This window comes from Engystomops pustulosus, chromosome 3 (assembly GCF_040894005.1).
Source record: "Engystomops pustulosus chromosome 3, aEngPut4.maternal, whole genome shotgun sequence".
NCBI classification, from domain to species: domain Eukaryota; kingdom Metazoa; phylum Chordata; class Amphibia; order Anura; family Leptodactylidae; genus Engystomops; species Engystomops pustulosus.
The window spans coordinates 110,010,340-110,082,428 of record NC_092413.1 but is presented as its reverse complement, the minus strand read 5'-3'; the positions used below and the strand labels follow the sequence as shown (position 1 = coordinate 110,082,428).

Sequence of the window (72,089 nt, the reverse complement as noted above, 5' to 3'; positions counted from 1 at the left end):
TTTTTTTTCTGTAAAACTATTTTTATACAAAAACTCTTTGGTACTGTATGTACTATGCTCTGTGGGGACTTAGGGGTGCTAAAATGGGTCTTCTAGTTACAGTTTCTCTTTAAGACTGTGTAGCGGGGTCAGTTTTAATGTGACAAAGTCCAGAGACACAGACAGGCTTGACGGCAGAAATATGTTTTCCTTGCGGCTTTTATTGGCAGCCAAAACAATGCAGCTTTACGGGCAAGTAAAAAAAACAAAGCGGGGAAACAAAAGCACTACCTGTACATCAGCAGGTCCCTCTCTAGCAAAGCAGCGTACTCACAGCGGCTAGTGACACACGGCTGACAAGCCTTCCAGAGCAATGTCTCTCACACAGAGCTCCAGCCCAGGATGCAGCTCTGGGATAAAACCCCTTCTCCCAGCTGCACTTGGTAATTAGGGCTGTGCAGTCTCTGGTCAGTGCATTAACCCTTTACCCCAGGTATGGAAGTAACCTGAAAGGAATATATACGCCATCTATTACCTTTCCAGCCGCTGTCCTACATACCCTCCCCCTCTGCTCAGACTTGTGGGGAGGAGCAGTTTGTGCCCCTAGAGCAGGGGTCCCCAAACTTTTTACATAGGGGGCCGCTCACTGTCCCCCTCAGACCGTTGGAGGGCCGGACTAAAGTCTAAAAATAAATAGCGGTACATGTGACCGCATCCATAATACACTGGCACCCCCCCCCTCAATTAATTATTTAATATACCGGTACTGCACCCTCTTATGAACTATTTTATATATTGGCCCAATTAATTAATTAATATACTGGGACCTCTCTCCATTAATTATTGAATATGCCTCCCCCCCATTAATTACTAAACTGCCCCTCATAATTAATTATTTCCTATACCCGCACCATTAATTATTTCCTATACTGCGCCTCATAATTAATTATTTCCTATTCTACCCCTAATAATTAATTATTTCCTATGCTGCCCCTCATAATTAATTATTTCCTATGCTGCCCCTCATAGTTAATTATTTCCTATACTGCCCCTCATAAATATTTCCTATTCTACCCCTCATAATTAATTATTTCCTATTCTACCCCTAATAATTAATTATTTCCTATGCTGCCCCTCATAATTAATTATTTCCTATGCTGCCCCTCATAATTAATTATTTCCTATGCTGCCCCTCATAGTTAATTATTTCCTATACTGCCCCTCATAATTAATTATTTCCTATACTGCCCCTCATAATTAATTATTTCCTATTCTACCCCTCATAATTAATTATTTCCTATACTGCCCCTCATAATTATTTCCTATTCTACCCCTCATAATTAATTATTTCCTATCCTGCCCCTCATAATTAATTATTTCCTATACTGCCCCTTATAATTAATTATTTCCTATTCTACCCCTCATAATTATTTCCTATTCTACCCCTCATAATTATTTCCTATGCTGCCCCTTATAATTAATTATTTCCTATACTGCCCCTTATAATTAATTATTTCCTATACTGTCCCTTATAATTAATTATTTCCTATTCTACCCCTCATAATTATTTCCTATTCTGCCCCTCATAATTAATTATTTCCTATGCTGCCCCTCATAATTAATTATTTCCTATACTGCCCCTTATAATTAATTATTTCCTATACTGCCCCTTATAATTAATTATTTCCTATACTGCCCCTTATAATTAATTATTTCCTATACTGCCCCTTATAATTAATTATTTCCTATACTGCCCCTTATAATTAATTATTTCCTATACTGTCCCTTATAATTAATTATTTCCTATTCTACCCCTCATAATTATTTCCTATGCTGCCCCTTATAATTAATTATTTCCTATGCTGCCCCTCATAATTAATTATTTCCTATACTGCCCCTTATAATTAATTATTTCCTATACTGTCCCTTATAATTAATTATTTCCTATTCTACCCCTCATAATTATTTCCTATGCTGCCCCTTATAATTAATTATTTCCTATTCTACCCCTCATAATTATTTCCTATGCTGCCCCTTATAATTAATTATTTCCTATGCTGCCCCTCATAATTAATTATTTCCTATACTGCCCCTTATAATTAATTATTTCCTATACTGTCCCTTATAATTAATTATTTCCTATTCTACCCCTCATAATTATTTCCTATTCTGCCCCTCATAATTAATTATTTCCTATACGGCCCCTCATAACTAACTATACTAGTCCCCAGTCGCCACAATCTTTTTACTGCCCTTTAATAAAAAAAAAATAAAACCCTGTACTCACCTAAGTCTTCTATCTTCTTGCCGCGTCCGGGCAGGAAGGGGTGCGCGGCCGCGTGATGACGTCATCGCGCGGCCGCGCAGCCTAGTTCACGGAGCGATGTGCGCCGGGGTTGTATTCCGGCCACATCGCTCCAATAATAGTGCTCGAGCGGCCGTTTCCGGCCGCATCGAGCACTATACAGTGACGGGCAGGAGCTTCCTGTCCGGACGGACGGAGGCTCCTGCCCGACTGTTGCAGGCCGCGAGGGCCCGGTGCTGGCGCGCAAAGTGTCGGGGGCCGGATCGAAACGGTCCGCGGGCCGCATGTGGCCCGCGGGCCGTAGTTTGGGGAACCCTGCCCTAGAGAGTGGACACGGGACAACGCATCAGCATTACCTTGCTTAGACCCTGGGCGGTGTTCCACATAGAACTTATAGTCCTGCAAGGCTAAAAACCACCTATTTACCCTGGCATTTTTCCCTTTATTCTGAGCCATCCATTTTAAGGGAGAATGATCCGTCACCAACCTGAACTGTCTCCCTAGTAGATAATATCTTAGGGACTCAATGGCCCACTTAAGTGCAAGACATTCCCTCTCAATGATGGCATAATTCTTTTCTGCAGAAGACAATTTCCTACTCAGATAGTCAATGGAGAAGAACATCCTGTTGTTTATCTGTGAGAGGACAGCTCCCAAGCCGACATTAGAGGCATCTGCCTGGACCACAAATTCTTCTCTGAAATTTGGGGATATCAACACTGGCCTTTTGCACAACACCTCCTTTAACTGTTGGAACGCTTTGTCTGCCTTTTCATCCCACTTGACCGTAGCAGATTTTGACCCTTTGGTAAGGTCTGTGAGGGGTGCTGCAATTGTGGCAAAGTTTGGCACAAACCTTCCATAATACCCAGCTAGTCCTAAAAAAGCCTTTACCTGCTTTTTTGAAACAGGTTTAGGCCAATTTCTTATAGCCTCAACCTTACCCATTTGGGGCTTAATGACACCTAGCCCAATGGTATATCCCAAATATTTGGTTTCCTCCAGGGCTATGGCACATTTTTTTGGGGTTAGCTGTCAAGCCCGCCTCTCGAATTGAGTTTAATACCCTTTGGACCTTTTTTAAATGCGACTCCCAGTCTGGGCTAAAAATAACCACATCATCCAAATATGCAGAGGCATACTCCTTGTGAGGCTGTAAAATAAGGTCCATCAATCTTTGAAATGTAGCCGGCGCACCATGCGGGCTACTACATATTGGAGATGACCATCAGGCGTGGAAAATGCTGTTTTCTCCTTCGCTGCTTCAGTAAGTGGCACTTGGCAATAACCTTTGGTCAGATCCAAAGTAGTAATGTATCTTGCCGGGCCTAATCTTTCAATTAATTTGTCTACTCGTGGCATAGGGTAGGCGTCAAATTTTGAAACTTCATTTAACTTTCTAAAGTCATTGCAGAACCTAAGACTGCCATCAGGTTTGGGAATCAGAATCAGATGGGGCTTGACCAACCACTTTTAGACTTCTCTATAACCCCCAGAGACAACATTTTCCCCACCTCCTCTGAAATAGTCTGTCTTTGAGCCTCTGGTACCCTATAAGGTCTCAACCGTACCTTTTGGCCTGGCTCTGTCACTATGTCGTGCTGTATGACATTGGTCCGCCCTGGCAGGTCAGAAAAAGTCTCTCTATTTCTCTGTAGGAACTCCTTGACCTCCTGTACCTGTACTGCAGACAAGGCTTCTGATATGTGGACTGCTGGTAGTTCATGACTAGATGAATCTCTAGGCCAACTTCCAGCAGTCAGCACCTCTCTGTCTTTCCAAGGCTTAAGCAAGTTCACATGGTAAATTTGGAGTGGCTTTCTTTTCCCTGGTTGATACACCCTATAGTTTACCTCACTTAGTTTTTCCTGAATCTCATAGGGGCCTTGCCACTTTGCCAAAAATTTGCTTTCAACTGTCGGCACAAGCACTAACACACGGTCACCGGGTTGAAAGGACCTGACTTTTGCAGACTTATTGTACACCCTAGCTTGAGCCTGCAACATGTGCTCTTTCACAATGGGCATCATGGCGGCCATCCTTTCCTGCATTTCACTCACGTGTTCAATAAGGCTACGGTGTGGTGTGCGTTCCTGTTCCCAGGTATCCTTGGCTATATCCAATAGCCCCCTGGGGTGTCTACCGTATAACAATTCAAATGGGGAAAACCCTGTGGATGCCTGTGGCACCTCCCTTATAGAGAACATCAAGTAGGGCAAGAGGCGGTCCCAGTTTTTTCCATCTTTGTCAATTACCTTCCGGAGCATCCCCTTTAAGGTTCTATTAACCCCTTAAGGACGCAGCCATTTTACAGCTTAAGGCTCAGCCCGATTTTTTGGATTCTGACCTGCGTCGCTTTATATGGTTATAACTTTTGAACACTGTTACTTATCAAAACGATTCTGAGAATGTTTTTTCCCCACATGTTGTACTTCATTTTAGTGGTAAATTTTGGCAGATAAGTTTTGCGTTTATTTACAAAAAAAAGAAAATATGATAAATTTTTTGAAAAATTTGCCATTTTCGAAATTCTAAATCATTGCGTTTTCAGGCAGATAGATTTACCACCTAAATAAGTTGCTGAATAACATTTCCCATTTGTCTACTTTACATTTTCATAATTTCTGAAATGTTTGGATAATTTATTTTGATGTCACGCGGCTTACAAATAGAATATCGCTTTTCCGGATTTTCAGAATTGACTATTTTGGGGATAAATACAGTTTTGAATGAAATTTTACATATTTAGCATCAAAACCCCCTATATAATCTACCCATTTTCAAATCTGCACCCCTCAAGCTATCAGAAACAGCTTTTACGAAGATTGTTAACCCCTTGAGATCTTCATAGTAATTGAATCAAAATGGAGGTGAAATTTAGAATGGTCATACTGTTCCCTTATACGTTCATTTAGCACTAAAATTTACACATTTCCAAAATATAAAAAGAGAAAACCCACCATACAATTTGTTCTGCAATTTCTCCTGAGTACAAAGACCCCCCACATGTGGCTGTGACTTGTTTTATGGGCGCACAGCAAGGCGCAGAAGGGAAGGAGGGCGCTGCAGCTGCCAGGATTTTAGTTTCCTCATTGGCCCCTTTTGAAGGCTATAAAATTTTCGCTTTTTCGTTATTGGGGCCATGTGACGGCATTTTTTTTGCGGGATGAGATGCTTTTTCCATTGTTACCATTTTGGGGTTGGTATCACCTATTGTTGAAAATTTAGGAACTTTTTTTGAGGGCAGGAGTAGAAAAGCATCAATTCTGTACTGGATTTTTGACTTTTTTTTTTTGGTGTTCACCGTATAGACTAATAATCATGTTAGCTTTATTCTATGGGTTGATACGATTACGGGGATACCAGACATGAATATATTTTCTTACGTTTTACTAAATTTGTCAAACAAAACCCTAATGTGGGGAAAAATCTATAATTTTTGTATTGCCATCTTCCAAGTTTGTTACGTTTTTGGCTACGGAGCTGGTTGATGGCTTGTTTTTTGCGGGACATGTTGTACTTTGCACCAGTATCATGTCTGAGTACATATGGTTTTTTGGTCGCATTTTATAGCATTTTTTGTGGGATTGAAAAGGTAAAAATCATAATTTTTGGAGGGTTTATAACAGTTTTTTTTTACGGCGTTTATCGTGGGGGTTCAATAATGATTTACTTTTATTCTACGGGTTGTTACGGACGCGGTGATACTATATATGTGGGGTTTGTGTTATGATTTAGACTTTTTTTTTGAGTTATATGTCTCTTTATATGTTTTGGGGGTTTGGGGCATTTTTAGTGATTTATGACTTTATTTTTTTTATTGAATAACTTTTTTTTTTTACTTTTTCACTTTTATACCATGGGATATGAACAAGCAATCATCTGATTGCTTGTTCATGATAATATTCTGCAATACTCATGTATTGCAGAGTATTATCAGTGTCAGCCTATGCACTTGCATAGGCTGGCACTTTGCCAGTAAGATGACGTCACAGACGCCATCTTACTGGCAATTCTTGCTAGTAACTCTGGGGTCCAGATCGGACCCCAGAGTTACTATAGCAACGATCGGCGCCCCCCGAAAACGGTTCGGGGGGGCCGATCGTGGGGGAAAGACCCCCCAGATACTTGTTAGATGCCGCGGTCGCGCTGACCGCGGCATCTAAAGGGTTAAGCACCCGCGATCGGAGACAACTCCGATCGCGGGTGTTACACTGGGGTGCCGGCTATTAGTTACAGCCGGCACCCCGTGTTTCCCGATGCCGGTTCGGCTCTGATCCAGAGCCGAGCCGGCATAAGCGCCGTGGCGGATATATCCGCCACTGAGCGCTAAGTCACTGCGCTCCGTGGCGGATATATCCGCCGCGGAGCGTGAAGGGGTTAAACCTTTCAACCAGACCGTCTGTCTGTGGGTGATATACAGACGTACGTAATTGGGCAATGTTTAGGAGATGACACAGCTCTTTGGTGACCTTTGACATAAACGGTGTCCTTTGGTCAGTTAGTATCTCTTTAGGGATCCCCGTTCGAGTGAACATTTGGAATAGTTCTTCTTTTGAAGAGGTGTTTCTGAGAGGGATGGCTTCGGGATAACGTGTTCCATAGTCAAGTACGACCAAAATATGCTGGTGCCCCCTGGCAGACTTAGGAAGGGGCCCAACCAAATCCATAGCTATGCGCTCAAAGGGTATATCAATTATGGGTAGTGGGATCAGCGGACTACGGAAGTGTGGTCTAGGGGTGTGTATTTGACACTCTGGCCAAAACTGGCAGAAGTCCTCTATTGCCTTATAGATACTGGGCCAAAAGAACCTCCGCTCTATACGTTCCCTGGTCTTTTCTGCCCCCAGGTGCCCACCCAGTACATGTGAATGGCCCAGCTTCAATATCAAGCGTATGTGGGACTGTGGTACTACAAGTTGCTCCACAACCTCAGAGTCGGTTTTCTTAACTCTATACAGCAAATCATTATTTACCATAAAATGTGGATACACCAACTCTCTACCTGGTTCTTGGGAAACACCATTGATCACCTTTACATTCTTCCAGGCATTAGCTAAGTTGGGGTCCCTCAACTGTTCTGTACCAAAGTTTCCATTTGCAATTTGTAGGGCAGAGAACTCAGTCTCAGGCGAAGTTTAGTCTGAGTCTCCAGCGAGGACCTCTAAAGAAAAGTTCTCCATTTCCCTTGGTGCTTCTGTCACCGTGTTTGAAAGTTTACACAGATTTTTCACATTTTGATTTGACCTACACACCTTAGCTTGCTTATTTTCCCACAGGTTCCAAAACAGAGGAAAATCACACCCCAGTATGACTCGGTGCATCAAGTCTTTAATCACGCCCACTTCATGCCTCACTGACCCACATGGAGTCTCCAGTTTCACCAAGGCTGTGGGATAGTCTTTTGAATCACCATGTATACACACCACTCCCATCCAGCGGGTCTGAACTTGGTCAGGGTCGACCAGGCTGGCATGCAACAAAGTCACTAGACTTCCCGAGTCCAGCAGGGCCATCACATGACACCCTCCAATCTTGACTGGGCACACTTGCCGCTCACTTACAATGTCTTTCTGGGCAGCATATGAGGGCCTTGCAAAATAAGACCTGCGCCTGCCCAAATCATAGTCCATGGATTCAGTTAGTTCTGGACAACTTGCAGCAACATGTCCTAAACTAACGCAACACCAGCAAACTATCTGTGCCCGAGCACCAGGCACCGTGTCCCTTCTGGGATTTGATAGTCTTTTGGCTTGGCCCTCTGAGGGGACACCACCCTCTTTAACAGACAGTCTCATCCCTTTAACAATAGGAACAGTCTTACCACTGGACGGTTTTCTTTTGTTCCCAGGGTTACGCACATCCTGCAGGTACTCTTCTGTAGCGGTGAACCTCTCAACTGCAGAAACCAAATTTTCAATGCTTTTAGGATTCGTATATCCAAGGCCGCGCTGCATCCTCACTGGTAGGGCGCGGATGAAACGATCAGAGACCACACGGTCCACAATCTGGTCTGTGGAGAGAGCTTTCGGCTGCAACCACTTGTTGGTGAGATTGTAGAGGTCATACATCTGAGACCGTACAGGCTTGTCAGGATCATATTCCCAGTTGTAGACACGCTGGGCTCGGATAGCCAAGGTAACCCCTAGCCTAGCCAGGATTTCCCCTTTGCATAAACTTTTGCATCCTGCACTCGCAGGTCAAAGTAGGCTTTTTGGGGTTCTCCTGACAAAAATGGGGCCAACACATCCGCCCACTGGTCCTGCGGTAGACTCTCTCTCGGCAATCCTTTCAAAGGTACCCAGATACGCCTCAATGTCATCTTCCGCAGTCATCTTTCTTAGAGTCTTTTGCACCAGATGGCGTGGCGTAGACTGCAATGCTGGAGCTGTCACTTGTCTCTCAGCCAAGACTTGTAACTGCTGCTGGAAGGACTGGTTCAGCTGCTGTTGCTCTCTCACCGATGTCTGGTGCATCTTTACCGCTTCCTCATGCACTTGTCGCTGCAGAGCGTTTGCTTGTTGGAGGTTGATGTTGGACTGCACCAGCTGCTTTATTAGCTCCTCCATGTTTAGTCAGGCCTTTGTCTGTTGCAACCGTCCCTTTAAGAGTACTGTCTCTTTAAGAAACTGCCCCCATCCTCCACAAAGATGTAGCGGGGTCAGTTTTAACGTGACAAAGTCCAGAGACACAGACAGGCTTGACGGCAGAAATGCGTTTTCCTTGCGGCTTTTATTGGCAGCCAAAACAATGCAGCTTTACGGGCAAGTAAATTAAAACAAAGCAGGGAAACAAAAACGGGCTCGTCTGAGCACTAGCTGTACATCGGCAGGTCCCTCTCTAGCAAAGCAGCCTACTCACAGCGGCTAGTGACACACGGCTGACAAGCCTTTCAGAGCAATGTCTCTCACACAGTGCTCCAGCCCAGGATGCAGCTCTGGGATAAAACCCTTTCTCCCAGCTGCACTTGGTAATTAGGGCTGTGCAGTCTCTGGTCAGTGCATTAACCCTTTACCCCAGGTATGGAAGTAACCTGAAAGGAATATATATGCCATCTATTACCTTTCCAGCCGCTGTCCTACAACTGGTATCATAAGCAGGGTCGGACTGGAGTACCTGGGGCCCACCAGAGGAAATTATTTTTAGGGCCCACCCTATCTTTTTGCTAGTAAGACTACCAGACTACTAATGGAAGTATAAAAAACAGCAGATAAAGGTGTACAGTTTTAGGCTACATTCACACGACGATATGATCTCCGTACTGTAGCATGGCGGGCGAACGGCAGCGCCCAGGAGAGGAGGAGGGGGTGAGCGCTTCACAACCCCGCCCCTCTCCATAGCACCCATTGCTGTCTATGGGGGACGTTTATACGGCATATAAACATCAGACGTATATACGTCCCCCATATGGCTGTGTGAATGTAGCCTTAAACACAATGGGGTAGTTTTATCTGAGAGCAAAACTGTTCTAGTTGCTCAAGGCAACCAATCAGAGTTCAGCATTCATTTTCCCATAGCAGTTTATCAAACGAAATCTGAGCTTTGATCCATGAGTCACATTAAAAGACAAAGCACATGTTACCACTTGCAGAGCAATGCATTTGATGCATTTTGCCCAAATAATTTCAATGGCAAACATATCATCAGAAAGCGGCCTCTGACTGCGTTCACACTCTGCACTTGAATTACATTTAGGAAGGCAATTCCAGTGCAGTGCGGTGTTCCTAAATGCAATGTGTGAACACAACCATCAGGAACCTAAATGTGGCCACTAACCCTAAGGCTATATTCACACGAACGTATGGGGGACGTATATACGGCCGACGTATATACGGCCGATATACGTCCCCCATACACTTCTATGGGCGCACGGCACCCTACGGGAGCGGTACGGTGCAGCACACGTGCGGCACCGTACCGTTCCGTACCCGGGAAAAAGATAGGACCTGTCCTATCTTTTCCCGTAATACGGCGCCGTGCGCCATAGGTTGCTATGGAGAGGGGCGGGGGTGAGCTGCGCTCACCTCCTCCTCCTCTCCCCGTACACTGCCGTTGCCCGCTACGGTACGGTACGGGCGGGCAACGGCAGTGTGAATATAGCCTAAGCCAACTATACCCAGCCCGACTAATTGTGCCCCCCATTACCAGCGGGTTGTATGTATACAGAGGCGCAGCGGTGACATCACAACCAGCAGCCGCGGCAGGTCCTGGCTGTGGTCAGTGTAACACTTAAAGGCTGCAGGCAGAGGCTGCACAGGGGGCGCTGTGGTGGTGATGTCACTGCTGTATCTTTGCATACATGCAAACCGGGGCGGTTGGGGGGTACAATCAGATGGGGGAGATACTGTGTAACACCAGCAATTACTGTAAATCCAACAACTCACACACATGACGTCTATAGTTGTAGGAATTCTCTTTAATTTCTCTATCCTTCTATCTGGAGGATACATCAGCTTCTAGCAGCCAGATCTCTGCTCTAAAGGTTAAGAAACACAAAAAGTTAAGTTCCTCCTTTTCTCATCATCTCCCCCACCTTCTTATGACAAATGTAATAGTGTTATGTTCTTCCCCTAGAGATCACAATTATTCTCCTATAGTGGATATAGTCTTGACCCCACATACCTACAATTCTTGCAGAGCAATGCCCCCCCCCCCCAAGTAGTGAAGGTGCATGTCACCCTGCACCCCCACATTACATCCATGTCACCCTGCACCCCCACATTACACCCATGTCACCCTGCACCCCATTACACCCATGTCACCCTGCACTCCCACATTACATCCATGTCACCCTGCACCCCACATTACATCCATGTCACCCTGAACCCCACATTACATCCATGTCACCCTGCACCCCACATTACATCCATGTCACCCTGCACCCCCACATTACATCCATGTCACCCTGCACCCCCACATTACACCCATGTCACCCTGAACCCCACATTACATCCATGTCACCCTGCACCCCACATTACATCCATGTCACCCTGCACCCCACATTACATCCATGTCACCCTGAACCCCACATTACATCCATGTCACCCTGCACCCCACATTACATTCATGTCACCCTGCACCCCCACATTACATCCATGTCACCCTGCACCCCCACATTACATCCATGTCACCCTGCACCCCACATTACATCCATGTCACCCTGCACCCCCACATTACATCCATGTCACCCTGCACCCCACATTACATCCATGTCACCCTGCACCCCACATTACATCCATGTCACCCTGCAACCCCCACATTACATCCATGTCACCCTGCAACCCCCACATTACATCCATGTCTCCCTGCAACCCCCACATTACATCCATGTCACCCTGCAACCCCCACATTACATCCATGTCATCCTGCACCCCCACATTACATCCATGTCACCCTGCAACCCCCACATTACATCCATGTCACCCTGCACCCCACATTACATCCATGTCACCCTGCACCCCACATTACATCCATGTCACCCTGCAACCCCCACATTACACCCATGTCACCCTGCACCCCCACATTACATCCATGTCACCCTGCACCCCCACATTACATCCATGTCACCCTGCACCCCACATTACATCCATGTCACCCTGCACCCCACATTACATCCATGTCACCCTGCACCCCCACATTACATCCATGTCACCCTGCAACCCCCACATTACATCCATGTCTCCCTGAAACCCCCACATTACATCCATGTCACCCTGCAACCCCCACATTACATCCATGTCACCCTGCACCCCACATTACATCCATGTCACCCTGCACCCCACATTACATCCATGTCACCCTGCACCCCCACATTACATCCATGTCACCCTGCAACCCCCACATTACATCCATGTCACCCTGCAACCCCACATACATGTCACACTGTACCCCCACATTACATACATCCACATTTCCCCCTTGCACCCCTACATTACACGCAGATTACACTGCACCCCCACATTCCCTCTTGCACCCCTACATTACATGCAGATGACACCCTGCACCGCCACATTCCCCCTTTCACCCCTACATTACATGCAGGTTACACTGCACCCCCACATTTCCCCCTTTCACTCCTACATTACATGCAGATTACACTGCACCCCACATTCCCCCTTTCACCCCTACATTACATGCAGGTTACACTGCACCCCCACATTACATGCAGATTACACTGCACCCCCACATCCCCCCTTGCACCCCTTCATTACATGTATATTACACTGCACCCTCACATCCCCCCTTGCACCCCTACATTACATGCATATTACACTGCACCCCCACATCCCTCCTTGCATGTAATGTAGGGGGGCAAGGGCGGATGTGGGGGTGCAGTGTAATATGCATGTAATGTGGGGGTGCAAGGGGGGATGTGGGGGTGCAGTGTAATATGCATGTAATGTAGGGGTGCAAGGGGAAATGTGGGGGTGCAGTGTAATATGCATGTAATGTAGGGATGCATTACACTGCCCCCTTTCATCCCTACATTACATGCAGGTTACACTGCACCCCCACATTTCCCCCTTTCACCCCTACATTACATGCAGATTACACTGCACCCCCACATCCCCCCTTGCACCCCTACATTACATGTATATTACACTGCACCCCCACATTCCCACTTGCACTCCTATATTACATACAGGTGCAGCATAACTTCACATACCCCAGGGCAGCTCTATCCGAGGACATGCTGAGTAGCTCCTCCCCGTCACATGGTAATGACCTCATCAAAGGTCCTTTACCATTGTACATTGTACAGTGTGCAGGAGCCTGCGGGGAAAGTGAAGATGCGCCCTGTGCCTGGTCCCCGCAGCCCACCCCTATCACCCGACCACCCCCCGGAACCCCGCCCCCCCCCATCCCGCGGGGGCGGGGGGGGGGCCTTCGGTGCGGATTTTTTTTTTTTTTTTATCTTTTAAAGGAAACCTACCACTTGAAGTGGCAGGTTTCCGATGGCAATCCCGGGCACCAGCTCAGGGTGAGCTGGTGCCGGAGCTTATTTTTGTTAGTGTTCTAAACCGCGGTATCGCGGTTTAAAACACTTTTTAAACTTTATAGCCGGCGCAGGCAGGTACGCGCTCGGCGCTTACCGTGCGCGCGGCTATATAGGAAGTTAATGAGAGCCGCGCGCATGGTAAGCGCCGAGCGCGTACCTGCCTGCGCCGGCTATAAAGTTTAAAAAGTGTTTTAAACCGCGATACCGCGGTTTAAAACACTAACTAAAATAAGCTCCGGCACCAGCTCACCCTGAGCTGGTGCCCGGTATTGCCATCGGAAATCTGCCACTTCAAGTGGTAGGTTTCCTTTAATGAAAAAAAGTTTCTCTCCCAGGGGGGCCCACACCAGTATCAGGGCCCACCGGAGGATTCTCCGGTCCTCCGCTGGGCCAGTCCGACACTGATCATAAGTATACTATTAGTATAAGTACTAAGGCTAGAACTGTATGTAGAATTATATGATGCAAATAGTACAAAGACTGCTACTGTAACATAACACTGTAGGATGCAATAGTACTATTACTGTATGATGTTGTAAATGCAAATAATACTAAGACTGGCCCGGCATTATAGCAGCCTAGGAGCAGCAATATGCAATTCTTCAGAACGCCTCTCCCTTGCTCTGTCTTATCTTTGTAATGGTGCTGGGACATGCTACCCTGCCTCTTATATAGCAGATCTATGGGCAATGGCTTTGCTTGCTAGTGGGTTGCAAGCTGGTTGTTCGACTGCTCAGCAGGCAATCAACCAGTTTGCAGTAATTTTATGAACACAACCTTGCTGGACTGGCCGTGTTCGGTGAAGACCCAAACTTTGCAGTTTTACTGTTCAGGTCAGCTCAACACTAATTATGACATACAGATGTCTACTGGATTTTATATCAGACACTGCCATTAACTATCATAATTGATGCTAGCATTGATTACAGTATTTACCCTACTAGGTGTCACAGTCATTGTTTTTTTGAATTTTTTACACGAAATTGTCCCTTTCACACTTTTTCATGTGCATGTTCTGCTTTTGATGTGCAGAACTTACGTTGCACTCTGCCCATTGTAATCAATGTTTTTTCAGACTTGCATTTTTTTTATGCACACACGCGCTTTTTTTTAATGCACGTTTAAATCTCAGCATGGTCTACTTTTGCAAGTCACGAGCGTGAAAAACGCACCATACAAGTCTATAGAGATGCATCAAAAATATAAGTGCAATGCATTTTTCAGTGATCAATTGCCATAGAAAAGATAGACCGCGGTCCTGAATTTTTTTCACGCAAAAAAACACATTGAAAACACACAAAAAACGCCAGTGAAAAACTGAGACACTGAGCAAACCCTGATTGTTCTCTTATCAGACTCTGATGTGATCTGCAACACAAGTGTTAAAGAGGCCTTTAATTTTCTGAGTGGGAGGATGTGTTGAGGGGTGGCTTCTATGTTTTGAGTGGGGAGAGGGAGCTTGCGTGTTGTAATTGGAGTAAGGGTAGCATGAGGGATGGATGTTTTATTTTGCTGTGTCAGTTTTTTACAAAAAAAATAGGCACTCATTTTAGTCAACAATATTTTACACTAAAAATTGTGCTAAGTCTATAGTTATTTTTTGTTATTGTCAGCATTCTGCTTGGTTTCCCCTTAACATATATGCAATATGTCTGGTACCGTTTATATATGTAATATAGTATGTCTGAATGTACCATTATAAAAGCGTTGTTCCTGGTTATGCCATTTAAAGATTTGTTGCTTGATTTTATCATTACATATGCATGGTTGTGTATTCTATGTCAACCGTTATTTTTACTTTCCTCAAAGGTTTTCGTGGTTGCATTTTTTCTATATTACTTGCACTTGATTGTCCCAGGCATTTATGCAATAAAACCTGGGTCTGGTTATGGTGGCTGGGTATTATGAAGTGAATTATGTATATATACTTGAGTATAAGCCGAGGTACCTATTTTTGCCACAAAAAAATGGGAAAACTTATTGACTAGAGTATAAGCCTAGGATGGGAAATGGAGCTACTACTCTTTAATAAAAATGTCCAGTAGCAGCCTCCCCTTACCAAAAAATGTCCAGTAACAGCATCCCCAATTTACAGAAATGTCCAGTAGCAGCTTCCCTTTAAAGAAATGTCCAGTAGCAGCCCTTTAAAATAATAAACATAGTACTTACCTCTGGCACTCACCACCGGAGTCCTCTTCTCTCTTGGCTCATCTTCTCTGCTCAGCTCTGGCTTTCAGGCAGTGTGGGCAATGGCACATCTATGCTCTCTGCCCGCCCACATGCACATACTGTGACGCGGCATGTCGCCACCTGATGACGTAACGCTGTGTGTGCATGCGGGCAGAGAGCATGGAGAAGACGAGCTGGGTGACAAAAGGATGCCAGGAGTGAGCACCGGATGTGAGTACTAATTTTTTTATATAACTGAGTATAAGCCAAGTGGGGCTTTTTAAGCACAAAAATTGTGCTGAGAAACTTGGCTTATACTCGAGTATATACTGTATATTAGGGGGAGGCACCTAGGGCACCTTGGTGCGAGATTACAATTACGAGATTTGATATGCATCTTTATTTTGTACTTGTGAGACTTCCTTTATAAGCAATTGAGAAGTCTCTGTAGGCTTTTGATATGTATGGTAAAAGTGAATATATTTTCTAAATGGCAGTTGGGAGAGGATAAAGATATATTCAAAACTACCCATGAAGAGATTGTCATAAGGCAGCAATGGCGAACCTTTTAAAGGCTGGGTGCCCAAATTAAAACCAAAAGCCACTTATTTACCAACTTGACAATTTAAACAGTAACTTATTGCTCCTTGTTCTTCCACAACATTCAATCGTATTGGCCCCCTGAGTACACCAATATAGTTGAAAGCAGGAGGGTAAATTCAGACATCATTATAGCTTCTCTCCAGGGTCTCTCTGTACTGGAAGGATCATGGGGCCATCAAAAGATAACCTGGTCCTGTTCACACCTTCTCACTCTTTCTGCAGTTCTAATCAGTCAAAGCTGTGTTTCATCGTAAAAGAGCATTGAGAGCAGCAGGAAGATTCCAGTCCTGTCTGCTAAACTCTGTCCTGGGGCAACATCCTGGGTGCCCACAGAAAGGGCTCCGAGTGCCACCTTTGGCACCCGTGCCATAGGTTCGCCATTACTGTCATAATGGGTGGCGACTCTTGTCCCCATAGTTGTGCCATGTTGTTGAAAAATAGTGTTGTGTTATACATAAAATAGTTATTTTCTAGTATTATGCTAAGTAATGTAAGGGGGAGATTCCTGAACTCCTCTGAAAGTGAGGCATCTTGTGAAAAATAGAAGTTGACGTATTCTATGCCTTTTGTATGTCCTATATTGGTATACAAGGGACTAATGTCCATAGTTAGAAAGGTGAAAATAAATGGTAGTTCAAGATTGGACAGGTTGCATATTAGCTGATCAGAATCTTTCAGATAACTGTGTAAATTTGTCACATATTCTTGTAGATAGAGATCTAAGAAGCGTAAGATATTGCTATTTGCTGACCCAATAACAGAGAGTACGACACTCCCCTGGTGTTTTTTTTTTTTTTTTGTATTTAAAGTGTTTTAATGTTTTGTTTTATTTTCACACAGGCCCCCTGAGGAAGCGGTAACGCGAAACGCGCGCCGGGGTACTGGCGTCCCCGCCACACACAGCATGGGTAAGCCGATCCTGCTATCATCTTGTTAGATTAAGCACTTAGCACTTTACCATAACTTTACAACTCCATGTTAGGTTGGATCACTAATAACTCCCTTTGCACAGGCACTTTATAGGATTTTTCCATCAATTTATACACATTAAGATGCCTGGCTTTATAGTGCTTAAGTTGCTGATTTGTGTTGCGTGGATGCAATAGTTGAATCCCGAGGACAATATACTGCAGTCATACTGTTACATTGATGTTTTTAAATGATATTGATTATTAAAAGAAGTTTTTAATTTTAAATGGCGTAATCTAGTTTATGTGGACCGGATATCACTCATGTGTTCTTTAAGGTTTTGCTTTGTTTTATTTTTGCAGGTCAGAAGTTGGATTGGTTTTTAGGGCCTTGTAGCATGACTGGTCTGATAGTATATTCAAGGCTTCTTTATTGTAGTAGTGACAAGTCATGATGACTAATCCTCCCCCTTAATCAACTGATCTAAAGACTAATTTGTTATTTTTTCTTTATTTTTTTTTTTAGGGCTCTTAGCTCTTATGGTGAAAGATTACCTGTCTAGTTTGTTAGTTGGGGCCAGTTTTTTGTCTTGTAGGGGGTAGAAGCAAGATTTATTTGTGATTTTTTTAAGGGCGTGGTATTGGATCGGATGTCTCAGTTGGAGGTGGTACTAGGGGTGGTTGGAATGCTTTCTGCTGTAACATGAAATGTCTTTTTAGGGTAAGTCTTCGTTCAAATTTTGTGTCCAGAAATAAATCAAATTCTTTGGGGATTCTGTTTGGGCTGAAGGATACGCCTTCTGAAAGAAGAGAAATTTCAGTGTTAGAGAGGTCAGGTTAAAAAATCCTTACAGTGCTTTTTTCTTGAGTGCTTTGAGTTGGGTATGGCTTCCAGTCTGTTTTTTTCTTTTCTCCCTCCTCTTGCTTAGTTTTTTTCTTTTCATTTTTTTCTATTAATATATATATATAAGTAAAGAATTTAATTGTATTTTTTTACAGAACTTGTCATGCTAAGAAATCTTTACATTGATTGTTTTTCTCTGATTGCACACTGGTATTTTTAGCATGAAACAAATATTATAATTACATGTTGTACAGGACAAACTGTCCTTTCATGTCTGAAATTATTTGGGAGAATGGAGAAAAATAGAAAAGGTACTATTACCTTAAGTGCTGGATACATAAAGCATTGCATTTCATCATAGAGAAGGATTTGTACTTGTGCTTTATAGACAGCAACTGAGTGAAGGGGTTTACTAATGCAGGTTAGAATAACAAGCCTGCCAAGAAAAAGCGTAGTTATTTCCTCCAAGGGGCAACATGAACAGCAGCATTCAGTAGATTGAGCTCCCATGGTTAATGATTTCTAGGAATATCTGCCCATATCCATTATAGTGTTTGTACTATTACACTTTCAATACACTTCCTTTAAATTGAATAAGCAGAAACTTTCTACTAAATGCACTTAATTGTAATTTTTTAATTGTTCCATGAAGCACAATATTTGCTTATTGAAACTCCAAATAAGTTGGGGTTTTTTTTATATATTTTTTTAAATAGCAGATTTTGCAGCAGTTTTACCTACCCAGCAAAGACACAGCTACCAGGGGGCAAAGGGGACGATGACTCCAGGCCCCAAAGCTTTGAAGGCCTCACTCCCTGGGACATATAGAGATGCATACAATAGCTTGTGCAGCCCTGCTCTAGTCTCTTTGGTAATACATGTGGGCTTGCTTTCCACATACATGTAAATGTGGTGAAAAAATGCATTTGCGTTGTGGGCTCAGTTTTTATGACTTTCTCTGTGCAATCCAAAAAGCACCTGTGCTTTATTCTTTGGTTCAGTATGATCACGGTGATACCAAATTTATACAGGATTTGTTGAGTTTTAATACATTTTCAAAGATTTTGCCATGTTTTGACGCTTATAACTTTTTCATACTTTGGTGGAAGTAGCTGAAGTTTTCATTGCTACCAATTTGATTACTGTGCAACCGTTTTATTACATTTTTTATGTGATGTAAAATGGTGTAAAAGTAGCGTTTAGGACATTTGGGTGCAATTTTATGTTATGGGATTCACCGCCGGCAATAACCGTTTTTATGTTTTGATAGTTCTGGCATTTTGGAAAGCTGCGATACTTTTTACTGTTTATTACATTTTATATCAGTTCTAGAGAAAGGGAGGTGATTTTAATTTTTTTGTTTTATTTATTATTTTTAAAACTTTTTTTTACTATTTCGTAGACACTCTAAGGTACTTTAACCCTAGACGGTCTGATGGTTCCTACCATATACTGCAATACTACTGTTTTGCAGTATACTGCATTTTTACACAGTATTCATTACAATGAGCCACCGGTTCATTGTAACGAAACTGCAGAAACCTGACAGCCTCGGGTCTGACGAAGACCTGAGACTGTAATGGCAACCAATCACTGCTCCCCGATGACTTCCAGGGGAGTGATAATCGGAACAAAAATGGCGGCACCCATATGTCGTGTCTTTTAAATACCAGCATCGAAAGGGTTGCTAGCACAGATCGCAGGTATTAGCGGTGGGCTTTTGCTGCAATATGCATGTACCACACAAAGCATGAATAAAATTACACCTACAACTCACTGCTCTCCGTTCCCTTGGGAGGTTTAGAATAGAGGCTGGTCACTCAGATAATCACTGGCTTGGGCCAGATATGCCTTCCCAATTTGTATAAAAAGGAACCAAGGTGTGATGATCCACCAGCAGAACCATTTTTAAAATACCTTTTTTTACTTGGAAACCCCTCGAATTACAGTTGATGTTCATATTACATTAAATGTACATTCTTCAATATATTTCCTATAACAAATAGAATACAGTTAAAAAGAAACAAATATAAGACAACCTGCTAGTCAACATATTGCAGGTTGAAAATTTTACCATAACATACACTACAACTTGGGTTGCACTTAAATTTGTGCTCTAAAAAGCAGATGGAGCCTAAGAGAGCAATCAGTGTCAATGTACCAGCGAAATCAACAAGTTGACAGTCTCTGTAGATTTTCATGCCTCATTTATAGTCCCTCTTCAAACAGCTTAAGAGAATATCAATGCCAAATATCTACAGATGGGAAGAAAAACACAGCGTTTCTACATTTTGTTCTGGTACAGAAAGCATTGGCAGGTTTTTACTTGTATAGCACAACCAGTACTATCTTAAGGCACAAGACGATTACACTGTTTGTGCTGTACATTATTTTGCAAACATTCTTCTGCATCGTTGCAGCTACTTGGACGTAGAATTAAATATTCTACTATTGTCAATGGTTATAAATAAAAGAGTTGAGTTGAGATCCAATTTACCTGAAAAGTAAAGATATGCTTGTTGTTACTAATTGCCGCATTGTGCTTTTTGGCAGTGGTTATTAATTGGAATTTATGTACGCCCTTATTTGAAGCATTGTAACCTCTCTTCTTTTTTTAATTTTTTATTAATTTTCCACACATTTTACAAAAAATACAGTCTGACAATACAATATTAGCAATACAATATATAGTATATACATTTAGACATAAAAATGTCCCAAGTCCCTCATGTACCCTCATGTATCGGCTTTTTACGGTCATTAAGGGTACTTCTTCTGACGCGACGCCTTTCTGCGGCAGCGCGTCAGAAGAAGATTTTGGGACGTTGGGTCCTGCAAGTGCTGGTGTCTGGCTGTGATCTCACAGCCCAGACCCGGCACTAACACCCGGGATCGGGTCATTTTAGTCATTTTAGAATATAATTAAATAAATACATAAAATAAAAGTCCCATAATCTCCCCAGTTACACATAAAATGCAAATAAAGTCTATAAAACACAAAAACACGTACATATTTGTTATCACCATATCACCACCTCTGTATCAATCTGTTCAATAAATCTAAATTAATATTGATATTTCTGACAACAGAAAAATACAGAAGTTATGGCCCTAAAAAGTTGTCAGTAGTAAAAACAATGTGATTTTCTCCAATATTGGTTTTGCTCAGGAATATTGAGCAAAGGTAAGAAAAACTATATAAATGAGGTATCACCGTAATCGTAGTGAACCAGAGAATAAAGATAAAATATTAGTTTTACATTACGGTGAGTGGGGGAAAAAAATGCTAAAAATCCAATATAAAAATTGATGATTTTGTTTGTGTCCCCCTTGAAATAGTTAATAAAATCTCATGAATAAGCTTTAGATTCCCAAAATGAATTACATATACATTGTATCTCATCCCTTAAATAATAAACCTCATATGTTCGCATTACCAAAAAAAAATAAAAATTTATAGGTCGTACAATGTGACAATACAAATCTGCTGTGAAGGGTGCCTCCATTCATTCTATGCTCGGCCATGCGACCATACAGCAGGACACCACCACATTTGGGGTATCGCTACACTCGGGAGGAATTGGGCATCAAATGTTGCAGTGCGTTTCATCATTTAATTTGTTATGAAACTTTTAATTCATCATTTAATTTATTATGAAACTGTCAGTTTTGGCCTAAATGAATGTATTTTCCAAAAAAATTCGAAAGTTTCTAAATTGCAGGTCCATATTGTTTTAATCCATGTGAAACACTTAAAGGGTTAATAGACTTAATAGAAGTTGTTTTACATATGTTGAGGGGTGAAGTTTCTATAGTGGGGTAATTTATGGGGTTTTACTATTATTTAGGCCTTTCAAAGTCACTTGAAAGCTGAGTTGTCCCTAAAAATGTGAGTTTTGGCAATTTTCAAGAAAATGAGAAAAATCGCACCTAAAGTTCTGCGCCTCATAACATTTTAGAAAAATGACAAGACCCATAAAATATCATCTCAACATAAAGAAGACATTCCATAAATGTTAATTATCAAGCTTTTTGGGTAGTTTTACTTCCTGTCTGGAAAGCAGAACATTTCAAACTTGGAAAATGAAGAATTTTTACAAACTTTTGCCAAATTTTCACTATTTTTCAGAATGAAACGCAAAACTTATCACTTAAATTTTGTAACTAACATGAAGTACAATGTGTCACGAGAAAACAGTCTCAAAATCACCTGGATATGTTAAAGCGTTCCGAAGTTATAACCAATTATTGTGAGACATGTCAGATTTGAAAAATCGAGTCTGGTCATTAAGCTGAAAACTAGCGTCGGTGATAAGGGGTTAAGTATAATATTATTACAATTATTAGTTCTACTTACTCAACAAATAGAAAACAAAGAGGATACATTTTAACCAGGCTAGCTTTATATTATAAGATCAGATAGAACTACCGTATATACTCGAGTATAAGCCGACCCAAGTATAAGCCGAGGCCCCTAACTTTACCACAAAAACCTGGTAAAACCTATATATTTTTTACTCGAGTATAAGCCGAGTTTGGGCTTTCAGCACATTTTTTTGTGCTGAAAAACTAGGCTTATACTCGAGTATATAAGGTAATCTACCAGATCTAATAGATGTCTCCAATTTTCTCTCAAATTCGGTATGTTAAACATATCATTGTTTAATAATGCTATTTCGTATGTGTAATATTTTCTTAATTTCTTAATTACACCCTGGAGTTTAGGTGGTATAGGATCTTTCCATTTAGAAGCTTTTTCTGCCCTAGTGGCCGCAAATACTTACTCACAATCCATCTAATCGTAACAGGGATACACTCTTTGTTGTTATTTAAAAAGCCTTTTTGCGTTATTTATAAACCGTCTTGTTACAAATTTCAGAGACAAGCCTAAAAATGTGAGTTTTAGTGAAACTGAGTTCAGTGATTTAGAACATACGATTAAAATATCATCTGTGTAAAAACTGATGACAATTTTTTTTATTTTTTGTTTTATCACCTAAGATATGACTATGTTTTCTAATAGCCTGAGCCAGAGGTTCTATGGCCAAATTGAACATGTATTTTGACAGAGGACAGCCCTGTCTTGTTCCATTTGTGAGCTCACAGGTAGTTGACGAGAACCCAGAGCTCACTATATGGGCTGATTTTTATATAGGTATAAAATTGATTGCAAAAATTTACCATTAATACCAAATTTCACTAGACTCAAGAAAGCCCTAGTGCATCCTGTCAATGGCTTTTACAGCATCTCAAGACAAGAATGCACTGGGGCTCTTCATTTTGCCTGAAATCTGAACCATATTAACAACGCTTCTGGTGGCATCTCTTACTTGAGCTTACTTGGGCATAAAGCTCATCTGATCTTTTGGAATCAATTCTTTAATTACTTTTTTCAGGATGTTAGCCAAAATCAAAGAGAACATTTTTAGATCTGAATTGAGTAATGAGATTGGACAATAGTTTTTTGGGAATGGAGGATATTTTCCTTATTTATATATAACAAGTCCTTTCACCTAGCTTGTTTACAGATTTTACACATGTAAGTAGGAAGAATTTTTACGGTTTGCAAGCTACAGGTTTCTTTAGATGCAGGCACACTAGATGGTGACCATACCAACAGGAATTATGATTTTACTTCTATAGTCACAAGAACCACCTAGATTATCCTATCAAAACATACATTAATTGTATGACATTGCATGTTGTGTATGTGGAAACATGTACGTGAAGCAAAAAACAGTATGTCGGATGTACTGCAGGCCCTTTAAAAATTCATATTCGCAGATACATATCTGACACTATTAACAATGAAGTGAATGTTTCTGCTCTTTCACAGTTGTACATAATAAAGATGTGACATCAGATGGAAAGGTATTGAAAAAGTTACCAGACCATTGAGAGGAGGGGATCATGTCAATAAGTTATACAGCAGAGAATCATACTGGATATTTCTACTACAGAACCGTCAACCTCAGGGTATCAGTTTGAGACCAGCTTTTTTGTAGATTGGAATAGTGATTCATTGATATATTGTAGTATTTTTCCCCCCTTTTTGTTGTGTGGCTAAATGTCTATCTCTATACACACAGCAAAATATCATTGTAATTTATTAAGATTGTACAGCAACATATCAAACTGTTATTTGAGCATTGTATATCTAGGAAACATATTCTAGGTTGTTTACAGGGCTGGCATTAGGGAGCGACAAACTGGGCATTTCCCCAGGGCCCCCTATCTTAAAGTGGCCCCCTGCATGTGGACTCTTGTGTCTAGAGGATGTATTGCTCCTTTAAAACCCCCTAGATGATAAGAATCTTCAGCTGGGTGCAACATCCCCCACCGGGCCTAGCCTTTTCTTGGGGCTTGGAGATATGGGGACTGGAGGGCTGTCCTACAGCCTGGCAGGTCTCCAGCAGGTGGTGTTGGCAAGAAATGATGAGGGAGAGGCTGCTGTAGTAGTTCTCCCTGGAGCAACCCTTTGGGGTCTGGAGTATGAGTCCCTGTGTAGTGGATAGGGTGCCCTTGATGGTGACAGCCATAGTAGCAGGGATCAGACGGAGGCAGACGTTGTACAACAGTAACTTACAGTTCTTTATTGGAACCAACAGGAACAGTGAATAACGTGCCACACGAATGTTGACAATGGTAACAGACTGGGGATGCACTTGGAGAGAGAACCACAGGGATTGATCACCAGCCTGGATGCAGGGTCAGGCTGGAAGATACAGTAACTGTTCCTAGTAGGATGCTTCAACTTGTCCTGGGTTACTTCAGATATCACCCTTGAAGGTAGGATGATACCCCTTTTCTCTCACTAACTCCTCAGAGCTGCTCAGGCAGCTCTCCTCTGTGTGACTAGACTGGTCTGATCTGGTTTACTGGCTGCACTGTACTGGTCTCCCTCTGAGACCAACTGAACTAGTCTGTCTGACTGACTCTTGTCAGTCTTCCTCTGACTCCAGTCTTCTTCTGACTGACTCCTGTCAGACTCACTTCTAGAAATTTCCTGACAGGGGTTTTATTATTCCCACTGGTCAGGTAGTGGTTACTCCTCCAATTGCATCCCAGCTTACAATACAATATGATAACAGCTGTGATTGGCTGATGGAATGACATCCCATTGAACAATTAATTCCTGCCTTACCAGGCAGGATCTACTGCTGCAGTGTTCCCCGTGTTGTGTAGTGACCTGCTGTGGTGCTTGATCAGACTCCACACAGGTTGCAAGCTACATATTGGGTCGTATTCGCAACAACCCCTCTGCCTTGTATCGGCAGGGGTGTTGCATGGGCATTCATCCATCTTCTGTCTCTTGTCCGACGGCCACGCCCACGATTTCTGTTGCGTGAAAGCCGGCGCCGATGCGCCAAAATCCAATCCTGGAGCAATTCATGGCAAATCGGAAATCGCCGGGAAACCCGATGAAAGTGCACGATTTGGACCCTTAGTAAAGGAGCCCCAATGTAAAGGGAAATTCCCAGGAAGACAAGTTTCTTAAATGTACTCAGGATAACAAAATATACATTCTCTAATTAACTGTTATTAACAAAAAATACAGTATTTTGCAGATATAAGTATAACCTCTAGTCTAGTATAGTCTCTATCAGTCCTGGTGTATACAATTTCAGTTGCCCCTAGACACGACCCTGTATCTTGACTTTAGGGAAGCCATCTTGCTTTTCTGTCTGACAGTGCATGAGCTGAGCTGTCCTCTAGCCTCTCCTCTTGCATTAAACGACGGAGCTCTCACACTAATACACACTGACTTCCTGCTGGAAGTAGCCTAAGGATCTGCCTAAGGAGTGTAAAGCTACAGACAGATAAGTTCCTTATCTGGGGAGGCACAGCAGATCTAGTGTGTTGTGGAATAGCAGAGATGTAGGAGAGCTGACTGTCATTGTGTGTACTAGGCATCTCATGGATCTCATCTTCCCTGATCTGTCTCATCTCTCTTTCTATGTTTCAGATACTAGTACAATGTTTATAAGCTAAATTAAAGTGTTTATAAACCTTGTACCCTGATAATCTAACCACATTTTCAGCTCACAGAACTAGATGGATCACAATGGGGCACATTTACTTACCTGGTCCCGTCGCGATCCCGCGGTGCATTGTCCGACGAGGATTCGGGTCCAGTGTGATTCACTAAGATCGTGCTTCCGAGTTCCTGCATGTGTCGCTGATTCGCCAAGGTCCGGCGGAGTTCACCTGCTTCTTCCCTTTGCATGTGAGTGCTTTATCTTGCGACACAAATGCTTTTTTAAATGCTGCGGTTTGTCTGAATCCGTCGGGTTGTCCGTTGGCCCACCCCTCAATTTCTGTTGCGTGCAAGTCGGCGCCGATGCACCAAAATCCGATCGCGTGCGCCAAAATCCCAGGAAACCCGACAAAAATGCGTCTGACGGACCCTTAGTAAATGAGCCCAACTGTGTCTGAGTCCCCGCCCACACTCTGGGATTTTGCACCAACTAGCTTAGGGAGTGATAGGAGCTAAAACATAAATAAAACTGAGTAAAATTGTGAAGTAAAGGGTTAAAAATTAAAAAATCTTTATTGTGTTAACATCACTAGAGGATTAAAATTTGAAAATTTTCTTTCAGACTCCTGTTTCCAAAGCTTGCTGGAACAGTTAGCCTTATAAATAGAATCCACTATAAAAGTCAGTTTAATGCATAGTTATGGTAAAGAGTGGGATACCCAAAATAAATTAAAGTTGAGTTTCAATAATGTAAAGTAACAGAGAGAACCCCAAGTTCAGAGCTACAGACATGCAGTGATTAATCTGTAGACACGAAACCCAACCCAATGTATCCAAATTCAGCAGAGAAGTCAGGGTGACAATAAAAACATTAAAACAGCACAGCACTTCTGTTACAGCACTTTGATGTTAAGATTTTGGCGAAGGAGGTTGACTAGAGCTCAACAGTTATGGTGAACAAGGCAGTGGGAGGGGGGACCCCTGCCAAGTTCCTCCACCTTCAGCATTAAATTTGGCAACAGAGGAGGGGTATAAACTCACCAGCACAGGCATAACATGCTTTCTATAACCTATCTTAGTTGAATGCCTTTTGGAGATCTAAGCTTGACCCCACGATTGCCAAAGAGATTATGTCAATTGCCCTCCGTCACTAGCCTGGCCATGTTAGATAAAACCCAGTTGGTCACTATAAATATATTCAGATAAAAAGGTAGTAAGAAAAATCACTAAGATCTTAGTCATTAGCTTCAGGTCAAAGTTGGTAAGTGAGATGGGCCTATGGTTGTAAACATCAGAGATAATTGCTTGGTTCTGCAGGGAATTCTACATAAAGATTATAGAACATTTATTCACACACTGGTGCTGATACTCATGTGTGAAAAGCATTTTTCCTCTTATTATCATAAACTATAGTCTATGACTTAACTAGAGCACTCTCCAGATTTAAACTGAATGGATACATGGCCTGTGAATGGGTTTACAATTAGTTCCATAGGCTTTAGTAGATTTTTTTGTGTGTGGATATTCACACCGTTGTATGAATAAAGGTTTAGTAAATTTCTTTTTATGTTTTCCTATAGTTTTGCATTTCAATAATAGCATTGTGGACATTGTGATCAGAATTTTATTAAATAAATTTAAAAAAAAATGATTACCATAAAATGGATTTTTTCATTTTTTTGTTCTTCAATAATGTTATTCAGTATTAATAACCATATTTGAAATAACAATTACATTCTTGAGACAGTCCTCATTGAAGCATGAACATTTACAGCATTAGGCTGCTTTCACACTTACCACCATGCATATCATTGGACCATCCATTTTTGGTAGAGGTATTGCCCACTGTGCCATAAAGTATCAGGGGGAAAAAGATAGAACAGGTTCTATCTACCCTTGTAAGTACGGGCGTGTCATATTTCTCCATATGGAGAGGGGAGGGGTGAGCAGTGCTCACTCCTCCTCTCTCCAGCCCGCTGCACTATGCATGCCTTATAAATAGAATCCACCAGGAAAGTCAGTTTAATGCATAGATAGGGTAAAGAGTGGGATACCCAAAATAAATTAAAGTTAAGTTTCAATAATGTAAAGTAACAGAGGGAGCTACATACTTGCAGTGATTAATCCAAGCAAACCCAAAGCAAATGTATCCAAATTCAGCGGAGAAGTCAGGGTGACAATAAAAACATTAAAATATTGTCTGCAAATAAATCGCACTTCTGTTTCATCGGGTCCACTTATACCTTTGATGATAAGATTTTGGTGAAGGAAGTTGACTAAAGCTCAACAGCTAAGGCGAACAGTGGCTAAGGTTCCTCTGACTTTAGCATTAAATTTGGCAACAGGGGAGGAGTATAAACCCACCAGCACAGACATAACATGCTTTCCATAACCTATCCTGGTTATGACAGGTCCCCTCTCAGTACAACTGAGCTGACACTCCATCATTAATGCTTCAACAACTTCAACTTGGTTGTCATCAAATGTAAAGCTGCATTCACACGACCATTGGGGTGATGAACATATGGCCACAAGCTTGCGGCTGTACCAATGTCCCCCATAAACGGCAATAAGCGCATGGAGCGATATGGTGCAGCACACGTGCAGCACCATACTGCTCCATACATGGAGAAAAGATTGGAAATGTCCCGTGTTACGGGGCCATGCGCCATGCATAGCTATGGAAAGCTATAGACTACAAGAATTTTTTTACATAGAAAAGTATCTTTTAAAATGTTGAAAGGGTATTCCCATCCCACAAATCTGCAAGCCTGGTGCTTAAGGCAGAAAAGTTAATGGCACCCCCACAGCAAATATTTGCTCTATTACAGTGCCACCATAATGAGCCCCAAATTATATTGCATATATAAAATAACAACTAGGTAGAGAGCATATATAATAGTACAACTAGACAAATCTCATTTACATTAAGGTAAAACCAAGCATAACCCATATACTGAGAGATTCTTTTTATGAATAGCTTCTCCTCTCTGCCTCCAGCCACTTCCCCTTCCATTACAAGACAGGCTCACACACAGACACTTACTGCTGGCAAGCAGCATCACGCACAGTCTTACGCTACAAGCTACAGGTAAGATAAGGTCTTTCTCTAGGGAGGGAGGCACTCTGTGTGTGTTATAGCTCAGTTGTAGCAGAGCTGACAGTGTTTGTTATAGCTCAGATGCAGCAGAGCTGAAGTGTGTCATTGTGTATTATTTGCATCTCATGGATCTCATCATCTCTCACCTTTGATTTTTCTCATCTCTCTTTTTCTCTGTGTCAGATACTAGTAGAAAATTAAGAAGCTAAATAAAAGTGTAGATAAACCTGGACCCTGATATTCTAAGCACATTGTCAGCACACAGCTTCTCACAGCACTAGAGGGATCATACAGTGTCTTCTTAGAAGTTCCCCAACCACACTCTGGAATTTTTCACTGACCATCACTGTGTGATAGGAGCTAAATCAGCCAATAAAACTGAGTTAAATTTTAAAGTAAGGTCGTTAAAAATTAGCTTTATTGTGTAAACATCAGTAGGGGATTAAAACTTGAGAACTTTCTTTCATTGGCAAACCCTTTTAAATAGCCAAATTAGGCAAATTATGGTAATCCTGATTACACTAAGTGGTGCATAACCTGTTTAGTCTGAATGATATCCATGACCAAGGAAGGGACTGCAGATTCCATACCAGACCATGGCCAATATTGTATACCACAGACCAAACATGAATAATACCATAGAACAGATTATGGATGATAATGCAGCCCCCAGACCATAGACTATACAGCAGACCATAGACCAAACAGTAGGTGATATTACAGACCCCAGACCAGAATTTCAATTACACAGCTCATAGAAGGACATATAAATGGATCATCAGGCTGGTAGTATTCAGTACAGGCTGCTGGTTCCGGGCATATGACTTTCTATCAGAGACAGCGGATGAAGCTGAGAATATTGTAATGTTTTAATATCCATAAGCATAAAATTGCCTATACTCCCCCTCACCCACTAACACACACAACCACATTGAAAACATACACACTCGTGTCTTCCCCACTGACAACACACACTTCACCCTTCCCCACTTACAACCCACCATCTCCACCTACCCTTTAACACTATGCCACACAGTGACTTGACTCATGTTTCTGGATCCTTTCACATACCCTCCGTTATTGAGTACACACTTACTTCTTCCTTCTTCACTGACAACACAAACTTCCTCCTCACATACTGCCAACACAATAGCCCCCCATCCTCACTGAAAACACACACCCTCCCCTACTGCCAACATACACCAGCTCCCCACACTTATAACACACACTCTCCCCCCTACCCACTGACAACTTACAAGCTGACCCTCCCCCTGACACACAGAAGTTACTTGCCTCATGTTTCTGGATCCTCCAGCTTTACAATAGACCTCCAGCTCTGTTCTTTTAATTTGTGGCATCATGCCATTTAAGAACTGAACACTCTTACATTTGGTTTTGTAAAAACTAAAAACATTGTGACAAAAAATATTATCAAGTATCCTTAACCTGCTAAGGTTTTAGGGAAAGCTACTTAACTGCAAAGATCTATCTGTTTTCATACATCCTGCAGATTAATTCTACAGCTTTTGTTCATGTACTTTAAAACACTAGCAGTTATATTTACTGTTATGTTTCCCCCAGTGTCTTGACATAGAAACTGACGTACATATTCTGTATAGTACAATTAGTGAGCTCTAAAACCTTAAGCCTGCTGAAAGGATGCAAATCTCCTTTATGCCCTCCATTCATTTTCATTCTTTTCGATGTGGCCCACATGGTAATAACCAATATCAACATGCGTTTTACATTATGCCACCAATTATATTGAAGCATCTTGTCAAATGGAAATGCCGGCAATAGGTAAAGAGTTCCGAGTTATAGCCATAGGGGATTTCAATGAAATCAGGCAATAAAGAATAGGAATATGAATAGAGTCATAAGCAAGTACGGAAAGATGGATGTCTCTCAGTAAATAGTCCCTTCAGGCCATCAGTTCTCATGAACACTGAAGAATATTATTCTGAGAACTATTAAGGATTTATGTGAATTTCCTGTTTGATAGCAAGATGAGCTTTTTTAAAATATTTATTAAAACTGAAAACTAGAGTAAGAAAATGTCATATGTACATATTATATGCCCAAGGAACAGCATTGATTAACAATAGAAAATATTCATGCATAATATATACATGCTATGACCTGTCATCATTGAACAAGGACCAAAGCTATCCATAGTTATTAACTACGTTCAAGTATTATTGAATGTTCAATTGACTGCTTAGGACCATTAGATAAATATTATTGGATAAAGTTGATATTTTTCCCTCTCTGGGTGGAAAACATTTAAAGCCTGGACCCCACTGAGACCCCACTGATCAGTATGTTAGGCCCTATCCTACCCTTTCGTTTTCGTTTGTTAGGACAAAAATATAACAACCTTTATCACAATGAAATCACCAGTGTGCTCACTTTAAAACTGTACTAAGCTAGTGGTTAATTTCCTTTAATGTTCCATTGATCATGCCTTGCACATATTAACCACATTGACTACACACATGATCACTGTTCTGGATGGTAGCCTCAAATAATTCACTATATAAGGTTTTCTAAATGTGAAACTGGACAAATCATGTGACTCATATTATTATCTAATTATTCATGTTAATACTTAGTCCTTGTTTCCAGGGTTTCTGATAAAATACCATTAATTATTATGGCTGGCACAATGAATGTCACTGAGCAATCGTGTGGGCTGAAATGCAAATAAATTCAGGTCACTTGGTGGAAATGTCATCTACCAAGGGGGGTTACTTTTGTACCATATAATGTAAGCATGTGCAAAGCATTATACAGGTAATTGCTCTATTGACTTACAATGGTAAAAATGTAACTCAATGTAATTATGCTAGTAGACAGTCACACTGTCCTCTTTCATAAATGCCCTCTACTATTAGCTTTGTTGAATCACCATTCAAAGTATCATGACAAAATTGTGGAAATGTTGCATTGAGAATTATAATTTAAGTAAAAGCTAATTGTAAATTAAAAGATAGCATTCTATTAGATAATTATTGCAATTTCTAAAGCACTGTCAGTTATATCAGTTTATAGAAGACTAAATAAGTGAATAGTGGCTGTTCAAAGCCTTTGTATTGAAAGCCTTGACGCATTAAGTGATAACACCATGGTCCTAAAGAAAACCCGTCAGGTAAAATCAGAACTATCTGAACATACTCATACAATTAATTCATACATATGAATTTAATAATGTATTAATAATGTATTAAAAATGAATTAATAGGCTGTCTTCATTGGGGATGGGAGGAGCATGTGGGCGGACGTGGCGTCTTCCCCGCACTCCCCTGGGACCACACTGAGCATGAAACCTTCCCCTAAGCACGGAGTGTATCCATTGTACCCGTTTCTATTACCGGCTATGGAGTAGCGGCAAGACGATTCTCTCGGACATCGGGAACCTTGTCTTTCTTCAGGAGTGTGGTGGATCGACTGACCTTGCTCCCTGGTGGAGGTATCGCATGGGAACCGCTGGTGTTCTATTGAGGCTAACGTGTGATGGGATGCGTGTGGGACTCCACGCAGTGTGAGGCGAAGTCTGCTGGCGTCCGTTAAGGACGCTTGGGGGACATTAACCTCCACTGCTCTGGACCCGCTCGCTCCCGGCTGGACCGGCTTGGATTACTGCTCCTGGTTCCAGATGAGGATTCTTCCCATCAGGTCGTATGAATTCAGTCCTTCCTAAAGCTGCAGAGGTGCCCATTTTTGATGTCCATGTATTTTGAGACGCTATACAACCTGTCCCCTATGGTGGAGTAAGCTTCTCTTCTGTGTCGGACAAGGCTTTGTTTCTTCACTAACACCAACTATTCTGCTGACAATTTGCTATTAACCCTCGCAATATCCAGTCGTCAATTCGTGACCCTTCTACTAACACCTGCGTTTGTGCTTGCTTAGTGTGGAAGACTGTGGACGGTACAAGGTTTTGACATATTTGACATTGCATAATTAACTGCCTGGATTACATGTGTTTATTCCCACATCAATTGCGCTCAGTTTATCGTCCCTGGTTGATTGCACTCTTCATTTTCTTATGGTGGAGTAAGCTTTTTTTCTTTTTGTTTTTTTTGTGTGTCGGACAAGTCTCTGCTTCCCTGCTAACATCAACTATCTCGCTGATAACGTGCTAATAACCCTCCAGTTAATTGGTTAATTGGTGACCTCCCTACTAACTACCAGTGTATGTGCCTAGTGTGGAAGGTTTTGGACGCCACAAGATTTTGACACCTCCGACAATGCATAATTAATCGTCTGGACTATATGTGTCTATTTCCATGTCAATCGTGCTCAATTCATCTCTCTTGTTGACCGCACTTATCATCTGCGTTTTTTTATGATTCTACAAAGAACTGTGTTCCCCTTTATTCATCGCTAACCTTCGCTTTGGTTAGCATGTAACTTAAGGTTACAGAGTGTTTAAATAGAGGACTTGGTCTTCTGGTATGCAGCATAATAGGACTTATGGCAGAGTTGGATAAAGCTTCTAAATGGATATGTGTCAACCTCTCGTTTAATGTATAACTGATTCACTGCTACTAACATCAGCAAACTCTGTTGTATGTTGCTGCCTCCCTGTCCTTGAATGTTGAAATCTTGGTTTATGCTCCATCTTGACTGTATGCATGGCTTGTGGCTTCTAAAGGCTTGTATTAGGGCAATTACTAATACTTTTTGTCCATCAAGTATTGCTATGTTAGGACGGCTAACAGCTGGAATGTTAATGAACAACTTTGCATGAACCGTAGATACTTTGGTAACCAGGAGAAACCGCAGGGTAGAGGGCTCCTTTATTCAACCCCTATATAATTAAAAAAAAAAAAAAAGGACCAAAAAAAGGGGACAAACGACACCCCTGTTTCCTCCCCAAGTAAACCACCTAAAAAGTGGTTGAGAAAGTGAGAGAAAATGCTGTTAAAAAGCTAGATAAACATGCGGTCTCTTCTAAGCTATTAGAGAAACAAGTAGGCTTGAGTGGACCTCAGCAAAACCCGGTCTCCCTGTTTAAGTAGGTGACCGGGCCGATTGAGGAAGATCTACAGGATGGCACCTCTAACCCCCCTGTAAATAGCCAACCTATGGTGTTGGAAAACCACACAGACCAAGGTACCTCAGACGAGGTTGAGGTGAGTGGGTTGGTAGATTCCATAGGAATAAACCAACATCTGGAAGAGAAGGCTGAGGTGGGAAGATCCCGCACTCTGACTGAGATTTTTGAAGCTATTATGGAATGCAAGGGGTCTATAGTGGCTTTGTCTAAGGAAATCGGCCAATTTAAAGAAGAAATGGCTTCTATAAGAGCAAATGTACACAAACATGGGGAACAATTAGATATGGTTGAGACTAGGACATCAGAATTAGAATATGGTATGTCTAAATTGAGGGCTGAGATGAAAACAATAAAATCCGGGTATGAAGAACTAAAAAGGAAACTTATTGACCTAGAGGGGGGTGACGCCATTAAATTCTTGCAGGACTGGTTAAATGGGATCCTTGGAGAAGGTTTTGCATCATTTCCTTCATATATAGAAAGAGCCCATAGGGTTCCGAGTACACCCCCCATCCCCGGTGCTATGCCCCGCCCCATACTTATGAAACTCGTGGTATCCAAAGACAGGGACTTCATCCTTAGGAAGATGAGACAAATCGGGAAAACTGAATTTGAGGGTCATTTAGTCAGGTTCTTCCCAGACTTTGCGGTCGATACTCAAAAGAAAATAAATAGTTTTTTTGAAGCCAAGAATAGGCTTCGACAGAAGGAAATCCAATACTCCATGTTATTTCCAGCCCGACTGCGAGTGATATGGAAAGACAAGACAGTTTTCTTCGATAACCCCAATGAAGTAATGGAATGGTTAGATAGTGTTGTGAAATGAAATTGTTCACTTCGCTCCTCTTGTCTTTTTTATTTTTTTCTCTCTTAATTTCTGTTTTTTGCGGGGTGGATTGTGGAGGTGTGGTCTTGGGGGGAGGGGGGATGGGGATGCTTAGGATAGAGGCTGTAACTGAGACCCACGGGTTTTGCGACCCATGGGCCATGGAATCGGCTACTTGGAGGGCGGGGGTGGGATTTTTGTTCTTTTTTTCTTTTTCCTGTGTATCTCTCTCCCGTTCCCCGTTCCCGTTACTTCCCAGGATAGAGGATAAATTAAAAGACAATCTAGAGGCATTAAAATTCTGTCATGGAACGTTAGAGGTTTGGGTACCCCTGCAAAGAGAGTGGCGGTCTTTGATCTAATAAGGCGACACAGTCCGGATATGATTGCTATCTAGGAAACTCATCTTGTGGGGGATAAAAGGGATGTTCTAAAAAAAACCCTGGATAGGGAAGTCATTTCATTCATTTTATTCGTCCTATTCCAGGGGTGTTTCCATTCTTATACATCGAAATTGTAGTTTTATAGAAGATAGGGTAAGAATAGATTCTGAGGGCAGATTTATGTTCCTTTCAGGTATCTATGAGAAGAAGAGGTGGGTGATTACAAATATTTATGTGCCTCCACCCTTCTCCTCCAATATCATCATCCAGTTCTACACTTTCTGTTCGGAGATGGCGGACCCCTTCACAATTTTGATTGGTGATTGTAACACAGTAATGGATTATCGCATCGACACTCGGCACATTTTGCAATCTCAATATTAGAAAAATTGGTAAGGGATTTCAATTGGTATGACACATGGAGAATATTTAACCCGGATAAACGTGAATTTTCCTGTTTTTCCACTTCACATCAAGCTTTTTCACGCATAGATATGGCCTTAACCAATGGTAAGGCCTTACACTTAGTAGATAAGATTTGTTTTGGGAGCAAGGGGTTATCGGATCATGCACCATTGGTGATTTAGTTTAAAGTAGGAGTTCGCTAAAGCTCAACTTTGTATGTACAAAACACAATTAAATGAGGGTTTGTTGCATATCATGGGTGTTGAGAAACCTGGAGGTGGGTTTACGACCATCCCTGAGGAGATTATGGAAACCTTCACAAATTACTATGAGGACCTCTATACATCCCTGAATCCCTCGTCACAAAAAGAAATAGCAGAGTACTTGAGAGATTGTATCATCCCACAGGTTTACATGGAGGGGAAAGACGCCCTTGATAGGGAATCAGTGTGGAGGAGGTCCAGCGGGTGCTAGCCAGAACATGGGGGGGCAGCATGCCGGGACTGGATGGCATTCCCTTTGAATTTTATGATTTATACATAGAAGAACTGCTGGGGCATCTGGTTGAGGTCTGGAATTACTCCTTGGAGAAGGGGTGTCTCCCTCCCTCAATGAGAGGCACTTATTACATTGATACCAAAACCAGACAAAGATAGACGTTGAAGGCCTATCGTTGAGGCCTATCATCCCATCTCCCTTATTAATGTCGACAACAAGTTACTTGGCAAGGTTTTATCTGAAAGGTTGGGGGCATTAATCAGGGAGGTGGTACATGTGGACCAAAACGGCTTTATGCCAGGAGGTTCGACACTGGACAATCTTCGTAGGCTTTGTTAAATATGCAAGTCATGCCATCTAACCCCCGGACAGCGCTCCCTGATGTTCCTGGATGCTTCCAGGCCATTCGATACCCTGGAAAGGAACTTTGTATGGCAAACAATGGAAAAAATGGGTTTTGGCCAGAAGCTCATCTCCTGGGTGAAATTGTTATACTATGATCCATCAGCAATAGTATTAATTAATGGAAAGGTTTCTAGACCCTTTGGATTAAGAAGAGGTTCCCGACAAGGCTGCCCACTCTCTCCACTCCTTTTTGCAATTGCCATGGAGCCGCTTGCATGTAAAATAAGAGAAGATCATGACATCGTCGGATTTAGATATGAGGGAACGCATTAAAAAATATCACTACATGCCGACGATGTTTTGCTATATCTGGGGGAATACAGGTCAATGGAAAGAGTTTTTGGGGTATTCGGGGACTTCGGGAATTTCTCCGGATTACGTATTAATTGGCACAAATCGGCATGGATGCCCCTAGATATAGCGAAAGTACACCTCCCTCAGGAACTGGTTAGTATTGATAGGGGCCAGACGGTAAAATATTTGGCTATTCATATTTCAGATAATCTAATGGATTATGTAGGTAAAAATATTCTTCCAGTGGTAGCTGATCTAAGGAAGTGAGTTCAGGTGTGGAAAAAACTCCCATTGAACATGATGGGAAGAATTGCGGTAGCCAAGATGATAATGGTTCCCAGGCTCTTATATACCTTAGCGGCCTCCCCGGTAATGATTCCAAACAAGATTTTTAAGATTATTGAAAGCCTATTGGCCAACCTGGTGTTGCGGGGCTAGCAACCCCACCTTAAGATGGAAGTACTGAAACAACCATATGAGAGGGGTGGGTTTGGTTTACCGGATCTGAAAATGCATTTTATTTTTTCTCAAATAAAGTATATCATAGTTTGGGATAACCTCCCCTTGGTGACTCACTGTAAATTCCAGTTAAAACAGTACAGTTATAACGTGTTAGAAATACTTGAGACCGGGATCTGGAAGTGCCACAAAAAAGACAGTCCATTGCCCACTTTGAAACTCATGGCAGGAGTTTGGGAAGAAATAAAGGCTAAATTTAACATCATGGGACTCACTGCCATTACCCCTATTTGGGGCAATAAGTTGTGGAAGGTGCCCGACTCCAATGCTAGACCATGGACACAGAAGAATGGGAAATATGTTAAACAAATTACCAACAATGGAGTTCTCAAATCCTTCCGGCAATTACAGGAGGAATTTGGGATACATGGATCTGGTCACTATACATATTTACAGTTAAAATCTTGGTGGAGGGCATTGGAAGAATTGGTGGGCTGCGTGGGGGATCCCCATCCAATCCTGGATTGTTGTTAATTGAAAGATTGTAAACTTTTGTAAAACGAAGAATAAAAATTTATTAAAAAACAAATTAAAAAAAAAATAAATTAAAAAGAAAAATAATGTACATACTAATGGAAAAGTCCCATTAGCCCTTTTCTAATTATATGAATTTAAAAACTCTAGAAGCTTTAGTGTAACATACCTAAATGCTGTACCACACTGTGGCACTTAGTGGTCAGATCGACAGAAATGTCTCCTCGGCGATCCAGGGTATTCATGAGGGGGCTGTCCAGGCAATCCCCTCTCTTCTTCTTGCTCTGCCACACTGTCACTCCCAATGTCATCAATTCTCGAAGCTGGCCCTTAATGCACCCAATGCGCAAGCTCAGTTTCCTGTAGGCGGTCACATAGTGAGGGCTGCTGTGTAGGTGGAGACCATGAGTATCAATGGCACGTGGGTTCCGGTATGTACGATGGATTAGTAAAAGAAAAAAGGTTATGGTCTGAAACTTGAAAGGACGAATAAGTAAGATATTTCCCTCATTATGAGTGGGAGAATCACATAGTTGTGAAAGACCTAGAGGGGTAGTTAGTGGGAAGAGCTGAGCGGCAGGAGGGGAGATAAGAGTGTTAAAAGGTATGTTAAAGTCTCCCATGATGATGGTTGAAATCTCACAGGTTAGAAAGTGAGGGTGCCAAGTGGTAAAATGGTCAAGGAATTGAGCCAAGAGGAAGCTATACTACAGCCATGCGAAGAATGGGTGGAAAAGTCTGAGAGTGTGAACCTCAAAAGATGGGAAAGTAAGAGAGGGTAGAGGAGGAATGACCTCGTGGAGAGAGGAGTATGCCTACCCCTTCTCCCTGCCTATTCTCAGGTCTGGAGCAGTGAGAAAAGTATAAGCCACCATATGACAATGCAGCGAGGAAGGCAGTGTTATCCAGCTAGATCCATGTTTCAGTGATGGCCAGCAGGTCAACGGACTTAAAAAGAAGAGGTCATGAACAGTTACTAGTTTATTGAACACAGTGCAGGAATTCCATGGGGCACATTCAAAAGGGTTTAAAAAATATTTATAGGGTTAGCAGGATTTGTGTGTGAAGTGTTAAATTGAGCAGAAACTGGGTTAGGAGGGATGTCCCCTGCAGCAATAAGGATGAGAAATAAGAGAGACAAAAGATGCTTCAGAGATTTGTAAAAAGTTATTTCTTGCTTTACAACAGAACAATGTGATAAATAAGTATGGTTACATTAAAAGATACCTACCACCATGGACCTACCTATTAAGGTAGATCCGGTGGTAGGTGCATCTAACGTATGTAAGGATAGCCCTTTTTAGGGCTAATCCTTTAGTCCCCTGTATCTTTTGTAATCCTTAATCTGGGAATATGCTAATTTTCTAAAGAGGCTGCTGGGGCGTGGAGTAACTGGAGCTGAGTTTACACAGCCAGGCTAGTCCACACCCCAGTAGCTTCTTTGATCCTATTACCAGATAGCTTCAGCATAGCTGCGTGCACTTGTCCAAGAAACCGGAGTTCTGCACATGCACGGTAGCTTAGGCTTTGGAGACCAGATTGCACAGCCGCCGGCCTGCGTTCTACGCATGCACAGAACTACAGTTTCGCGGAAGAGTGCGCAGAGCTCTTCGTAGCTGCGCGCTGAAGCTACCTGGTAGGTAGATCAAAGAGCCTACTAGGGCGTGGAGTAGCCGTTCCGTATAGCCTCAGCTCCTGCTACTCCACGAAAATTTGCATATTCCCTGATTAAAGATTACAAAAGATACAGGGGACTAAAGGATTAGCCCTAAAAAGGGCTATCTTTACATACGTTGCACCTACTACCAGATCTACCTTAATAGGGTACATCCTTTAAGTATAGTGTGTGTCAGTGCTGTACAAAGGTGAGTGAAGAAGTTGATGTCGATAGTTGGTACTGGTGGAATAGATGAACAGTAGGCAAGTAAACAAGGATATTTTTATTAACCAAAAGAACCAATACAAAGAATCCAAAAGGTGTATAGCTATAGTATCAATCAGCTATTCAGTTTAACCAAGGGCTATGCCTAAACAAATTATATAACCTATAAATCACAGACCCTATCAACCCTACATAGGGTCTGTGATTTATAGGTTATATAAGTAAACAACTATAGTTTTTCTCTGCCATGCCAGAGCCCCTCCGTGCTTCGGATTCATAGGCTGTTACACTGTATCACCCTTACCCTTTGCTCCTGCTTGGCCTATGCCGTCATTCTGCCTGATGTAATCTCATTGCAGTAGAGGAAGATTCAACACACAGGAAGAGGGGGATGTACTTCTTGCATGTGAATCTTCAGCATTAGCATAATTTTAAAAGTTGATTTTAGGAAGAAGGACGCCATGGATAACAAATATCAGTAGATTATCAGAGTCACAGTGCCGAGTAAATGTCTCTTTTTTCCATGCTTGATTTTGATAGTAGATTTCCATTGAATGGACTCTTATACCAGATTTAACCTCTTTAAACAAGATGCATCCTCAGGTAGGGTATTAAAAGGCCTAGTTAGAATCCCTTATTTTATGTAAAATCTTGTACATTTACCCATTAAAAAAACTTTTCCAAGGTCATGTGAAAATGAGCAGAGCAGAATCACATTTTGCCCTGAAATTATTCAATAGAGGTTGTAGGGCCAAGTTTCAGATGCCCCTCTATTCAGTTCTGTAGTACCTAGAAACATAATTTTCGGAACGCTTCTGGCTTTGTGAGCTTCAGGACCAGGGATACAGGAAGTTACAGAAACATGAGAGAACTGGAGCCAGCCTATCAATGCACCAGATACATTGTTCAGTATGAGCCATTGGGATAAATCTGCCCCACTGTTTTCGAAGCTGTTACCAGAAGTACCAACAAGGAATATATATAATTAATTTCCATTATTTAATTTTGACATTCCAGTTTTTAATATATGTAATATGGCTGTATATAAGATGGAAATTTTTTATTTTCTCTAAGACATGATGTATATCCATTTAAAAAAAATATTTTTATGAAAACCTTCAAGGCAATAAGTCATTAGCTTTATATCACAATTACGATAATACATTCAGACCAGCTAGCCTTTCAATAGATAGGAAGGTTATTTTCACAACCTATGGTGTTTTCTTTATAACCTTCTGAACATTAGCTCTATTATGGATGAATCATGTCCCCAGCAATTATGGTGAAAACATTCCAAGAACAAGGTCATGTGAATCGTAGTTTAACATTTGAGGTTGTAGCGACCTGTACAAGGTAATGATGGATCATTCAGGCCGATTCAATTTTCTTCAATTTACAACAGCCCTGCCCTAAGCCAAGCAGGTTTTATTCATTTTTGACTGGCATTGACCTTCTCACAATCTATATCTTTTTCACACTTCTAATGCAAGGTGTTTGACAATGCAATACCAGTGAACAGTTTCAGGACAACAATGCGATAAGAATCAGATTTATTTGTGTACTGATTACATGTGTCTTTCAAAAACATGAATAGTACATGAATAGTATGGCCCTTTATTTGTAACGAAATGGTTTATGTTTTTACTGTTTAGAGTCATAACTTGGACACCCACTTATTTAATCAGATCAAAGATACTTTACAAATATTTCTTTTAACTTCTTAAAGGAATTTTCCCATAAAGGAAATCCTCGAATCTCAATCCCCTAGTGATGTTTACACAATAAAGATCATTTTTAACCCCTTACTTTACAATGTTACTCAGATTATTTCTGTTTTAGCTCCTATCACTCCCTTGGCTGGTCAGTGTAAAATTCTACTCTAAGCAGACACATTGGGGGTCATTTACTAAGGGCCCGATTCACGGTTTCCCGACGCGTTACCCGAATATTTCCAATTTGCGCCGATTTTCCCTGTATTGCCCCAGGTTTTTGGTGCATGTGATCGGATTGTGGCGCATCAGCACCGGCATGCACGTGACGGAAATCAGAGATGATGTGATCAATAAGATGCCCATTACATACTGTCAGCTCTGCTACATATGTGCTCTCATACTATGGGATCTCCTGTGCCTGCCTCCTTCCCCAGATACCTTATCTGCCTGTAGCTTACAGCTTTTCTCTCCTCAGGAGGTGATGTTTGCTGGCAGGAAGAGAGTGTCTGTAAATTCCGTCCAGAAATGCAGAGGGCGGGGCTAGAGTGGAGTCAGCACACAGAAATCCAAGTTGGCTTTCTGGACCCTAAGTCAGAAGTTACAGGTTTGTGTCTAGGGGCAACTGAAATTGTGTACACCAGGACTTATAGAGACAGGTTAGACTTATATCTGTGAAACCAACAAATGCCCAACCTTCACTATCACAGTGCCAAGACACCAAAGAACAAATTGCAAAGTATAACCCACAAAAGGAGTCTTATATAAAAATAGCACAAAACGCCCACAGAGTTGAACAAATCTAGTATATTATGGACCAGTCCAGAGACCAGTCTGGCACTCATAGATATAAACTAATTTATAGTTTAAGCTTACCTGTAGGCATTTTGAACTATTGGGACATAGCAGGGGAATTCACAGAACCCCGACGTGCGTTTCGCACTCTCTGTCTTCGTGAGAATACCCCTTTAAATCATTCATGCCTAAATTCAGTCATTAATAACCAATATGATATAATAATCTCGAATGCAGTGCCCGGGTTAAGGGTGGAACTCCATCAGGCACTGTCAAAGTGTCACCACGTGTCGCTGCTCTCTGGAAGGAATGGTAAGGTGTGGTGCATCCCAATGGGAAATTATTCCAGAGAGTCAGGGTCTGCAGTCCACAGTTACCTTCTGTACTGAAGAAATTCAGGTGCAAATCAAAGGGTGACTTCTCCAATCTCCTCCATGGCAGAAGAAGGGTTCTATGCTCAGGAAAAACCTGGGCTAGGGTTTATCAGAAGCCTGCTACTCTGGTCAGAGGCTAGGAACCCAGGGTCTATCTCCATCTTAGCTTCATTTTCTGGTTTCCCCCAAGCTGTGTACACTAACTGCAAGACACAAGGGACTGGGACTGTTCTTCTACCATAGTTACCATAGTTAGAATGAAATGTCTTGGTATATATTATCTTTCATCTGTACAAAAGGCAAATAAATAGTTATAATGAATGAAATCAGTTATTTAAATTAATAAAATAGTGCAGAATGTTGCTTTTTCATCTATTGCATTAGGTCTTATGTATGTCAATTTAAGATAGAGGACTACCAAAAGAAGTGCAAATCATGTTTCCAGATATTACTTTTATCTCTGTAATTTGGTATAATTAGTGTTGCATGCAAAGTTATAAAACCCTAGTTCCAATAATTGATGGCTACAGTCTAAAGAACACTACATAAATCTAAACCATTCATTACTATGTATATTTTAATACTGTATATAAATATACTGTATAAACACACACAAAAATGCAACATCTAATGTCTCAAGAATGAAATCTTTATTTATTATATAGTTTAAAGTGTTGCTTGCATTTTCATGTTTTTTTTCCCATGACTTTTCATGGTGCTTTTGCTCATTTGAGACGTTTTTTGTGCCTAAAACAGTCTCCTTTCAAAGTTTGCCATTGTCTAGTTTCTTGCAGTGTTTCCTGAGTTATCACCCGAATCCAAATGTGAAAGTTGTGACTGAAAATTGCTTGGAACTAATTGGAGACTTTTGGAGCCCTTTTAAAAACAAGTTGCATAAAGTCTCCAAAAGTTGCAAATTCACTGGAGATCAAAGGCCACATGTGACAAGAAGAAAAGCCAAGAAAAGTCCTAAAAAACAGATGGACAAAGCCCATGGTCTCACAATGGTTCTGAGGATCTCATCCGGGTTCCAAACAGTAGTCAGGGTACCTCTAGCCAGCATTTGGAGGTTTGTGCGGCACACATACGTTCACTGTCAATGCACATTTTTTAATAACTCATGCAGGCAAATGAAATCTTCTTTATATTCGTCTTTATCCATTTAATTCATTGAGATGCTTGATGTTTCAAACATTAATAAGGTTTTCATGTTTTCCTTCCTTTCCAGCACATGGTACCTCAGTTAGTCGTTCTTAGTGCGTATTGTGTTCCTCTAACAAAGGTGTTAAATTGAAGTTAGTAAACCATTATATCATGAAGAATGATGTGAAGAAACAGTGAAGAGCCATTTATAAGCCAGGGCTGTATTCTTTGGATTGACAGCAGATTCCAGCACGTGGCTTCACATGAATCCTATTGTCTGGATAAAAACATGGAAATTGCAAAGAATATGCCAGGCACATTGACTGATATTCTCATGAGTGACGAACAAAACATCTCTACGATGACAGAACAGAACTACTTTAACAACAGATTATCAAATATGATCTGGCATCCTAAATAATAGACTGTACGCTGAACCTTTTTTATTCCAATTTAAAGTAAAATGTCACATTGAAACAGGGTAGTTGTCTTTCTATTTAATTTAGTTGAATTTTGTTTCCCCATAGTTTCTTTTTGACTGGCTATATTTTGATTTGGCATGTGACATTTACAAAACATTTTGCAGACATCATCTGAAAGGGTTCTTTCAGGTATCATGGAAAACACCCTTTAGGATGGGGTAGAGTTGTACTTACCCTGTTTCGTCTCACACACCAGTGTCCCAGCAGCCAAGGGTCTTTGGCACTGACTACTTGGCCAGAAGACAATATACCCATAATATGTCCTCCTATATTCCATGATGAAATAAGAGAAAATTGTTAGTAGAGATCTCATGTTCTCTTTTACATATAATTCTTAATTTCCATTTACACAATGATAATTGCTTGATTGATTGTTGTTACATATGTTTTTTTTTCAAACATTGCCCAAAAATTGTATTCGATTTTCCAATAAAATAATATTACCATTACAACATGTTCTTGTCTATAGAACAACAACAAAGAGTAGAGATAAGGATAGAGTGTCATATACAATGGGTTGAGTACCATAGTGATTCACCAGAAAAAGTTTTTATGGTTAGAAATATTTGATGACAGGCATGAAAACGGATTATTAAAAAATATTTAACCTATATATAGATAACACCAATAAGGAAACTCTCCCATAGGATTCAGGTCCCTGTTCGTGAAAAAGCTCCAAGCTGCTTGCTCGAGCAGCTTACAGCCCCTTAGCGGCCACAGGCATGTACTCTGTAGTCATGCCTGTGATTGGTGAGGCTGGGCATGTGACTTTGCACTTTAAGAGCAGGGTCACATGTGCAGATGCCATTACACACAAGAGAAGGCTATAGAAAGGTTGTTGCTCGCCATAGGGTCAGTCAGTCAGGGTCTTCTGAAAAAAATTACCCTTTTCAGGGCACTTTGATGTATAGAGGAGGCTGCTGTTATTAGGGACAGGTAAATAGTGTGCAGTAGTATTACGCAGAGCATAAAAGTGTTTCTTTCAGTGAATAGTGCACAGTAATGAGTGGATCAGAAAAGTGCTGTTCTTAGTGAAAACAAGGTGTGGAACAGCATACAAATATACCCAATCTAAGCCTGCTTGCATAATGGTGGGTGCCTGCAGCAGAAAGATCCCAGCTGTATGAGTCCAGGAAAATTCAATTGAGGAAAGAGCAGCAGCACCCAGTTGTAATCCAGTGAATCTAGTGTTTCCTTCATTCATCAGAAATACATGCATCGTTTTGACACTCAGTCTTTGTTAAGCATTATTGACAAAGACAGAGTGTCGAAATGTATTCAGTGAATACTTGGATCATAAAAGTGCTCCTGTTATTGAATAGTGCACAGTAACACGTAGATAGTAAAACTGCACTTGTCAGTGCATATTGTGCAATAATACATGGATAATAACAGAAATCTTCTTAGTGAATAATGCTAAATAATACATGGATCATAAAAGTGCTCCTGTCAGTGAATAGTGTCCAGTATTGTATTTGATTGCAAAAGTGCTGTCACAGTATAGTTTGGTTGTGCAGGTCACAGGAATTAAGGGATAAGGATGTGGTGCTGGTGGTGATAGAACTAGTGCTGTATGCAGAGGACATGTTCCATCTCTGCCTACTCCAAGTGCCTCTGGTGCAAGTAGGCACCAGAGTGTACAGCATGTACTGGTAAGCCCCAGTAGACCACACAAAGTTGGGGCATTGATAAATGACATGGCATCAACTTCCAATGGATTTTCTTAGCCATGCTCATCCACAATTGGAAGTGCAGAGCTCTTCAACTCACACACCTTCAGTTTAGGAAAGCCATTTCAGCCACAAGCCATCAGGCAGTCAGTCATATTGCACGAAGATTCTCCTAGCTGGGATTTGGTGGCCCATCCACCTGCCCCTAGTGTCTCAACTGACATGTGGACCAGTAAGTACAGGCAGGGATGTTACATCTCCTTAACTTCTCCCTATGTTTAAGTAGTGGTGGCTGGTCCTGAGGCAGGAGTTGATCTGGCTCACTTTCTGCCTACCCAGGATTACTGGACATCACTCCATGCCTTAAGTTGTCTCCTCCTACTCCACTCTCCTGTTTTCTAATCCAGTCAGTGCAGCACCCACACCACCACTTTTAGCAAAGCCATAGGGAAATGGCAGCTTAGTTTAGTGCTGCACTGCATCCAATATGTCACCCAATATGCCAGGGAGCCAGTTTGAAGCAGGGGGATAATGAGAATCAGCTCACAGGCGTCACTTGAGTGGGAAGCAGAGGAGGAGACACCTCTTACAGAGGACAGCTTATACTTACCTTCAAATTAATTTTTTCCAATTCAACGCTCCCGGAACTTTAAATTCAATCAATTGGGTTAAAAAACCCAGAGTGCCTTTAACCACAATGAGAGAAAGGGTTTGTGGTTTTCACGTAACTTGGTCTGAACACCCAGAGCCCCTTTTACAACCATTTTAATTATAATGTTTTATTATTTATAATGTTATCATTTCAAATGCTTTCTGTAGCCCATTATGGATAGGGCAACTTCCGTGCTATTCCCACCATTCTTCAGTCCTCTACCCCTTACTACCGCCATTTTATAGCAATTTTGGGTGCTAAAATCTGGGTCCCATTAACTTCAAGGGTGTTCATTTTCAGGTCAAATTAAACCAAAAGTCTCGAAATTTGGTCTCAGAAAAAATCTGTTGAACCCAAATTTTGACCAACCTGCTAATCTCTACTCATAATTATGAGAAAAAAGTCTAGAATTAGAAAATAAAAACATGTATATATGTTTCTCAATGTGGTTGTAATGCTGCTTTAAAGGAACAGTTTTAATGGACTGGAAGAACAGAAAAAGATAGTAGGCCCTGGGACTAAATCCCCTTCTCAGCTGCCTAATTTCCCTATCTACCCTTAGCAGTCGGAGACAACTGATAGACGTTTCTTTCCTGATATAAAGTGTAAAAGACAATACAGATCAGAGAAGGCAGGGTACAACCAAGAACCAGAACCAAGTCAGAACCACAAGTACAATACAGTACAAAATTACTAGGCAAACCAATAGTCAGAAAATCGGACAAAGGATCAAAGATACCAAAATAAGTGCCAGATAGCGCAGAATGAGTCTATAGCAAGTAAGAAAAATTTATGTGAGATGTCCTAAAACTGGCCCAGAAGATGATTAGGAGGTTCTGTTCATCAAAGTGGATTAACTGTTTGCAAACCAGAGCAAACTCCAAAGGAGACAGACGGTTGTGGTGAAAAACACAAGTCGATGTCGATGCGCCAAAATCCGATTGCGTGCGCCAAAATCCCGGGGCAATTTGGCGCAAAATGGAAAACGTCGGGAAACCCGACAAAAATGCGTCCCACAGACACTTAGTACATGAGACCCAAGGTATCAAGGGATCTGTGGGCAAGCAAGCTTCTTTGGAAAGAAAAGAACGTGCAACACAAATTAGGCATCGTTCTGCTTGTTTTCAAAGTGGGAATCACATATAATAATTTGTCAAAATTACTATAGCTTTACAGTAATACTTTAATACCTCCTGTACAGAAAAATTCTTCATTTTGCCATCTTCTGGCGCTAATAATTTTTCATACTTCGGTGTACGGAGCTGTGGGTAGTGTCATTTTTTTATATGACCTTTTCAATGCTACTATTTTTAGGACTGTACAGCCTTTTGATCACTTTTTATTGATTTATTTATATTTTTCAAAATGGGAAAAAAGTGATATTTTGAACTTTGGCTTCTATTTTCTATTACGGGGTAAACACAGGAAATAATCGTTATATTATGATTTTGATACATCAGAAATTTTGGGATATGGCGATACCTAACATGTTTATGATTTTTATTGTGATCTCGCTACTGCAGAAAAAGTTTTAGCACACAGTCAGAGGGGGAAGTGCTCCTTGCACAGTGTAAGCTGCAGCACCGATAGCTGTGTTAACTCCAAATAGAACTCTTCAGGCATAATTCATTAGCATAATTGTAAAAGTTTAAAAGGCAGGAGGCTATGGATAATATATATGAGATGACTAGCTTTAGTTCCCTTCTTTGCCCGAAATACTAAATAACTGAAAAATAGAATGGATTAACAAAAAACATTTTGCATATAAAAATAACAAACCAAAGACATATTTTCTCTGCTCCTGTATCTGCCCAAGGTCACACTACATTCCCCTGTTTCTCGTGGAGGGGTTGCTATAGCAATTGGGGTAATTTGAAGGTGGCCCTGCAGTGTATTGTGCCATATGTCCACACGTCATTCCCCCAAGTTTATTCCAAGAATATGTCCCCTGGGATTTTGGGAGAGAATTCGAGAAGTAATTGAAGATATGAGATTACAGCTCTGGATATGACTGAAGTATCAGATATGATATAATGGGAGATTGATACTCCTGTCACATGAAGAGCTACAGTCAGCTGAGATTGTATAACGGTAGATAGATTATTGCAGCTCTAGTATCAGAAATGATCTAATGGCAGATAAAATACTGCTGCTCTGAATTAGAGACGGTCTAAGGCCTCTGAGTTTGCTAACCATCACCAAATCATATTAACTCACACATAAACAGTCTTATATTAAGAATGTTCTATACCAACTAATCAGCACTTAGAGCTCATATTAATGGCCTGTACCAAAATAGAAGCTGAGGTGTGATTGGTTGCTATTCAGGCTAACCTCCACAACAGCCAAGAGTCAATGGGGGACATTTACTATGGCTTTTCCGTTTTGTGGCCCTCTCTCCGCATGTTCTGGTTTCCAACCTATTTTTAGGCTAGCAGCTCCAGAAAAAATTACTTTTTCCGCCTGGTTCGGCTCCAACAGAAACTGGCAGAAACCATGAACACAAAACCATGCTATTGCACTCAGCTTACACTAGTGTGCATAGACTGCAGGGAAATTGCTTTGAAAAGTAGAGTTTTGGATTAGTTGTACAATGTTCTATAAAATGTAGATGGCTGTTGGGATGCCAGAGGCAAAACACTCACCACATTAGGATTTCTTCTGCCTGTCCTTCTGTCATCTAATTCTGACTGGACAAGCTTTTGGATGAGGGCAGCCACTGATGCAGTGCTGCAGCGGCCATTGCTCCACTCCAGGACAGCATGGTCAAAATGGTCTCAGCACTAGAAATATATCTGCACAGCTCCACAATATTCAATATGTATATCCTTTCTGAGAGCAAGTCATTACCCAAGCCAGTGCACACTCTAACACTTTGTGTAAATGTTCCCCAATGACTCCTGTAGTTTGGCATTAGGATACTTAGCGTATTTTGGAAAGCACAGGGTGAAAATTTCCAATCAAAACATGGTGGTCCCCAGGTCACTGGAGGAGTCTGTGAAAAATTATAATGCAGTGATGTGGATTCCTTAGGCGGACATACACTCTTGCATACACACATATACTCAGCTTTTTATATTAGATTACCACAGTCACTGTGATAGGATCTACTAGTAAGTGTGCCGGTTTAATCATGCTTTATTTCAAAGGTAAATTTCTATTAAGCAATCTAGAGTTTACATATTGTAGATTTCTGCATTGTTTATTCCTAATGTGCTTCACTTTCTTCAGTCCCATTTGTACAACTAAGTAATACATTTTGAGTAATCTAAACCCCACATCTGTGTCCATCTAAATACCGGTACTGCTGTACTTTCCACTGCACCAGGACTTAATCTCCTACTTCTAAATTGACTTAATCAATGGCTAATAATAAAGGCCATTCCAGCCAAAACATCACATTATGTGGATATTATACTGTATTTAATTTGAATAAAGAAACAATTTCTCTTCTAAAAATTAAATAAGAGTTTGTAGAACTTCCCTTAGTGGCAATTACTATATATACTTTGCACAGACATACACTACAATACGCATAACACACAGGGGCGTAATGAGCAGAGGCTGGGCTCCATAGAAGACCTTTGAATGGAGCCCCCTTCCCCAAAATATATATATATGTATATACATTTATATAATCACAATGATTTTTACACTCATTCACGTGTCTACACATTCATTCATTTATACACACATACAGATATACATATTAAATTTACAACCTATATACAGATATACAGCATATATACACAAGCATGCAGTATATACAACATACACACATATACAGCATATATATACACACATCCAGTATATACAATATACATACAGATATACAGCATATATACACACATCCAGTATATACAACATACACACACATCCAGTATATACACACATATCCAGTATATACAGCATACACAGCATATATACACACACATCTAGTATATACAACATACATACAGATATACAGCATATATACACACATCCAGTATATACAACATACACACACATCCAGTATATACAGCATATATACACACACATCCAGTATATACAACATACACAGCATATATACACACACATCTAGTATATACAACATACATACAGATATACAGCATATATCACACATCCAGTATATACAACATGCACACACATACAGTATATACAGCATATATACACACGCATCCAGTATGTACAACATACACACCGATATACACCATACATAAACACAAATCCAGTATATACAACATACACAACGATAAACAGCATTTATACACACATCCAATATATACAGCCATATACATACATAAACAGCATATATACACAACATAGACACCGATATACAGCATATATACACAACATACACACACATACACAGCATATATATACATGCATCCAGTATATACAATATATACAGTATATATATGCACACACAAACACTTATACATGCATTTACATAAGTATTAATTATACTCTCTACCCTTCTTCATTGATGTCACTCAATCGTCGCATCCTGCCTGGAACGTGGTGGGAGACAGCAGGTGGGTGTGTTGGATCGCATGTCGGACAGGCGGATCGGATCATATGTTGATTGGGCAAGCCAGATCGCATGTCGGGTGGGTGGGGTGGACGGGACGCAGTTGAACTAGATGGGCGGGACGGGCCATAGGTGAGGTGGATGACCGGGCCGGGCCACAGGTGGAGTGGGCGGGCCAGGCCACATGTGGGGTGGGTGGGCCGAGCCAGATGTGGGGTGGGCGGCCAGATCGCATGTGGGGTGGGTGGTCCGGATCGCATGGTGGGTAGGCAGGCCGGATCGCATGTGGGGTGGGCGGGCCAGGCCGGGCCACAGGAGACGGACAGCTGTATCACTGGCCAGTATAGCTTTTACAAGAGGGTCCAGGCCGCGAATGTGACTGCTGTGGCTTGGGCCCTTCCCGGGGCCCAGTTGGAGCCCCTGCGACCGCGAACGTTATGACCCTGGTGATCATACTGACAAATGAATAAAGGAGAGGTGTCATTTTGTGCGCACAGTGAAAGCTATAAAAACCAAGCTCTGAAAAAAATGTTGCTAAGCCATTTTTTTCACCAATTTCAATGCATTTGGAAATGTTTTCTCACAGCATGGAATATTAAATACTGTCACTTTCAAGTACAGTTTGTTACATAGAAAACACACCCACACACAGCTCATATAAAGAGCATTTTAACCCTTTACTGACTCAGGACATAATAGTATGGCATCGGCCAAGGTAACTTCCCAACCTGTGCCGTACTATTACATCCACCTTCTGTCACCAACTCCCAACCAGAAGCTGCGGGTGTCCGCTGTTTATTACAATGGACACCCGCCTATAACGCCCTGATCATTTTAAACCCTGATGTGGAACGTAGCTCCCCATGCCACTTACTGGGGGGGAAGGCGATCCTCCAATAGCAGCGCCATCTTCCTGTAAGTCAGGCCCTCCCTCCGGGCAGAACCCGACTGTAACACACTGTTACACAACAGTCTGTTAACTAAATGTTAGCTCAAACAAAAAAAATTGGAAGGGAGGGCCTGACATAAAGAGAACTGTTCAACGGATATATCCTTTCAATACAACATATTCTAGATGTCAAGTCTAGATGCTGACATTACTCAAAAAGATTGAAGTCTGTCATGAATTCAAACTCATTGCTTCAATTTTAACTTGCTTTTCCACACTTAAAGTGTTACATCTGTGACAAGATCATCCTCTGCCCGTGTATGGCAGATTAGCTGACGTTATTTTTTGTTTGTGTTTGCTATGTGGGAACTATGGCTAAGTTTTTGCTGTGTTTGGATTGATAGAGCCACACCCTGCTTTCCGCAACTCAGCTCTGTCCAGGTTAGGAGTCTGATGGGCATCTGTTCTAGTCTGCTGCTGGAGCCGTGTCCAGGAAATGCTTTATATACCTGCCCAGTACCATTACACCCTGCTGGTTGTATTATCTCACCTCAGCTTTGTGACTTGCGTGTGTTATTGCTGTTCCATTGCTTATTCTGTTTTATTTATCTTGGCTATTGCACCTTCGACTACCATAAGGAAGGATTCTCCTTATGGTTGTCCTGTATCACACAGAATACTGGAGGAAAATCATCAGGTTACAGTTTTGGGGAAACTCAGTTTAGGGCTCACTGTCTTGTTTGTCCTCCCTGTGCCCTGTATTTTGAAATAATTATTCTTGGTGTGATTTTTTTACATGACTGAAACCTGTCATTTGAGAAGGTATTTGTAGACTTTTTATATCCACTGTTTATAAACTTGCACTGAATCAAATAATGTGTAAGTCACATTTCCCCTCAGAGCATCCTATAAGCAGCTTTAAATTGATAACTGAAACTGTGTGCAAAGATGTGTTGGTTTTTCCAAGGGTTTGGACTATTTCACCGGACTATTGCTATTGCTATGCAGCTTACCAATGTGTGCGTATTAGCAGATGGCCATGTAGAAATGTGTACATTAATAGATCTGTTTGGAGAAGGTACAGCTGTGAAAATACAGAAAGATTTCTTAAATATAAGTCTAGTATATAAGCGTTTCTATGCCAATTTTCAAAATCCAATTAGTTTCACATACAATAATAACAGAAGTCTAACGCATCTGGTACTATGATTTCATTGGACATTTCAGGGTTTCTGTTATCGTGGGTTTGAACCACTTCCATTTTAGCCACTTCCATTATTATTATTTTAGTTATAAATAAAATGAAAGCAAAATCGCCAGGATAATTAAAGTAACCTCAGTTCCGATTGAATAGATTTGGACTGGAATCAAATCTTATGGAAAAACTTTACCATTAGGATGGTAATTTCATTCACCTTCATAGTGGACCACTGGAATTCTGTTACAGGTTCCCATACTCAGTTTATGTGAGCTGCCGGCTCTAGGGGGAGTCCTGGTGGTTTACAAGTTCTATATAAAAGCATCTGGCTCATGAAGGCAATTACTATACTTTTAGAGCATATGGGTGTCATGGAGACCCCTCTATTACCCAGAAAGGAGAGCTTCTTTCTGGTTAATGGAGGCCAACAAATTTAGTTTTGTAAAATGTATGGTAATAAACATATAGTATATATAGTAAAGTAATTGAAAATAAGCTAAAATTTTAAATAATTTTCCTTGGTAACCAGTCAAAGCTGAGAGGATGAGCTATAAAATATCTTAATATTTTCAGATTTACAATAGTAAAGAAAGATAAATGCACATTATACCTTTGACAAAGCATCCTACACAAAACACGTGTCAGGGATCGGCTCCTTTGGTCTGTATACGTACACTTTCATACTGCCCTTTTTCTCAGCCCATTTTGTCTGCCTAGCAGGATTTCTGTTGATATATACTATGGTACTAGAGGGAGCATCCACATATATTTTGTTATTATACATTCTGACCTTATGTGGCGCTGTATTTTCGGTGTGTTGTTCCATTTTATGTGGTTTTAGATGTGTTATCCAATAAATGTATACTTTTATTAACAATGTAATGTGTGTGTTGACTTGGATTTCATTGGTTGGGTACATAAACGCACATTATGTAAATGTTGCAGTATAGTTAGATGTGTGAAACACGGTCGAGTAGACCAGCTTCAAAGAGTAGCTCTATTGAATTCTCCTGATAGGTTTCCAAGGGGATTGATCTGTGTAACAATATACACAATGGCGAATGTCTGGAATGGACAACCTTTGATCTAGACTAACTGGCATGTTACCGGTTATGAGAAAACTGTTGCACCTTAAGCAAACTGCTTATTTTTGCATTGAATGGAATTTTTATGTTGTGTATTAGATAAAGGCTGTATTTTCATAGAGTATAACATCAATGTTTTCGTATTCCATGTCCTTACAAAGATAACATTTATTTCATAAGAGATCCATTCTAAATTGCATTTTAATGTATAATAAAATAAGTGGCTTGGGTATAATAGGAACAAAAAGCACATGCTATGTCGGTTTGAAACATATTTAAAGGAGAACTCACATCATATAGAGAGGATTCCACAGTTTAACCCCTTCATGACCAATGGTTATTAAAACCTTCAGGACCAGGCCAAATTTAAGTGCTTCATTATGTCTCAGATTATCTTAAAATAACCATTTTAATTAATCATCACAGTTTTTTGGGACAATAGAGGCTTTCTTTAAGAATATTAGGTTTATAAATATTCCATATATATTTTTCAGCATCTAAAGAAATAATGAGGAAAAAGTTGAAAAATACTTTTTGCCTTTTTAAAGTAGCTTATTTCTCAAATAATTGTTTTATTTTTTTGTCATTTAATGCAGTGTGCTGTAATTAATTGTATCTAGTGAATATATACACTCTCTCCACTGACAGAAATATTTCTGACTGTAATGAGACTTCTTAGGGTGGTCTAGATCTACTTTGGCTTATGGACACATACAGATTGGTTTTCTCTTCCTGGCTTGAGTGATTTGTTCAGTTTTTTTTCACTGCTCAGTTACTGTCAGAGAACTAAAAAAGAAGAGGTTCAAAACAGGTGTGAAAAAGCCCATTGAAAGGACTGGGTCAGTAAGGCATCCATGAAAATCACTGAAGCCAGGAAGCAAAAAAAATCTATATGTGCCCATAAGCCAAAATAGGTTCAGTGAAAATTCACTGATGTGAAAAAAAAAGCCATTGTGAAACAACCCTTATCTAGATCATAGCCGTAAACAACCAAACTGAGCCATAGATGTGTCTGTCACATAAAGTACAGATAAACTGTATATAGACTCCAAAGAAGAACCTACAAAGGGCCACTTCACTTTCTGCAACATTGAGGTAAGCTATAAACAACAGATCTAGTTTTTTTGTGGCCAAGAGTTGCAAACATAGGAATAGGACCTGCTCTGCTTTCATGATATCTGATTTATGTAAAGTCTCCAAGCCTGGTTTTGGCTCACTATAAGTGAAGCAGAAAACTGATGAAATAACAGAGATGTGAACTAGGCCTAACATTTGTTGTAAATGATAGAGGTTATAAGGTGTATTGCAAAATAAATAAATGAGGCACACCTAGCATGAGACATGTGGAGCTGCTTGCCTCAGGTGGCATCACCTATTGTAAAATGATGCATGGCATGGTGCTGATTTTCTGAGAAGAAAGGGACCTGGGGATTCATGCTGTATGAGGAGGATGGGTACCAGGGGGTACTGACTTTGTGAGAGGAGGAGAAAGGGGCATGAAGGTGCTAGCGGTGTACATGGGAGAGGGACCTAGGAATGCTGGTTTTGTGAGGAGGGATCTGTCTATGGGATCTGATGTTGTCACTGATCTGTGGTCACTGATTCACTGACATTAGTTTATAGGCGTTGTGAGGAGGAGACAGGGGACATAGAGGTGTAGGCCTATAAGATCCCATAAACATAGGTGATCTTTGCACACAGCTCCAGTTGTCTACATAGAAGGCACCAGCACTCAACTCCTGCTGTCTTTATTGAAAATCCCTACACTCCGATATTGCCATCCATATAGCAGAGCCTGCAACTACTTAGGGGCATATGGTTGAGGCACAGACTGCATTGGATAATAAGGAGGTGAGTAACCACTGGACACCAATCATTGTGGAGAGAACTGGCTTGCTCAGCACCCCAAAATGTAAATATGAGGTGTCAGTGTCATTGCATAAAGGCCTATACCATTCTGTAAAAATTGAATAGTTAATTTCCCTCCTTCCCCCAGGATTGTTGTAATTTAAAAAAAAACATATAAAGTATTGACAAGGCAGCAATGATTTACGACCATAAAAAGAAATCTGCATAAACAGGGCCCGAAAAGGTTTTTTTTTGTCTATAAAAATAATTTTTATGCAAAATGGCACCAATAAAAGCATCAAGTCAAACATAAAGCAACAATGTAGCAAAAACACAAAAAAGCATACATACAGTGATGATCTCTGCATGATCCAATGTTGTTCTAGATGAGTGTGTAATCAAGTCTCTGTATATATACACTTGCTCTGTGATAGTCTCAGGATTCTGTTTAACCCCTTAACGCTCTGCGCCGTAGCTCTACGGCGCAGAGGTATAAGGGATGTATGATGAGGGCTCACGGGCTGAGTCCTCTTCATACAAAGGTGGGGGTTTTTGCATAATGCATAAAACCCCCACCGCTAATAACCGTGCTAGCACCGATCGCGGCTATTAACCCCCCCGTTGCCGCCGGCAAAGTCGCCGGCGGCATTTAAAAGACGGCGGCGCGCGGGCGCCGCCATCTTTTTTTCGATCGCCACGCCCCCGAACGTCATCGGGGGCCGGCGATCAGTTGCCATGGTAGCCTCATGTCTTCTTTTGACACGAGGCTATCTGGCAGCTGCAGATTCGTTACAATGAGCCAGTGGCTCATTGTAATGAATGTGCTGCAAAAATGCCATATATTGCAATACAGAAGTATTGCAGTATATGGTAGCAGCGATCTGACCATCTAGGGTTAATGTACCCTAGATGGTCTAAAAGATAGTGAAAAAAAAAAAGAAAAAAAAAAGTTTAAAAAATAAAAAAAATTAATAAAATATTAAAAGTTCAAATCACCCCCCTTTCCCTAGAACGGATATAAAACATAATAAACAGTAAAAATCACAAACATATTAGGTATCGCCGCGTCCCAAAATGCCCGATCTATCAAAATATAAAAACGGTTACGGCCGGCGGTGACCTCCGAGGCGGGAAATGGCGCCCAAATGGCCAAAATGCGACTTTTACACCTTTTTACATAACATAAAAAATGAAATAAAAAATGATCAAAATGTCGCACAGACCTCAAAATGGTAGCAATGAAAACGTCGCCTCATTTCGCAAAAAATGACCCCTCACACATCTCCGTGCGCCAAAGTATGAAAAAGTTATTAGCGTCAGAAGATGGCAAAAAAATTTTTTTCTTTTTTGTACACATTCGTTTAATTTTTGAAAATGTATTAAAACACAATAAAACCTATATACATTTGGTATCACCGCGATCGCACCGAACCAAAGAATAAAGTAGGTATGTTATTTGGAGCGAAGAGTGAAAGTCGTAAAAACTGAGCCCACAAGAAAGTGACGCACGTGCGGTTTTTTTTCAATTTTTCCACATTTGGAATTTTTTTCAGCTTCGCAGTACACGGCATGTTAAAATAAATAACATTACGGGAAAGTAAAATTTGTTACGCACAAAATAAGCCCTCACACAGGTCTGTACACGGAAAAATGAAAAAGTTATGGATTTTTGAAGTTGGAGAGCGAGAAATGAGCCGAAAAACCCTCCGTCCTTAAGGGGTTAAAGGAAATCTACCATTTGTTTTATGCATTGTGAACCAAACACCTTGAAAATGCTGTATCTTCACTGATGCAGAAACATATCTTGTTTTATCCCTAAACTGAGTAGTTTTGCTCAAAAAACAAGTATACAATTCAGGCTCTTGGGAGCCTACCGTGTTCAAAAGAGCTGCCTGAACTGTCCAGACAGGACTAATCAACCTAAGCTGGATGACTTATACACAGCAGCTAGGGGATGGTGCAGCGATTGATTACTACTGCCTGTCAGGGACAACACTGTGAATATGGTGTTCTCGGCTTATGCTGGGTAGGACAAGGCTGGAGCAGTGCATAACTAGAGTAAGAAGAGAGTGGAAACATGGGGAAGAAGGTCAGATAAAACCAAAATAGAACTTTTTGGCCACAATGCCAAACTATGGGGCAGATTTACTTACCCGGTCCATTCGCGATCCAGCGGCGCATTCTCCGTCGAGGATTTGGGTCTTCCAGCGATTCACTAAGGTAGTGCGCCCGATGCCCACCAGGTCCGCTTCAGTTCGCTGGAGTTCACCGTCCTATCTTGAGTGCAGGTAAGCGCGTGTCAAGTGGCACATTTTTTTTTTAAATTCAGTGGTTTTTCTGAATCCGCCGGGTTTTTCCGAATTCGCCAGGTTTCCCGACGGCCACAGCCCCGATTTCCGGCGCTTGCATGCCGGCGCCGATGCGCCACAATCCGATCGCATGCGCCAAAATCCCGACAAAAAATAGCAATTCGGGCCCTTAGTAAATGACCCCCTATATGTTTAGCGTAAAAACAACACAGCTCCTCATCCTGAACACACCATCCCCAGTGTCACACATGGTGGTAGCAGCATCATGGTTTAGGCCTGCTTTTCTTCAGCAGCAAACAGGGAAGAAGGTTAAAATTGATGGAAGATGGATGGAGCCAAATATAGGACCATTCTGAAAAAAAACCTGTTTGAGTCTGCAAAAGATCTGAGACTGGGACGGAGATTTATCTACCAACAAGACAATGATCCCAAACATAAAGCAAAATCTACAATGGAATGGTTCACAAATAAACATATCCAGGTGATAGAATGGTAAAGTCCAGACCTGAATCCAATCGAGAATCTGTGGAAAGATCTGAAAACTGATGTTCACAAATGCTGTCCATCCAACCTCACTGACCTCGAGCTGTTTTCCAAGAAAGAATGGGCAAGAATTACAGTCTCTCGATGTGCAGAACTCATAGAGACATACCCCAAGTTACTTACAGCTGCAATTGCAGCAAAAGGTGTCGCTACAGTCAGCGTCGGACTGGCCCACCGGAGTACCGGAGAATCCTCCAGTGGGCCCTGACGCCTGCCATTTCCGATGCCGTCGAGGCCCCCACATTCCCATGCCGGCGCGCCCCGGCGCTCCAAAGCCAGCGTGGCCCCAGCGCCCTCATGCCGTCGAGGCCCCGGCGCTCTCATGCCGGCGCGCCCCCGGCGTTCCCATGTCTGCACAGCCCCGTGGTCCGATGCCCGATGCCTGCTTCCTGCTCCTGCGGTGACATCACACGGCCCCGGCGCTCTCATGCCAGCGCCGGCCCCGGCGCTCCCATGTCTGCACGGCCGCGTGGTCCGACGCCCGATGCCTGCTTCCTGCTCCTGCGGTGACGTCACCGCGACACCGCATCTTCGCCAGCACCTGAGATGGCGCACACACCTGCACACGGTAAGGCCCTCTGGGTGTGTGTCTGTCTGTACTGGGGTGGGAGGGGAGGCCTTATTTCTATCCTGGGTTGGGAGGGGATGCCCTATTTCTATCCAGGGGTTGGGGGAGGCCCTATTTCTATCCTGGGGTGGGGGATGAGGCCCTATTTCTATTCTGGGGTGGGGGATGAGGCCCAATTTCTATGCTGGGGTGGGGGATGAGGCCCTATTTCTATCCTGGGTTGGGAGGGGAGGCCCTATTTCTATCCTGGGGTGGGGAATGAGGCCCTATTTCTATCCTGGGGTGGGGGGTGAGGCCCTGTCTCTATACAGCTGCAGTACACAGCCATACTCATAGCTACAGCCGCAATACACAGCCATACATGGAGCTACAGCCACAGTACACAGTCGTACATGGAGCTAAAGTTGCACATGGAGCTACAGCCGCAGTACACAGCCGTGCATGGAGCTACAGCCGCAATACACAGCCATACATGGAGCTACAGCCATAGTACACAGCCATACATGGAGCTACAGCTGCAGTACACAGCCATACATGGAGCTACAGCTGCAGTACACAGCCGTACATAGAGCTACAGCCGCAGTACACAGCCATACATGGAGCTACAGCCATACATGGAGCTACAGCCGTACATGGAGCTACAGCCGCAGTACACAGCCGTACATGGAGCTACAGCCGCAGTACACAGCCGTACATGGAGCTACAGCCACAGTACACAGCCGTACATGGAGCTACAGTTGCAATACACGGCCATACATGAAGCTACAGGCACAGTACACAGCCAAACATGGAGCTACAGGCGCAGTACACAGGCACACATGGAGCTACAGGCGCAGTACACAGCCACACATGAAGCTACAGGCGCAGTACACAGTCATACATGGAGCTACAGGCGCAGTACACAGCCACACATGGAGCTACAGGCGCAGTACACAGCCACACATGGAGCTACAGGCGCAGTACACTGTAATATAATAAGATGTTTTCCCAGGGATGATTGGACACAGTTAGTGTGCATTCACACTGCTATTGTGGGGACGCATATTTGGCTGCAACCATGGCTGAATGCTACAGTTATGTATGGACCTCAATTCTGGCTCTGTATCTAATGTTTGATAGAATGTGTTTTACACTTCAATTAGGAGTAGTCTGGTAGTCTTTCTTATTACATGAAGGGTGCCCCCCCCCCCCCAAATTTTCTCTGGTGGGCCCAAGGTACACCAGTCCGACACTGGCTACAGTATTAACTTAAGGGGGCTGATTATTATTGCATGCCCCACTTTTCAGTTTATTTTTTTACAAAAATCTAAAATATCCAATAAATTTAGTTCCACTTCACAATTGTGTCCCACTTGTTGTTGATTCTTCACCAGAAAAATTACAGTTTTATATATTTATGTTTGAAGCGTGAAATATGACAAAAGGTAGAAAAGCTCAATGGGGCCGAATACTTTCGCAAGCCACTGTATGTAAAAGCAAAGGTTTTTTATTGTGCAAAAGAAGCAAGGTTATTGTCCCTACTATAAATAATGGAGACATACTCATAGCTAACATAAACATGCATGTAGCCCTGTGTTCGAAACAATAGGTGAACAGAAAACCTTTTGTTCATTTTCAGTATTCAGCTTCTTTTGTGCTCTTTTATAATGGAGAGTATAATGGAAATGCATGTGTGAACTTGGCCTTAAATATAGTCTGCATTAGTAAAAATTAACACAACTTGTACAGTATTTATTGATATATAAAGTGTTATCACTAGAGATGAGCGAACATACTCGTCCGAGCTTAATGCTCGATCGAGCATTAGCGTACTCGTAACTGCTCGTTGCTCGGACGAGTATTTCGCCCGCTCGAGAAAATGGCAGCTCCCGCCGTTTTGCTTTTTGGCGGCCAGAAACAGAGCCAATCACAAGCCAGGAGACTCTGCACTCCACCCAGCATGACGTGGTACCCTTACACGTAGATAGCAGTGGTTGGCTGGCCAGATCAGGTGACCCTGGGATAGACTAGCCGCTGCCCGCGCTGCTCGGATCATTCTCTGTCTGGATGCCGCTAGGGAGAGAGCTGCTGCTGCTCAGGGAAAGCGTTAGGGTGTTCTATTAGCTTACTGTTAGGCAGGAGTGATTCTTAAAGAACCCAACAGCCCTTCTTAGGGCTACAATAACGTTATAATTTTTTTTTTTTTTATTTGCAGCTAGTACCATATTGTGAGGAATTAGCAGGGGGACTTGCTACCGTTGTATTTAGCTCTTAGTGACACACATATCCACCTCAAACACCAAAGTGGGAAAATTTATTAGGGGTTTGAGTAGAATTAGGCACAGTCTGCCAGTTTCTTTTTATTTTACGTTTATTTTTTTCATAACTCAGCGTCATCTCATCTGGCATAGTAGTGTGCTGTAATACTTGGCTAGAAAATAGCCATAGGAGAATACAAACGTCTTAATTACGCCTACAGTAGCGTTATATATATTTGATTTCTGGTTGATCTGCTGGTGGCTGTACTTGCTGCAGTGCATCTACTATCAAATTGGGAGCAATTTGGAGTCAGACTTGCGACCACTGTGTTTTAGTGACGCACATATCCATCGCAAAGACCGAAGTGGGAAAATTTATTAGGGCCCGGGGTTGTATTTCAATTAGGCACAGTCTGCCAGTTTCTTTTTATTTTACGTTTATTTTTTTCATAACTCAGCGTCATCTCATCTGGCATAGTAGTGTGCTGTAATACTTGGCTAGAAAATAGCCATAGGAGAATACAAACGTCTTAATTACGCCTACAGTAGCGTTATATATATTTGATTTCTGGTTGATCTGCTGGTGGCTGTACTTGCTGCAGTGCATCTACTATCAAATTGGGAGCAATTTGGAGTCAGACTTGCGACCACTGTGTTTTAGTGACGCACATATCCATCGCAAAGACCGAAGTGGGAAAATTTATTAGGGCCCGGGGTTGTATTTCTATTAGGCACAGTCTGCCAGTTTCTTTTTATTTTACGTTTATTTTTTTCATAACTCAGCGTCATCTCATCTGGCATAGTAGTGTGCTGTAATACTTGGCTAGAAAATAGCCATAGGAGAATACAAACGTCTTAATTACGCCTACAGTAGCGTTATATATATTTGATTTCTGGTTGATCTGCTGGTGGCTGTACTTGCTGCAGTGCATCTACTATCAAATTGGGAGCAATTTGGAGTCAGACTTGCGACCACTGTGTTTTAGTGACGCACATATCCATCGCAAAGACCGAAGTGGGAAAATTTATTAGGGCCCGGGGTTGTATTTCAACTAGGCACAGTCTGCCATTTCCTTTTTTATTTTACGTTTATTTTTTTCATAACTCAGCGTCATCTCATCTGGCATAGTAGTGTGCTGTAATACTTGGCTAGAAAATAGCCATAGCAATAGGATAGCATCGTTTGGTTTTAAAAACTAAAAAACACAAAAAAAAAAACCAAAAAAAAAAAAAGGTAAAAAAAAAATACAAGTTATAACTCTCATTTTCAAAATGTTTAACCCGAGGGCTAGGGGTAGAGGACGAGGGCGGGGACGTGGGCGTCCAACTACTGCAGGGGTCAGAGGCCGTGGTCCTGGGCGGGGTGAGACACCACCTGCTTATGAGGGAGCAGGGGAACGCCGCAGAGCTGCACTCCCTAGGTTCATGTCTGAAGTTACTGGGAATCGTGGTAGAGCACTGTTGAGGCCAGAACAGTGCGAACAGGTGATGTCGTGGATTGCCGACAATGCTTCGAGCAATTTGTCCACCAGTCAGTCTTCCACGCAGTCCACCCATGTCACCGAAATCGGCACTCCTCCAGCTCCTGCACCTCAGCCTCCTCCCCCCCAGTCTGCCCCCTCCCAGCAAAATTTGCCATTTGAACCGGCATACTCTGAGGAACTGTTTTCTGGACCCTTCCCACAGTCACAAACCACTTGTCCGGTTGCTGATGAGCAATTTTCCGATGCCCAGGTTTTCCACCAGTCGCAGTCTGTGGGTGATGATGACCTTGTTGACGTAGTGGAAGAAGTGTGTAAAGAGGTGTCCGACGATGAGGAGACACGGTTGTCAGACAGTGGGGAAGTTGTTGTCAGGGCAGGAAGTCCGAGGGGGGAGCAGACTGAGGGATCGGAGGATGATGAGGTGACAGACCCAAGCTGGGTTGAGAGGCCGGGTGAACACAGTGCTTCTGAGACGGAGGAGAGTCCTCGACCAGAACAGGTTGGAAGAGGCAGTGGTGGGGCCAGACGGAGAGGCAGGGCCAGAGCTGGTGCATCAGCGCCAAATGTGTCAACTAGTGAAGCTCCCGTGGCGAGGGCTCCTGCGGCGAGGGCTAGATTTTCAGAAGTCTGGAGGTTCTTTAAGGAAACACCGGATGACCGACGGACTGTGGTGTGCCACATTTGCCAAACCAGGATCAGCAGGGGTTCCACCACTACTAGCTTAACTACCACCAGTATGCGCAGGCATATGAATGCTAAACACCCCACTCAGTGGCAACAAGCGCGTTCACCTCTGGCCGTGCACACCACTGCTCCTTCCCCTGTGTCAGCTGATAGTCAGCCCCCTGCCCAGGACCCTGCCACAAAAACCCCATCGTCGCCTCCACGATCCTCCACAGCATCCACCAGCGTTCAGCTCTCCATACCCCAGACGCTGGAGCGGAAACGCAAATATAGTGCAACCCACCCGCACGCCCTTAATGTGCACATCTCCAGATTGCTAAGCCTGGAGATGCTGCCCTATAGGCTAGTAGAGACCGAGGCCTTTCGCAGCCTCATGGCGGCGGCCGCCCCTCGGTATTCGGTCCCCAGCCGCCACTACTTTTCCCGATGTGCCGTCCCAGCCCTGCACCAGCACGTGTCAGACAACATAATCCGTGCCCTGACCAACGCCGTTTCTGACAAGGTCCACCTGACCACGGACACGTGGACGAGTGCTGCCGGGCAGGGCCACTATATATCTCTGACGGCACATTGGGTTAACTTGGTGGAGGCTGGGACCGAATGTGACCCTGCGGCTGGTCATATACTGCCGACGCCGAGGATTGCGGGGCCTACCTCGGTCCAGGTGTTTGAGGCCTACTATGCCTCCTCCTCCTCCCACCCCTCCTCCACCTCCTCCTCCGAACGACCATCCGTGGGCATGGCGCCATCAGTCGGTAGCTCTAGGCACAGCAGCAGTGCCGTCGCTAAGCGACAGCAGGCGGTGCTCAAACTGCTGAGCCTAGGCGATAAAAGGCACACCGCCCAAGAACTATTACAGGGCATCACGGCGCAGACTGATCTGTGGCTGGCACCGCTGAACCTGAAGCCAGGCATGGTTGTGTGTGACAACGGCCGTAACCTGGTGGCGGCTCTGCAACTCGGCAGACTGACACATGTGCCATGCCTGGCCCATGTGTTAAATCTGATAGTTCAGCGTTTCCTCAAGACATACCCCAATCTGTCTGATTTGCTCACGAAGGTGTGCCGCATCTGTGCGCATTTCAGGAAGTCCAGCACAGATGCTGCCACTCTCAGGGCAGCGCAGCGCCGCCTCCAACTGCCCGCTCACCGACTGTTGTGCGACGTGCCCACGAGGTGGAATTCAACACTGACCATGTTATCCAGAGTTTACCAGCAGCGCCGAGCGATTGTAGACTGCCAGATGTCAACTTCCACCAGAACTGGTAGTCAGGTCAGTCAGCTTCCTCAAGTCTACAATGAGGAGTGGACGTGGATGTCTGATATCTGTCAGGTGCTGAGTAACTTTGAGGAGTCAACACAGATGGTCAGTGGCGATGCCGCCATCATCAGCCTCACCATCCCGCTGCTTGGCCTGTTGAAAAACTCTCTGGTCAGCATGAAGTCGGAAGCTTTGCGCTCCTCACAAGAGACAGGGGAAGAAGATTCCCTTGTTGATAGCCAAAGCACCCTTAGGTCTGTTTCTCAGCGCATATCGGAGGAGGTGGAGGTGGAGGAGGATGAGGAGGAAGAGGAGGAGAATGTTGGCGAGACACAAGAGGGGACCATTGTTGAGTCCTACACTGTTGAGCGTGTATGGGCAGAAGAAGAGGAGTTGGAGGAGTTGGAGGAGGAGGAAATGGACAGTCAGGCCAGTGAGGGGAGTGAATTCTTACGCGTTGGTACTCTGGCGCATATGGCAGATTTCATGCTAGGCTGCCTATCCCGTGACCCTCGCGTTCAAAGAATTTATTCCAGCACCGATTACTGGGTGTTCACTCTCCTGGACCCACGGTACAAGCAAAATCTTTCCACTCTCATCCCTGGAGAGGAAAGGAGTGTGAGAATGCATGAATACCAGCAGGCCCTGGTGCACAAGCTGAAACAGTATTTCCCTTCTGACAGCGCTAGCGGCAGAGTGCGTAGTTCTGCGGGACAAGTAGCGAGGGAGAGTAGGCGAGCAGGCAGCTTGTCCAGCACTGGCAAGGGTACGCTTTACAAGGCTTTTGCCAGCTTTATGTCACCCCAGCAAGACACTGTCACCTGTCCCCAGTCTCGGCAGAGTAGGGCTGATCTTTACAGAAAGATGGTGAGGGAGTACGTAGCTGACCATACCATCGTCCTAAATGATCACACAGCTCCCTACAACTACTGGGTTTCAAAGCTGGACATGTGGCACGAACTGGCGCTCTACGCCTTGGAGGTTCTTGCCTGCCCTGCCGCTAGCGTCTTGTCAGAGCGGGTTTTCAGTGCAGCTGGTGGCATCATCACCGATAAGCGTACACGCCTGTCGACTGACAGCGCTGACAGGCTGACGCTTATCAAGATGAATAAAGCATGGATTTCTCCTAATTTCAAATCTCCAGCAGGTGAAGGAAGCTCAACCTGAATAATTTATCCACTCCTCCTCCTCCTCATTTTCCTCCTTCTCCTCCTCTTTCTACAGTAAAGCAGAGGAAACTGGCTGTTTTTTGACAGGGCCCACTGGCTCTAGGTATAGTACTTTATGCATTTAATTTTTCTGGAGGGCCACCGACACGGTCCTCTGTTTTAAACAATTTTTGGGAGTGCCACATACAGGCACTCAATCTATTCAATTTTTCTGGAGGGCCACCTTTCCGGTCCTCTGTTTTAAACAATTTTTTGGGACTGCCACATACAGGCACTCAATCTATTCCATTTTTCTGGAGGGCCACCTACCTGCTCCTCTGGTTTAAAAACTTTTTTGGACTGCCACATACAGGCACTCAATCTATTCCATTTTTCTGGAGGGCCACCTACCTGCTCCTCTGGTTTAAAAACTTTTTTGGACTGCCACATACAGGCACTCAATCTATTCCATTTTTCTGGAGGGCCACCTACCTGCTCCTCTGGTTTGAAAACTTTTTTGGACTGCCACATACAGGCACTCAATCTATTCCATTTTTCTGGAGGGCCACCTACCTGCTCCTCTGGTTTGAAAAATTTTTTGGACTGCCACATACAGGCACTCAATCTATTCCATTTTTCTGGAGGGCCACCTACCTGCTCCTCTGGTTTGAAACATTTTTTGGACTGCCACATACAGGCACTATCCAAATTGAATTGTCTCCATAGCAGCCTCCACACTTTGTCTCCATTGCTACCTCCAAAAGTCGTCCATATAGCTGCCTCCATACATCGTCCCTTTATCAAACGAGGTTTGTCAGGCCGAAATTTGGGTTGTTTTCATGGATTCCACATCAAAGTTGTTAACTTTGTCGCCACCCTGCTGTGTTATCCACAAAATACACTGGCAAACTTTTACCATTTACGGATATTATTTCAGCGCTTCTTGCGCATCTGTTTACATTCCCCTCACCCGCCATATCCTAAACTTATAAGAACGCTACTACACTTGATCTTATACAAAAGGTTCTTAGAAGTGCTGTTTGGGGAGTAGCCTAGAGACAGGGGCTTGGATTGGCGAAAGCTCGCCTAGCAGCGGAGCGCCAGCTCCATGCGCATCATGCGCTTCTTGCGCATCTGTTTACATTCCCCTCACCCGCCATATCCCAAACTTATAAGAACGCTACTACACTTAACTTGGTGCAGGCTGGGACCGAGTCTGACCCTGGGGCTGGTCATATACTGCCGACGCAGAGGATTGCGGGGCCTACCTCGGTCCAGGTCTCAAAGGCCTACTATACCTCCAAATCCTCCCACCCCTCCTCCACCTCCTCCTCCTCCGAATTACCATCCGTGGGCATGGCGCCATCAGTCGGTAGCTCTAGGCACAGCAGCAGTGCCGTTGCTAAGCGACAGCAGGCGGTGCTCAAACTGCTGAGCCTAGGTGATAAAAGGCACACCGCCCAAGAGCTATTGCAGGGCATTCCACATCAAACTTGTTAACTTTGTCGCCACCCTGCTGTGTAAGCCACAAAATATACTGGCAAACTTTTTTCATTTACGGATATTATTTCAGCGCTTCTTGCGCAGATGTTTACATTCCCCTCACCCGCCATATCCCAAACTTATAAGAACGCTACTACACTTGATCTTATCCGAAAGGTTCTTAGAAGTGCTGTTTGGGGAGTAGCCTAGAGACAGGGGCTTGGATTGGCGAAAGCTCGCCTGGCAGCGGAGCGCCAGCTCCATGCCAAGAACCAACTAACATAGTTTTAACTGCAGCACCTTTAATCTACTACTAGTTCACTGCCTCCATACATCGTCCCCTTATCAAACGAGCTGTGTCAGGCAGAATTTTGGATTGTTTTCATGGCTTCCATGTTAACTTTGTCGCCACCCTGCTGTGTAATCCACAAAATATACTGGCAAACTTTTATCATGTACCAATATTATTTGAGCGCTTCTTGCTCACCTCCTTTGGTTCCTCTCTGCTACCCATTGGTTTGAAGCCTGAGTCCATTTAGGGTATGTCGCCATGCCACTCTCTAGCCTTCCGCTGCTGCCGCTGCCTCTGCATGCCGTCCCCTATAGTGTCAGGGTCAATTATTGGATGTTTTAGATGCTATCTAGCTTCATTCTGTCACTCTGTCATGGCCATGCTGTTGGCCATAATTTTGGCATAATGGTGCATTTAAGCAGCCTCAGAGGCATCCATGCATGCTGCCCCTGCTGTTTCCTGTCCATTTCCGTGGTGTTTCCATCCTTTTCTGAGGTTCCCAGGTGTTTGGCCAAGCTTCCCTGTGCAGAGCCTTGGTCCCCTTGAAAAATGCTCGAGTCTCCCATTGACTTCAATGGGGCTCGTTACTCGAAACGAGCACTCGAGCATCGGGAAAAGTTCGTCTCGAATAACGAGTACCCGAGCATTTTAGTGCTCGCTCATCTCTAGTTATCACCTAAAATCAATATCACAAGTATCTGCTTACAGCAATCTAAATGCTGTTATTTGCTCATTTGTATACACAAACACAGTGACATTACAAGGGCACTATATTATGTACATCAATGTTTCTCAGTTGTCCTACAGTAACAGAGGTACCCTGTACACAAATTCAAAGAACCCCAAAGCTATAAACAAAACTTTGGTCAACTAAAACCATAAAATATTGGGTGGTACATGCAGCGCGCTGCGGGATGACGTAGCACGAGCTGCACGGAGCTAGGGGGAAACGATGTGCTGCGCCTAGAGTCAAACCTCTCCTCCGCTTCTGACATCCGCTTGCCGACACTTGGGCAGCAGAGCTAGAGTTTGCTGCTCACAATCTGGCCCAGAATCAGCACAATGGCAATGGAGGCAGAAGGAAACTAGTGCACCCCTCGCCGACCCCTGGAGGAAGGTGAAGACTGCGTGGCTGACCGGGTCAAGCAGCTGTAACAGCGGTGCTCTCCATACCTGAAGACCGGCGGTGAGCTCGGTGGTCGGGCTTTTTGTGGATCCTTCCTGGCTTGTTTGCCCATTGAAACAGGTGTCATATTTCCTTCCCGGCCTCCGAACGATCTGCAAACTTCTGTGACTGGGGGCGCTGCTCAGCTGAAGATAAACCGGCGGCTCGAGGACCTTTGCACTGCTTCTACTGAAATTCTTCAAGAGCAAGGATATATGGAAGTGGTGAGATAACTCTATGTGTGTGGCTATTTCCAGTGAATTAATTTGAACAAGTGTCTACGATTTCACTCCCAAGGCTGTGGGTGACTGCTTACCTTCCTCTATGCAATGCTTGTCTCCAAGCCGATCTCTCCCCAGCCAATACTAACTATTTAACATTAACCTATGCTGACTGTGAGTTCTGCTCTGCCGCAACCTCAGTCCTTCCTATAAGTGGCATTATTGAATACCATCTCTTAACTGGCTGTGTTCAACCCTGCAATAATAACTAAGGAACCTGAATGTACTGCAGGTGTTAATTTTGTAGATCTTGACCAGTACTGAGGGAAGCTCTTCTGATTTGTGTATTATGAACTGCTGTGGCGCCTAAGGTTTAGCACTGAGATTGGTGGCCTGGAAGAAGACCTTCTCCCTCCGGACTCTATATCTGCTTCTTTACCCTAACTAACACTATTAAAGAAATGTGTGACTAACCTGCTTTGAGACATTGCCAGCATTAACTCAACTAACTGACTCTTTCTGCCTAACGGGTACTGTATAATAACTAAACTCTGGACTGATTCTAAACCTTACTCCACTTCGGATTTTGTGTCGCTGAGGATATTAACCATTGGACTTTGCTTGGGCCACTGTAGATTGTTTACTAACCTATTCTATATTAACCAAAGTGGTGTACACATTTTGTCCTGAGGGAAGCGCTTTTGAAAAATTTATTTATATATATATAAATATATATTTTTTTTTTTCGTTTTTGTTTTTTGGGGGGTTTATTTTCTCTTTTTCCTTTTCTTCTCGCTCTGACTTAAATTTAAAAAATGGGAAGCAAGAGGCAGCAAAAAAAGTGTTACCAAGGCTGGGCTCTCAGATGTAGGTGGTTCACCTGGAGGCAAAAAAAAGATGGAAAAATGGAGAGATATTTGCAGTCCCCAGTCGCCCCTCAGACTAATGGAAGTAAGAATGAAGAGAGGTGCAAGGCTGCAGCGGCCTTGCAGTTACCCGTTGAGGATGCTAAATCCACTGCTGAGGATAGCATAGGAGGGAGCGATGAGGGGGAAGCGAGCATTTCTCTGAAAGATATTTCAATGCAGATAACTCAATGCCTCACAGCGGTGGGTAATGTGTTAAAAGAGATAGGAGGATTAAAGAGTGAAGTGGCCCTGGTCAGGGAAGACTTAAGTAAACTTAGGGTTAGAACAGAGGAGGTGGAGGAGCGAGTGTGGAACATGGAGAACTCGATAGCTGACCTCACGAAAAGGGTCAAAGAACTAGAAAAGAGAGATGTGGAATCCCAGCACAAGCTGATAGATCTGGAGAACCACTCCAGAAGAAATAATCTCCGCTTAGTGGAGTTCCCAGAAGGGTCGGAGGGAAAGGATACCACTAAGTTTGTAACAGAGTGCATAGAAGCCACTTTTCCTGAGGGGACGTGCACCGGGATGTTTCTGGTGGATCGCGCCCATCGGGTCCTAGCTAGGGCTCGCCCGGTGAGGGCACACCCCAGAAACATCTTGGTGCGGCTCCTGTCACCAAGAGATAGGGATAACATCGAAAAGGCTGCAAGATCTATGGATCATTTGAAATTTAATAATGCCCCAATTATGGTTTTCCCGGACTACCCGCAAGAGGTACAAAAAAACGAGTTAGCTATGCTAGTCTTAAAAAAAGGTTAAAAGAGAAGGGGATTGCCTACTCGCTGCTGTATCCAGCCGAGTTTAAGGTATTGCATGAGGGGAAAGCACTTTTCTTTGAAGATGTAAAGGAAGCAAGTGGGTGGAGAGGGTCTTAAAAATCTAGGCTACCAGGCGGGGACGTCGGCCCTAGCTATGATATTGCTCTAGGATGAGTCTAGGGTTACTTCACTCTGGACAATGGGAAGGGGGTGGAGGTAGAGGGGGGAGGGGGTAGCCTTGGCGGCTGGCGATGGACGGAACATCAGAGAGCCTATAGGGGCCACGTATGAGCCTTTTTCATTGTTAAGTTGATATGTTAAAAGTACTATCTTGGAACGTACATGGCCTCAGAGATAAATTAAAGAGAAAATCTGTTCTTGATCTATGTTGTTCATAGATTTGTCTACAGGAAACGCAACTCATAGGGAAAATTGCAAGAGGATGTATAAACCATGGCTTAGTCACTATTTTCACTCCACTTTCTCATCATATGCACAAGGGGTGAGCATTATGATAATTAAAAAAAGCCTATTTTGAAAAGCATAAGGTTAAGATAGACCCGCTAGGCAGATATGTTATTTTGCAAGCCTCTTTGAATGGTGTTAGAATGGTGTTGGTAGGTATTTACTCTTCCCAGTGGCACCATTGGAAGTATTGGTAGATATTGTAAATCAACTGGGGATGTATGATGGGGTATCTACCTACTTGATTTTACCTACCTACCTATGCCATTTTAATCACATAATGAATGCGGGCTTGGATAGATGTAAAGTTAGCCAACAGGGCATAATATCGGGCAAAGCCAATACAATATTTGGTAGACTGGTTGCTGAATTAGGCTACAGAGATATTTGGAGGGAGAGGCATCCTGAAAAGAGAGCCTATACCTGCTATTCCAAGACATGTGCATCTCTTTCCAGGATTGATATAGTTCTGGTGATCGAATTCGGATATGAACTGGTGAAGGAGAGGCAGGATGTTAGGATAGTATGGGACGCAATGAAGGTGTACTTGAG

The 72,089-nt window shown here is 42.6% G+C and overlaps 1 long non-coding RNA gene across 1 annotated transcript; it reads left to right on the top strand.

The window, feature by feature from the left end:
- The first annotated feature begins 13,027 nt into the window (after positions 1-13,027).
- LOC140120540 (uncharacterized) lies at positions 13,028-44,538 on the top strand. The gene is made up of 4 exons (XR_011853854.1): positions 13,028-13,174; positions 16,896-16,963; positions 43,296-43,580; positions 43,740-44,538. It is a non-coding gene; the product is annotated as an uncharacterized lncRNA (long non-coding RNA).
- Positions 44,539-72,089: the final 27,551 nt, after the last annotated feature.